Below are 72,089 nucleotides of genomic sequence, written 5' to 3' on the forward strand. Positions count from 1 at the left end.
GACCAGAGTCCAGACCAGAGACCAGACCAGAGACCGCACCAGAGACCAGAGACCAGTACACAGACCAGAGACCAAACCATAGACTAGACCAGAGACCAGACCAAAGACCGGAGGCCAGACCAGAGACCAGACCAGAGACCAGAGATCAGACCAGAGACCAGTACACAGACCAGAGACCAGACCAGAGACCAGACCAGAGACCAGAGACCATACCAGAGACCAGAGACCAGACCAGAGTCCAGACCAGAGACCAGACCAGAGAACAGAGACCAGACCAGAAACCAGAGACCAGAGACCAGAGTCCAGACCAGGGACCAGAGACCAGACCAGAGATCAGTCCAGAGACCAGCCCAGAGACCAGACTAGAGACCAGAGACCAGACTCCAGACCAGAGTCCAGACCAGAGACCAGAGACCAGACCAGACCAGAGTCCAGAGACCAGACCAGAGTCCACAGACGTGACCAGAGTCCAGACCAGAGACCAGAGTATAGACCAGAGACCAGAGACCAGAACACAGACCAGAGTCCAGACCAGAGACCAGACCAGACCAGAGACCAGAGACCAGACCAGACCAGAGACCAGAGACCAGACCAGAGTCCAAAGACTTGACCAGAGTCCAGACCGGAGACCAGAGACCAGACCAGAGACCGGAGACCAGAGACCAGACCAGAGACCAGATAAGGGTCCAGTCCAGAGACCAGAGACGAGATCAGGGACCAGACCAGAGATCAGAGTCCAGACCAGAGACCAGAGTCCAGACCAGACCAGAGACCAGTACACAGACCAGAGACCAGACCATAGACCAGACCAGAGACCAGAGATCAGAGATCAGACCAGAGACAAGACCAGAGACCAGAGCCCCGACCAGAGACCAGAGACCAGTACACAGACCAGAGACCAGACCAAAGACCAGAGACCAGAGACCAGACCAGAGACCAGACAAGAGTCCAGTCCAGAGAACAGGGACGAGATCAGGGACCAGACCAGAGACCAGAGACCAGAGTCTAGACCAGGGACCAGAGACCAGACCAGTGATCAGTCCAGAGACCAGAGACGAGACCAGAGACCAGACCAGAGACCAGCCCAGAGACCAGACCAGAGACCAGAGACCAGTCTCCAGACCAGAGTCCAGACCAGAGACCAGTACAGAGACCAGAGTCCAGACCAGAGACCAGAGACCAGACCAGAGTCCACAGACGTGACCAGAGTCCAGAACAGAGACCAGAGACCAGACCAGAGACCAGAGTATAGACCAGAGACCAGAGACCAGAACAGAGACCAGACTAGAGACCAGAGACCAGACCGGAGGCCAGAGACCAGACCAGAGTCCAGACCAGACCATGGACCAGACCTGAGACCTGAGACCAGACCAGAGACCAGAGAACAGAGACCAGAGACCAGACTAGAGACCAGAGACCAGAGACCAGACCAGAGACCAGAGTCCAGACCAGACCAGGGACCAGAGACCAGACCAGAGACCAGACCAGAGACCGGAGACCAGACCAAAGACCAGAGACCAGACTAGAGACCAGAGACCAGAGACCAGAGTCCAGACCAGGGACCAGAGACCAGACCAGAGACCAGACCAGAGACCGGAGACCAGACCAGAGACCAGAGACCAGACCGGAGGCCAGAGACCAGACCAGAGACCAGAGTCCAGACCAAACCAAACCATGGACCAGACCTGAGACCTGAGACCTGAGACCAGAGACCAGACCAGAGACCAGAGTCCAGACCAGGGACCAGAGACCAGACAAGAGTCCAGTCCAGAGAACAGAGACGAGACCACAGACCAGAGACCAGAGTCAGGACCAGAGTCCAGACCAGAGACCAGACACCAGACTCTAGACCAGAGTCCAGACCAGAGACCAGACCAGACCAGACCAGACCAGAGAACAGACCAGAGACCAGAGACCAGAGTCCAGACCAGGGATCAGAGACGAGACCAGAGACCATACCAGAGACCAGAGTCAAGACCAGAGACAAGAGCAGACCATAGGCCAGACCAGAGACAAGAGACCAGACTAGAGACCAGAGACCAGAGACCAGACCAGAGACCATACCAGAGACCAGAGTCAATACCAGAGACCAGAGACCAGAGCAGACCATAGACCAGACCAGAGACCAGAGACCAGACCAGATACCAGACTAGATACCAGAGACCAGACCATAGACCAGAGACCAGAGTCCAGACCAGAGACCAGAGACCAGACCAGAATCCAGACCAGAAACCAGAGACCAGAGTCCAGACCAGAGATCAGAGACCAGACCAGAGTCCAGACCAGAGACCAGACCAGAGTCCACAGACCAGACCAAAGTCCAGACCGGAGACCAGAGACCAGAGACCATAGTCCAGACCGGAGACCAGAGTCCAGACCAGAGACCAGACCAGAAACCAGAGACCAGAGTCCAGACCAGAGACCAGAGTCCAGATCAGAGACCAGACCAGAGACCAGAGACCAGACCAGAGTCCACAGACCAGACCAAAGACCAGAGACCAGAGTCAGGACCAGAGTCCAGACCAGAGACCAGACACCAGACTCTAGACCAGAGTCCAGACCAGAGACCAGACCAGACCAGACCAGAGAACAGACCAGAGTCCAGACCAGGGACCAGAGACCAGACCAGAGACCAGAGACCATACCAGAGACCAGAGTCCAGACCAGAGACCAGAGACCAGACCAGAATCCAGACCAGAAACCAGAGACCAGAGTCCAGACCAGAGACCAGAGACCAGACCAGAGTCCAGACCGGACACCAGAGACCAGACCAGAGACCAGAGTCCAGACCAGACCAGGGACCAGAGACCAGACCAGAGACCAGACCAGAGACCGGAGACCAGACCAAAGACCAGAGACCAGAGACCAGACTAGAGACCAGAGTCCAGACCAGGGACCAGAGACCAGACCAGAGACCAGTCCGGAGACCAGACCAGAGACCAGACCAGAGACCAGACTAGAGACCAGAGACCAGACCGGAGGCCAGAGACCAGACCAGAGTCCAGACCAAACCAGACCATGGACCAGACCTGAGACCTGAGACCAGAGACCAGACCAGAGACCAGAGACCAGAGTCCAGACCAGGGACCAGAGACCAGACAAGAGTCCAGTCCAGAGAACAGAGACGAGACCAAAGACCAGAGACCAGAGTCAGGACCAGAGTCCAGACCAGAGACCAGACACCAGACTCTAGACCAGAGTCCAGACCAGAGACCAGACCAGACCAGAGAACAGACCAGAGACCAGACCAGGGACCAGAGACCAGACCAGAGACCAGAGACCAGAGACGAGACCAGAGGCCAACGTCAAGACCAGAGACCAGACCAGAGACCAGACCAGAGACCAGAGACCAGAGTCCAGACCAGGGACCAGAGACCAAACCAGTGATCAGTCCAGAGACCAGAGACCAGTACACAGACCAGAGTCCAGACCAGAGACCAGACCATAGACCAGACCAGAGTCCACAGACGTGACCAGAGTCCAGACCAGAGACCAGAGACCAGACCAGACACCAGAGTATAGACCAGAGACCAGAGACCAGAACAGAGACCAGACTAGAGACCAGAGACCAGACCGGAGGCCAGAGACCAGACCAGAGACCAGAGTCCAGACCAGACCATGGACCAGACCTGAGACCTGAGACCAGACCAGAGACCAGAGAACAGAGACCAGAGACCAGACCAGAGACCAGACTAGAGACCAGAGACCAGAGTCCAGACCAGGGACCAGAGACCAGACAAGAGTCCAGTCCAGAGAACAGGGACGAGACCACAGACCAGACCAAAGACCAGAGACCAGAGTCAGGACCAGAGTCCAGACCAGAGACCAGACACCAGACTCTAGACCAGAGTCCAGACCAGAGACCAGACCAGACCAGACCAGAGAACAGACCAGAGACCAGAGACCAGAGTCCAGACCAGGGACCAGAGACCAGACCAGAGACCAGAGACGAGACCAGAGACCATACCAGAGACCAGAGTCCAGACCAGAGACCAGAGACCAGACCAGAATCCAGACCAGAAACCAGAGACCAGAGTCCAGACCAGAGACCAGAGACCAGACCAGAGTCCAGACCAGAGACCAGACCGGACACCAGAGACCAGACCAGAGACCAGAGTCCAGACCAGACCAGGGACCAGAGACCAGACCAGAGACCGGAGACCAGACCAAAGACCAGAGACCAGAGACCAGACCAGAGACCAGAGTCCAGACCAGGGACCAGAGACCAGACCAGAGACCAGTCCGGAGACCAGACCAGAGACCAGACCAGAGACCAGACTAGAGACCAGAGACCAGACCAGAGACCAGACTAGAGACCAGACCGGAGGCCAGAGACCAGACCAGAGACCAGAGTCCAGACCAAACCAGACCATGGACCAGACCTGAGACCTGAGACCAGAGACCAGACCAGAGACCAGACTAGAGACCAGAGACCAGAGTCCAGACCAGGGACCAGAGACCAGACAAGAGTCCAGTCCAGAGAACAGAGACGAGACCACAGACCAGACCAAAGACCAGAGACCAGAGTCAGGACCAGAGTCCAGACCAGAGACCAGACACCAGACTCTAGACCAGAGTCCAGACCAGAGACCAGACCAGACCAGAGAACAGACCAGAGACCAGACCAGGGACCAGAGACCAGACCAGAGACCAGAGACGAGACCAGAGACCATACCAGAGACCAGAGTCTAGACCAGAGACCAGAGACCAGACCAGAATCCAGACCAGAAACCAGAGACCAGAGTCCAGACCAGAGACCAGAGACCAGACCAGAGTCCAGATCAGAGACCAGACCAGAGACCAGAGCAGACCAGAGACAAGAGACCAGACCAGAGTCCAGACCAGAAACCAGACCAGAGACCAGAGTCAAGACCAGAGACCAGAGCAGACCATAGACCAGACCAGAGACCAGAAATCAGACCAGAGACCAGACCAAAGACCAGACTAGAGACCAGAGACCAGAGTCCAGACCAGAGACCAGACCAGAATCCAGAGACCAGACTCCAGACCAGAGACCAGAGACCAGACCAGAGTCCAGACCAGAGACCAGACCAGAGACCAGAGACCAGACCAGAGTCCACAGACCAGACCAGAGTCCAGACCAGAGACCAGAGACCAGACCAGAGACCATAGTCCAGACCGGAGACCAGACCAGAGACCAGAGACCAGACCAGAGTCCACAGACCAGACCAGAAACCAGAGACCAGAGTCCAGACCAGAGTCCAGACCAGAGACCAGACCAGAGACCAGAGACCAGACCAGAGTCCACAGACCAGACCAGAGTCCAGACCGGAGACCAGAGACCAGAGTCCAGACCAGACCAGGGACCAGAGACCAGACCAGAGACCAGACCAGAGACCGGAGACCAGACCAAAGACCAGAGACCAGAAACCAGACTAGAGACCAGAGACCAGAGACCAGAGTCCAGACCAGGGACCAGAGACCAGACCAGAGACCAGACCAGACCAGAGACCGGAGACCAGACCAGAGACCAGACCGGAGGACAGAGACCAGAGTCCAGACCAAACCAAACCATGGACCAGACCTGAGACCTGAGACCAGAGACCAGACCAGAGACCAGAGACCAGACCAGAGACCAGACTAGAGACCAGAGTCCAGACCAGGGACCAGAGACCAGACAAGAGTCCAGTCCAGAGAACAGAGACGAGACCACAGACCAGACCAAAGACCAGAGACCAGAGTCAGGACCAGAGTCCAGACCAGAGACCAGACACCAGACTCTAGACCAGAGTCCAGACCAGAGACCAGACCAGACCAGACCAGAGACCAGACCAGAGACCAGAGACCAGAGTCCAGACCAGGGATCAGAGACGAGACCAGAGACCATACCAGAGACCAGAGTCAAGACCAGAGACAAGAGCAGACCATAGGCCAGACCAGAGACAAGAGACCAGACTAGAGACCAGAGACCAGACCAGAGACCAGACCAGAGACCAGAGTCAATACCAGAGACCAGAGACCAGAGCAGACCATAGACCAGACTAGAGACCAGAGACCAGAGTCCAGACCAGAGACCAGAGACCAGACCAGAAACCAGAGACCAGAGTCCAGACCAGAGATCAGAGACCAGACCAGAGTCCAGACCAGAGACCAGACCAGAGTCCACAGACCAGACCAGAGACCAGAGACCATAGTCCAGACCGGAGACCAGAGTCCAGACCAGAGACCAGACCAGAAACCAGAGACCAGAGTTCCGATCAGAGACCAGACCAGAGACCAGAGACCAGACCGGAGACCAGAGACCAGACCAGAGACCAGAGTCCAGACCAGACTAGAGACCAGACCTCAGACCTGAGACCAGAGAACAGAGACCAGACCAGAGACCGGAGACCAGACCAGAGACCAGACCAGAGACCAGACTAGAGACCAGAGACCAGAGTCCAGACCGGAGACCAGAGACCAGACCAGAGACCGGAGACCAGAGACCAGACCAGAGACCAGACAAGAGTCCAGTCCAGAGACCAGAGACGAGATCAGGGACCAGACCAGAGATCAGAGTCCAGACCAGAGACCATAGTCCAGACCAGACCAGAGACCTGAGACCAGAGAACAGAGACCAGACCAGAGACCAGACCAGAGACCGGAGACCAGACCAGAGACCAGACCAGAGACCAGACTAGAGACCAGAGACCAGAGTCCAGACCGGAGACCAGAGACCAGACCAGAGACCAGACAAGAGTCCAGTCCAGAGACCAGAGACGAGATCAGGGACCAGACCAGAGATCAGAGTCCAGACCAGAGACCAGACCAGAGACCAGAGATCAGAGATCAGACCAGAGACAAGACCAGAGACCAGAGACCAGACCAGAGACCAGAGACCAGACCAGAGTCCAGACCAGAGACCAGTACACAGACCAGAGACCAGAGGCCAAAGTCAAGACCAGAGACCAGACCAGAGACCAGACCAGAGTCCAGACCAGGGACCAGAGACCAGACCAGTGATCAGTCCAGAGACCAGAAACGAGACCAGAGACCAGACCAGAGACCAGAGACCAGTCTCCAGACCAGAGTCCAGACCAGAGACCAGAGACCAGTACACAGACCAGAGTCCAGACCAGAGTCCAGACCAGAGACCAGACCAGAGACCAGACCAGAGTCCACAGACGTGACCAGAGTCCAGACCAGAGACCAGAGACCAGACCAGAGACCAGAGTATAGACCAGAGACCAGAGACCAGAACAGAGACCAGACTAGAGACCAGAGACCAGACCGGAGGCCAGAGACCAGAGACAAGAGACCAGAGTCCAGACCAGACCATGGACCAGACCTGAGACCTGAGACCAGACCAGAGACCAGAGAACAGAGACCAGAGACCAGAGACCAGACCAGAGACCAGACTAGAGACCAGAGACCAGAGTCCAGACCAGGGACCAGAGACCAGACAAGAGTCCAGTCCAGAGAACAGGGACGAGACCACAGACCAGAGACCAGAGTCAGGACCAGAGTCCAGACCAGAGACCAGACACCAGACTCTAGACCAGAGTCCAGACCAGAGACCAGACCAGAGAACAGACCAGAGACCAGAGTCCAGACCAGGGACCAGAGACCAGACCAGAGACCAGAGACGAGACCAGAGACCATACCAGAGACCAGAGACCAGACCAGAATCCAGACCAGAAACCAGAGACCAGAGTCCAGACCAGAGACCAGAGACCAGACCAGAGTCCAGACCAGAGACCAGACCGGAGACCAGAGACCAGACCAGAGACCAGAGAACAGAGACCAGAGACCAGAGACCAGACCAGAGACCAGACTAGAGACCAGAGACCAGAGTCCAGACCAGGGACCAGAGACCAGACAAGAGTCCAGTCCAGAGAACAGGGACGAGACCACAGACCAGAGACCAGAGTCAGGACCAGAGTCCAGACCAGAGACCAGACACCAGACTCTAGACCAGAGTCCAGACCAGAGACCAGACCAGAGAACAGACCAGAGACCAGAGTCCAGACCAGGGACCAGAGACCAGACCAGAGACCAGAGACGAGACCAGAGACCATACCAGAGACCAGAGACCAGACCAGAATCCAGACCAGAAACCAGAGACCAGAGTCCAGACCAGAGACCAGAGACCAGACCAGAGTCCAGACCAGAGACCAGACCGGAGACCAGAGACCAGACCAGAGTCCAGACCAGACCAGAGACCGGAGACCAGACAAGAGACCAGACCAGAGACCGGAGACCAGACCAAAGACCAGAGACCAGACTAGAGACCAGAGACCAGACCAGGGACCAGACACCAGACTCTAGACCAGAGTCCAGACCAGAGACCAGACCAGACCAGAGTCCAGACCAGGGACCAGAGACCAGACCAGAGACCAGACCATAGACCGGAGACCAGACCAGAGACCAGACCAGAGACCAGACTAGAGACCAGAGACCAGACCGGAGGCCAGAGACCAGACCGGAGAACAGAGTCCAGACCAAACCAGACCATGGACCAGACCTGAGACCTGAGACCAGAGACCAGACCAGAGACCAGACCAGAGACCAGACACCAGACTCTAGACCAGAGTCCAGACCAGAGACCAGACCAGACCAGACCAGAGAACAGACCAGAGTCCAGACCAGAGACCAGAGACCAGACCAGAATCCAGACCAGAAACCAGAGACCAGAGTCCAGACCAGACCATGGACCAGACCTGAGACCTGAGACCAGACCAGAGACCAGAGAACAGAGACCAGAGACCAGAGACCAGACCAGAGACCAGACTAGAGACCAGAGACCAGAGTCCAGACCAGGGACCAGAGACCAGACAAGAGTCCAGTCCAGAGAACAGGGACGAGACCACAGACCAGAGACCAGAGTCAGGACCAGAGTCCAGACCAGAGACCAGACACCAGACTCTAGACCAGAGTCCAGACCAGAGACCAGACCAGAGAACAGACCAGAGACCAGAGTCCAGACCAGGGACCAGAGACCAGACCAGAGACCAGAGACGAGACCAGAGACCATACCAGAGACCAGAGACCAGACCAGAATCCAGACCAGAAACCAGAGACCAGAGTCCAGACCAGAGACCAGAGACCAGACCAGAGTCCAGACCAGAGACCAGACCGGAGACCAGAGACCAGACCAGAGTCCAGACCAGACCAGAGACCGGAGACCAGACAAGAGACCAGACCAGAGACCGGAGACCAGACCAAAGACCAGAGACCAGACTAGAGACCAGAGACCAGACCAGGGACCAGACACCAGACTCTAGACCAGAGTCCAGACCAGAGACCAGACCAGACCAGAGTCCAGACCAGGGACCAGAGACCAGACCAGAGACCAGACCATAGACCGGAGACCAGACCAGAGACCAGACCAGAGACCAGACTAGAGACCAGAGACCAGACCGGAGGCCAGAGACCAGACCGGAGAACAGAGTCCAGACCAAACCAGACCATGGACCAGACCTGAGACCTGAGACCAGAGACCAGACCAGAGACCAGACCAGAGACCAGACACCAGACTCTAGACCAGAGTCCAGACCAGAGACCAGACCAGACCAGACCAGAGAACAGACCAGAGTCCAGACCAGAGACCAGAGACCAGACCAGAATCCAGACCAGAAACCAGAGACCAGAGTCCAGACCAGAGACCAGACCAGAGTCCAGATCAGAGACCAGACCAGAGACCAGAGACCAGAGCAGACCAGAGACAAGAGACCAGACTAGAGACCAGAAACCAGACCAGAGACCATACCAGAGACCAGAGTCAAGACCAGAGACCAGAGCAGACAAGAGACCAGACTAGAGACCAGAAACCAGACCAGAGACCATACCAGAGACCAGAGTCAAGACCAGAGACCAGAGCAGACCATAGACCAGACCAGAGATCAGACCAGAGACCAGACCAGATACCAGACTAGAGACCAGAGACCAGACCAAAGACCAGACTAGAGACCAGAGACCAGACCAGAGACCAGACCAGAATCCAGACCAGAAACCAGAGACCAGACCAGAGTCCAGACCAGAGACCAGACCAGAGACCAGAGACCAGACCAGAGTCCACAGACCAGACCAGAGTCCAGACCAGAGACCAGAGACCAGACCAGAGACCATAGTCCAGACCGGAGACCAGAGTCCAGACCAGAGACCAGACCAGAATCCAGACCAGAAACCAGAGACCAGAGTCCAGACCAGAGTCCAGACCAGAGACCAGACCAGAGACCAGACCAGAGTCCACAGACCAGACCAGAGTCCAGACCAGAGACCAGAGACCAGACCAGAGACCAGACCAGAGACCAGAGTCCAGACCAGACCAGGGACCAGAGACCAGACCAGACCAAAGACCAGAGACCAGAGACCAGACTAGAGACCAGAGACCAGAGTCCAGACCAGGGACCAGAGACCAGACCAGAATCCAGACCAGAAACCAGAGACCAGAGTCCAGACCAGAGACCAGAGACCAGACCGGAGACCAGAGACCAGAGACCAGACCAGAGACCAGAGTCCAGACCAGACCAGGGACCAGAGACCAGACCAGAGACCGGAGACCAGACCAAAGACCAGAGACCAGAGACCAGACTAGAGACCAGAGACCAGAGACCAGAGTCCAGACCAGGGACCAGAGACCAGACCAGAGACCAGACCAGAGACCAGACCAGAGACCAGACTAGAGACCAGAGACCAGACCGGAGGCCAGAGACCAGACCAGAGACCAGAGTCCAGACCAAACCAGACCATGGACCAGACCTGAGACCTGAGACCAGAGACCAGACCAGAGACCAGAGACCAGACCAGAGACCAGACTAGAGACCAGAGACCAGAGTCCAGACCAGGGACCAGAGACCAGACAAGAGTCCAGTCCAGAGAACAGAGACGAGACCACAGACCAGACCAAAGACCAGAGACCAGAGTCAGGACCAGAGTCCAGACCAGAGACCAGACACCAGACTCTAGACCAGAGTCCAGACCAGAGACCAGACCAGACCAGACCAGAGACCAGACCAGAGACCAGAGACCAGAGTCCAGACCAGGGACCAGAGACCAGACCAGAGACCAGAGACGAGACCAGAGACCATACCAGAGACCAGAGTCCAGACCAGAGACCAGAGACCAGACCAGAATCCAGACCGGAAACCAGAGACCAGAGTCCAGACCAGAGACCAGACCAGAGTCCAGATCAGAGACCAGACCAGAGACCAGAGCAGACCAGAGACAAGAGACCAGACTAGAGACCAGAAACCAGACCAGAGACCATACCAGAGACCAGAGTCAAGACCAGAGACCAGAGCAGACCATAGACCAGACCAGAGACCAGAAATCAGACCAGAGACCTGACCAGATACCAGACTAGAGACCAGAGACCTGACCAGATACCAGACTAGAGACCAGAGACCAGACCAGAGACCAGAGTCCAGACCAGAGACCAGACCAGAATCCAGACCAGAGACCAGAGACCAGACTCCAGACGAGAGACCAGAGACCAGACCAGAGTCCAGACCAGAGACCAGACCAGAGACCAGAGACCAGACCAGAGTCCACAGACCAGACCAGAGTCCAGACCAGAGACCAGAGACCAGACCAGAGACCAGAGTCCAGACCAGAGACAAGACCAGAGACCAGAGACCAGACCAGAGTCCACAGACCAGAACAGAGTCCAGACCAGAGACCAGACCAGAGTCCAGACCGGAGACCAGAGACCAGACCAGAGACCAGAGTCCAGACCAGACCAGGGACCAGAGACCAGACCAGAGACCAGACCAGAGACCGGAGACCAGACCAAAGACCAGAGACCAGAGACCAGACTAGATACCAGAGACCAGAGACCAGAGTCCAGACCAGGGACCAGAGACCAGACCAGAGACCAGACCAGAGACCAGAAACCAGACCAGAGACCAGAGACCAGACCGGAGGCCAGAGACCAGAGTCCAGACCAAACCAAACCATGGACCAGACCTGAGACCAGAGACCAGACCAGAGACCAGACCAGAGACCAGACTAGAGACCAGAGACCAGAGTCCAGACCAGGGACCAGAGACCAGACAAGAGTCCAGTCCAGAGAACAGAGACGAGACCACAGACCAGACCAAAGACCAGAGTCAGGACCAGAGTCCAGACCAGAGACCAGACACCAGACTCTAGACCAGAGTCCAGACCAGAGACCAGACCAGACCAGACCAGAGAACAGACCAGAGACCAGAGTCCAGACCAGGGATCATAGACCAGACCAGAGACCAGAGACGAGACCAGAGACCATACCAGAGACCAGAGTCCAGACCAGAGACAAGAGCAGACCATAGGCCAGACCAGAGACAAGAGACCAGACTAGAGACCAGAGACCAGAGACCAGACCAGAGACCAGAGTCAAGACCAGAGACCAGAGAAGACCATAGACCAGACCAGAGACCAGAGACCAGACCAGATACCAGACTAGAGACCAGAGACCAGACCAGAGACCAGACTAGAGACCAGAGACCAGAGTCCAGACCAGAGACCAGAATACAGACCAGAAACCAGAGACCAGAGTCCAGACCAGAGATCAGAGACCAGACCAGAGTCCACAGACCAGACCAAAGTCCAGACCAGAGACCAGACCAGAGTCCACAGACCAGACCAAAGTCCAGACCAGAGACCAGAGACCAGAGACGATAGTCCAGACCGGAGACCAGAGACCAGACCAGAAACCAGAGACCAGAGTCCAGACCAGAGACCAGAGTCCAGATCAGAGACCAGACCAGAGACCAGACCAGAGTCCACAGACCAGACCAGAGTCCAGACCAGAGACCAGACCAGAGACCATAGTCCAGACCGGAGACCAGAGACCAGACCAGAGTCCAGACCAGACTAGAGACCAGACCTGAGACCAGAGAACAGACCAGAGACCGGAAACCAGACCAGAGACCAGACCAGAGACCAGACTAGAGACCAGAGACCAGAGTCCAGACCGGAGACCAGAGACCAGACCAGAGACCGGAGACCAGGGACCAGACCAGAGATCAGAGTCCAGACCAGAGACCAGAGACCAGAGTCCAGACCAGACCAGAGACCAGTACACAGACCAGAGACCAGACCAGAGATCAGACCAGAGAAAAGACCAGAGACCAGAGTCCAGACCAGAGACCAGAGACCAGACCAGAATCCAGACCAGAAACCAGAGACCAGAGTCCAGACCAGAGACCAGACCAGAGACCAGACCGGAGACCAGAGACCAGACCAGAGACCAGAGTCCAGACCAGACCAGGGACCAGAGACCAGACCAGAGACCGGAGACCAGACCAAAGACCAGAGACCAGACTAGAGACCAGAGACCAGAGACCAGAGTCCAGACCAGGGACCAGAGACCAGACCAGAGACCGGAGACCAGACCAGAGACCAGACCAGAGACCAGACTAGAGACCAGAGACCAGACCGGAGGCCAGAGACCAGACCAGAGACCAGAGTCCAGACCAAACCAGACCATGGACCAGACCTGAGACCTGAGACCAGAGACCAGAGACCAGACCAGAGACCAGACTAGAGACCAGAGACCAGAGTCCAGACCAGGGACCAGAGACCAGACAAGAGTCCAGTCCAGAGAACAGAGACGAGACCACAGACCAGACCAAAGACCAGAGACCAGAGTCAGGACCAGAGTCCAGACCAGAGACAAGACACCAGACTCTAGACCAGAGTCCAGACCAGAGACCAGACCAGACCAGACCAGAGACCAGAGACCAGAGTCCAGACCAGGGACCAGAGACCAGACCAGAGACCAGAGACGAGACCAGAGACCATACCAGAGACCAGAGTCCAGACCAGAGACCAGAGACCAGACCAGAATCCAGACCAGAAACCAGAGACCAGAGTCCAGACCAGAGACCAGAGACCAGACCAGAGTCCAGATCAGAGACCAGACCAGAGACCAGAGCAGACCAGAGACAAGAGACCAGACTAGAGACCAGAAACCAGACCAGAGACCATACCAGAGACCAGAGACGAGATCAGGGACCAGACCAGAGATCAGAGTCCAGACCAGAGTCCAGACCAGAGACCAGAGACCAGAGTCCAGACCAGACCAGAGACCAGTACACAGACCAGAGACCAGACCAGAGATCAGACCAGAGAAAAGACCAGAGACCAGAGACCAGAGACCATACCAGAGACCAGAGACCAGACCAGAATCCAGACCAGAAACCAGAGACCAGAGTCCAGACCAGAGACAAGACACCAGACTCTAGACCAGAGTCCAGACCAGAGACCAGACCAGACCAGACCAGAGACCAGAGACCAGAGTCCAGACCAGGGACCAGAGACCAGACCAGAGACCAGAGACGAGACCAGAGACCATACCAGAGACCAGAGTCCAGACCAGAGACCAGAGACCAGACCAGAATCCAGACCAGAAACCAGAGACCAGAGTCCAGACCAGAGACCAGAGACCAGACCAGAGTCCAGATCAGAGACCAGACCAGAGACCAGAGCAGACCAGAGACAAGAGACCAGACACCAGACCAGAGACCAGAGTCAAGACCAGAGACCAGAGCAGACCATAGACCAGACCAGAGACCAGAAATCAGACCAGAGACCTGACCAGATACCAGACTAGAGACCAGAGACCAGACCAAAGACCAGACTAGAGACCAGAGACCAGACCAGAGACCAGAGTCCAGACCAGAGACCAGACCAGAATCCAGACCAGAGACCAGAGACCAGACTCCAGACCAGAGACCAGAGACCAGACCAGAGTCCAGACCAGAGACCAGACCAGAGTCCACAGACCAGACCAGAGTCCAGACCAGAGACCAGAGACCAGACCAGAGACCAGAGTCCAGACCAGAGACCAGAGACCAGAGACCAGACCAGAGACCAGACCAGAGACCGGACCAAAGACCAGAGACCAGAGACCAGACTAGATATCAGAGACCAGAGACCAGAGTCCAGACCAGGGACCAGAGACCAGACCAGAGACCAGACCAGAGACCAGACCAGAGACCAGACCAGAGACCAGAGACCAGACCGGAGGCCAGAGACCAGAGTCCAGACCAAACCAAACCATGGACCAGACCTGAGACCAGAGACCAGACCAGAGACCAGACCAGAGACCAGACTAGAGACCAGAGACCAGAGTCAGGACCAGAGTCCAGACCAGAGACCAGACACCAGACTCTAGACCAGAGTCCAGACCAGAGACCAGACCAGACCAGACCAGAGACCAGAGTCCAGACCAGGCATCAGAGACCAGACCAGAGACGAGACCAGAGACAAGAGCAGACCATAGGCCAGACCAGAGACAAGAGACCAGACTAGAGACCAGAATCCAGACCAGAGACCAGAGTCAAGACCAGAGACCAGAGAAGACCATAGACCAGACCAGAGACCAGAGACCAGACCAGATACCAGACTAGAGAACAGAGACCAGACCAGAGACCAGAGTCCAGACCAGAGACCAGAGACCAGACCAGAATACAGACCAGAAACCAGAGACCAGAGTCCAGACCAGAGATCAGAGACCAGACCAGAGTCCAGACCAGAGACCAGACCAGAGACCACAGACCAGACCAAAGTCCAGACCAGAGACCAGAGACCAGAGACGATAGTCCAGACCGGAGACCAGAGTCCAGACCAGAGACCAGAGACCAGACCAGAAACCAGAGACCAGAGTCCAGACCAGAGACCAGAGTCCAGATCAGAGACCAGACCAGAGACCAGACCAGAGTCCACAGACCAGACCAGAGTCCAGACCAGAGACCAGTACACAGACCAGAGTCCAGACCAGAGACCAGACCGGAGACCAGAGTCCAGACCAGAGTCCAGACCAGAGACCAGAGACCAGACCAGAGACCAGACCAGAGACCAGACTAGAGACCAGAGACCAGAGTCCGGAGACCAGAGACCAGAGACCAGACCAGAGACCAGAGACGAGATCAGGGACCAGACCAGAGATCAGAGTCCAGACCAGAGTCCAGACCAGAGACCAGAGACCAGAGTCCAGACCAGACCAGAGACCAGTACACAGACCAGAGACCAGACCAGAGATCAGACCAGAGAAAAGACCAGAGACCAGAGACCAGTACACAGACCAGAGACCAGACCAAAGACCAGACCAGAGACCAGACCAGAGACCAAATCCAGACCAGGGACCAGAGACCAGAGACGAGACCAGAGGCCAAAGTCAAGACCAGAGACCAGACCAGAGACCAGAGACCAGAGTCCAGACCAGGGACCGGAGACCAGACCAGTGATCAGTCCAGAGACCAGAAACGAGACCAGAGACCAGCCCAGAGACCAGAGACCAGTCTCCAGACCAGAGTCCAGACCAGAGACCAGAGACCAGTACACAGACCAGAGTCCAGACCAGAGACCAGACCAGAGGCCAGAGACCAGACCAGAGTCCACAGACGTGACCAGAGTCCAGACCAGAGACCAGAGACCAGACCAGAGACCAGAGTATAGACCAGAGACCAGAGTATAGACCAGAGACCAGAACAGAGACCAGACTAGAGACCGGAGACCAGACCAGAGACCAGACCAGAGACCAGACTAGAGACCAGAGTCCAGACCGGAGACCAGAGACCAGACCAGAGACCGGAGACCAGAGACCAGACAAGAGTCCAGTCCAGAGACCAGTACACACGATCAGGGACCAGACCAGAGATCAGAGTCCAGACCAGAGTCCAGACCAGAGACCAGAGACCAGAGTCCAGACCAGACCAGAGACCAGTACACAGACCAGAGATCAGACCAGAGACAAGACCAGAGACCAGAGACCAGACCAGAGACCAGACCAGAGTCCAGACCAGAGACCAGTACACAGACCAGAGACCAGACCAAAGACCAGACCAGAGACCAGACCAGAGACCAAAGTCCAGACCAGGGACCAGAGACCAGAGACGAGACCAGAGGCCAAAGTCAAGACCAGAGACCAGACCAGAGACCAGAGACCAGAGTCCAGAGACCAGACCAGTGATCAGTCCAGAGACCAGAAACGAGACCAGAGACCAGCCCAGAGACCAGAGACCAGTCTCCAGACCAGAGTCCAGACCAGAGACCAGAGACCAGAGGCCAGAGACCAGACCAGAGTCCACAGACGTGACCAGAGTCCAGACCAGAGACCAGAGACCAGACCAGAGACCAGAGTATAGACCAGAGACCAGAGACCAGAACAGAGACCAGACTAGAGACCAGAGACCAGACCGGAGGTCAGAGACCAGACCGGAGGCCAGAGACCAGAGTCCAGACCAGACCATGGACCAGACCTGAGACCTGAGACCAGACCAGAGACCAGAGAACAGAGACTAGAGACCAGAGACCAGACCAGAGACCAGACTAGAGACCAGAGACCAGAGTCCAGACCAGGGACCATAGACCAGACAAGAGTCCAGTCCAGAGAACAGGGACGAGACCACAGACCAGACCAAAGACCAGAGACCAGAGTCAGGACCAGAGTCCAGACCAGAGACCAGACACCAGACTCTAGACCAGAGACCAGACCAGACCAGACCAGAGAACAGACCAGAGACCAGAGACCAGAGATCAGACCAGAGACAAGACCAGAGACCAGAGACCAGTACACAGACCAGAGACCAGACCAAAGACCAGACCAGAGACCAGACCAGAGACCAAAGTCCAGACCAGGGACCAGAGACCAGAGACGAGACCAGAGGCCAAAGTCAAGACCAGAGTCCAGACCAGGGACCAGAGACCAGACCAGTGATCAGTCCAGAGACCAGAAACGAGACCAGAGACCAGACCAGAGACCAGAGACCAGTCTCCAGACCAGAGACCAGTACACAGACCAGAGTCCAGACCAGAGACCAGACCAGAGGCCAGAGACCAGACCAGAGTCCACAGACGTGACCAGAGTCCAGACCAGAGACCAGACCGGAGGCCAGAGACCAGACCAGAGACCAGTACACAGACCAGAGACCAGACCAGAGACCAGAGATCAGACCAGAGACAAGACCAGAGACCAGAGACCAGACCAGAGACCAGACCAGAGTCCAGACCAGAGACCAGAGACCAGTACACAGACCAGAGACCAGACCAAAGACCAGACCAGAGACCAGACCAGAGACCAAAGTCCAGACCAGGGACCCGAGACCAGAGACGAGACCAGAGGCCAAAGTCAAGACCAGAGACCAGACCAGAGACCAGAGACCAGAGTCCAGACCAGGGACCAGAGACCAGACCAGTGATCAGTCCAGAGACCAGAAACGAGACCAGAGACCAGCCCAGAGACCAGTCTCCAGACCAGAGTCCAGACCAGAGACCAGAGACCAGTACACAGACCAGAGTCCAGACCAGAGACCAGACCAGAGGCCAAAGACCAGACCAGAGTCCACAGACGTGACCAGAGTCCAGACCAGAGACCAGAGACCAGACCAGAGACCAGAGTATAGACCAGAGACCAGAGACCAGACAAGAGTCCAGTCCAGAGACCAGAGACGAGATCAGGGACCAGACCAGAGATCAGAGTCCAGACCAGAGACCAGAGTCCAGACCGGAGACCAGAGACCAGTACACAGACCAGAGACCAGAGACCAGACCAGAGACAAGACCAGAGACCAGACCAGAGTCCAGACCAGAGACCAGAGACAAGAGTCCAGAGATCAGACCAGAGACCAGACCAGAGTCCAGACCAGAGACCAGAGACCAGTACACAGACCAGACACGAGACCAGAGACCAGACCAGAGTCCAGACCAGAGACCAGAGACCAGTACACAGACCAGACACAAGACCAGAGACCAGAGATCAGACCAGAGTCCAGACCAGAGACCAGAGACCAGAGACAAGACCAGAGACCAGAGACCAGAGTCCAGACCAGAGACCAGAGACCAGTACACAGACCAGAGACCAGACCATAGACCAGACCAGAGACCAGAGACCAGACCAGACACGAGACCAGAGACCAGACCAGAGTCCAGACCAGAGACCAGAGACCAGTACACAGACCAGACACAAGACCAGAGACCAGACCAGAGACCAGACCAGAAACCAGAGACCAGAGTCCAGACCAGGGACCAGAGACCAGAGACGAGACCAGAGGCCAGAGTCAAGACCAGAGACCAGAGCAGAGTCCACAGACCAGACCAGAGTCCAGACCAGAGACCAGAGACCAGTACACAGACCAGAGTCCAGACCAGAGACCAGACCGGAGACCAGAGTCCAGACCAGAGTCCAGACCAGAGACCAGAGACCAGACCAGAGACCAGACCAGAGACCAGACTAGAGACCAGAGACCAGAGTCCGGAGACCAGAGACCAGAGACCAGACCAGAGACCAGAGACGAGATCAGGGACCAGACCAGAGATCAGAGTCCAGACCAGAGTCCAGACCAGAGACCAGAGACCAGAGTCCAGACCAGACCAGAGACCAGTACACAGACCAGAGACCAGACCAGAGATCAGACCAGAGAAAAGACCAGAGACCAGTACACAGACCAGAGACCAGACCAAAGACCAGACCAGAGACCAGACCAGAGACCAAATCCAGACCAGGGACCAGAGACCAGAGACGAGACCAGAGGCCAAAGTCAAGACCAGAGACCAGACCAGAGACCAGAGACCAGAGTCCAGACCAGGGACCAGAGACCAGACCAGTGATCAGTCCAGAGACCAGAAACGAGACCAGAGACCAGCCCAGAGACCAGAGACCAGTCTCCAGACCAGAGTCCAGACCAGAGACCAGAGACCAGTACACAGACCAGAGTCCAGACCAGAGACCAGACCAGAGGCCAGAGACCAGACCAGAGTCCACAGACGTGACCAGAGTCCAGACCAGAGACCAGAGACCAGACCAGAGACCAGAGTATAGACCAGAGACCAGAGTATAGACCAGAGACCAGAGTATAGACCAGAGACCAGAACAGAGACCAGACTAGAGACCGGAGACCAGACCAGAGACCAGACCAGAGACCAGACTAGAGACCAGAGTCCAGACCGGAGACCAGAGACCAGACCAGAGACCGGAGACCAGAGACCAGACAAGAGTCCAGTCCAGAGACCAGTACACAGATCAGGGACCAGACCAGAGATCAGAGTCCAGACCAGAGTCCAGACCAGAGACCAGAGACCAGAGTCCAGACCAGACCAGAGACCAGTACACAGACCAGAGATCAGACCAGAGACAAGACCAGAGACCAGAGACCAGACCAGAGACCAGACCAGAGTCCAGACCAGAGACCAGTACACAGACCAGAGACCAGACCAAAGACCAGACCAGAGACCAGACCAGAGACCAAAGTCCAGACCAGGGACCAGAGACCAGAGACGAGACCAGAGGCCAAAGTCAAGACCAGAGACCAGACCAGAGACCAGAGACCAGAGTCCAGAGACCAGACCAGTGATCAGTCCAGAGACCAGAAACGAGACCAGAGACCAGCCCAGAGACCAGAGACCAGTCTCCAGACCAGAGTCCAGACCAGAGACCAGAGACCAGAGGCCAGAGACCAGACCAGAGTCCACAGACGTGACCAGAGTCCAGACCAGAGACCGGAGACCAGACCAGAGACCAGAGACCAGACCAGAGACCAGACTAGAGACCAGACAAGAGTCCAGTCCAGAGACCAGAGACGAAATCAGGGACCAGACCAGAGATCAGAGTCCAGACCAGAGTCCAGACCAGAGACCAGAGACAAGACCAGAGACCAGAGACCAGAGTCCAGACCGGAGACCAGAGACCAGTACACAGACCAGAGACCAGACCAGAGACCAGAGACCAGACCAGAGACCAGAGACCAGAGACCAGAGTCCAGACCAGAGACCAGTACACAGACCAGAGACCAGACCATAGACCAGACCAGAGACCAGAGACCAGACCAGAGACCAGAGACCAGAGTCCAGACCAGGGACCAGACCAGAGACCAGAGACGAGACCAGAGGCCAGAGTCAAGGCCAGAGACCAGACCAGAGACCAGAGACCAGACCAGAGACCAGAGACCAGAGTCCAGACCAGGGACCAGAGACCAGACCAGTGATCAGTCCAGAGACCAGAGACCAGACCAGAGACCAGCCCAGAGACCAGACTCCAGACCAGAGTCCAGACCAGAGACCAGAGACCAGTACACAGACCAGAGTCCAGACCAGAGACCAGACCAGAGACCAGAGACCAGACCAGACCAGAGACCAGAGACCAGACCAGAGTCCACAGACGTGACCAGAGTCCAGATCAGAGACCAGACCAGAGACCAGAGTATAGACCAGAGACCAGAGACCAGAACACAGACCAGACTAGAGACCGGAGGCCAGAGACCAGACCAGACCAGAAACCAGAGTCCAGACCAGACCATGGACCAGACCTGAGACCTGAGACCAGAGACCAGACCAGAGACCAGACCAGAGACCAGAGACCAGACCAGAGACCAGACTAGAGACCAGAGACCAGAGTCCAGACCAGGGACCAGAGACCAGACCACAGACCAGACCAAAGACCAGAGACCAGAGTCAGGACCAGAGTCCAGACCAGAGACCAGACACCAGACTCTAGACCAGAGACCAGACCAGACCAGACCAGAGAACAGACCAGAGACCAGAGACCAGAGTCCAGACCAGGGACCAGAGACCAGACCAGAGACCAGAGACGAGACCGGAGACCATACCAGAGACCAGAGTCCAGACCAGAGACCAGAGACCAGAGTCCAGACCAGAGACCAGACCAGAGACCAGAGACCAGAGCAGACCAGAGACAAGAGACCAGACTAGAGACCAGAGACCAGACCAGAGACCAGACCAGAGACCATACCAGAGACCAGAGCAGACCATAGACCAGACTAGAGACCAGAGACCAGACCAGAGACCATACCAGAGACCAGAGTCAAGACCAGAGACCAGAGCAGACCATAGACCAGACGAGAGACCAGAGACCAGACCAGAGACCAGACTAGAGACCAGAGCCCAGACCAGAGACCAGACCAGAATCCAGACCAGAAACCAGAGACCAGACTCCAGACCAGAGACCAGACCAGAGTCCAGACCAGAGACCAGAGACCAGACCAGAGTCCACAGACCAGACCAGAGTCCAGAGACCAGACCAGAGACCATAGTCCAGACCGGAGACCAGAGTCCAGACCAGAGACCAGACCAGAATCCAGACCAAAAACCAGAGACCAGAGTCCAGACCAGAGACCAGACCAGAGTCCAGACCAGAGACCAGACCAGAGACCAGACCAGAGTCCACAGACCAGACCAGAGTCCAGACCAGAGTCCAGACCAGAGACCAGACCAGAGACCAGAGTCCAGACCAGACCAGAGACCAGACCTGAGACCTGAGACAAGAGACCAGACCAGAGACCAGAGACCAGACCAAAGACCAGAGACCAGACTAGAGACCAGAGACCAGACTAGAGACCAGAGACCAGAGACCAGACCAGAGAACAAACTAGAGACCAGAGACCAGAGTCCAGACCGGAGACCAGAGACCAGACCAGAGACCAGAGTCCAGACCAGACCAGGGACCAGAGACCAGAGACCAGACCAGAGACCAGACCAGAGACCGGAGACCAGACCAGAGACCAGACTAGAGACCAGAGACCAGACCAGAGACCAGAGTCCAGACCATAGACCAGAGACCAGACCAGAATCCAGACCAGAAACCAGAGACCAGACCAGAAACCAGACCAGAGACCGGAGACCAGAGACCAGAGACCAGACAAGAGTCCGGTCCAGAGACCATAGACGAGATCAGGGACCAGACCAGAGACCAGACCAGAGTCAAGAACAGAAACCAGAGACCAGAGTCCAGACCAGAGACCAGACCAGAGTCCACAGACCAGACCAGAGACCAGACCAGAATCCAGACCAGAAACCAAAGACCAGAGTCCAGACCAGAGACCAGACCAGAAACCAGAGATCAGACCAGAGACCAGACCAGAGACCAGAGACCAGACCAGAGTCCAGACAAGAGACCAGACCAGAGACCAGACCAGAAACCAGAGACCAGAGTCCAGACCAGAGACCAGAGACCAGAGTCCAGACCGGAGACCAGAGACGAGACCAGAGACCAGAGTCCAGACCAGACTAGAGACCAGACCTGAGACCTGAGACCAGAGACCAGACCAGAGACCAGACCAGAGACCGGAGACCAGACCAGAGACCAGAGACCAGACCAGAGACCAGACTAGAGACCAGAGTCCAGACCGGAGACCAGAGACCAGACCAGAGACCGGAGACCAGAGACCAGACCAGAGACCAGACAAGAGTCCAGTCCAGAGACCAGAGACGAAATCAGGGACCAGACCAGAGATCAGAGTCCAGACCAGAGTCCAGACCAGAGACAAGACCAGAGACAAGACCAGAGACCAGAGTCCAGACCGGAGACCAGAGACCAGTACCCAGACCATAGACCAGACCAGAGACCAGAGACAAGACCAGAGACCAGAGACCAGACCAGAGTCCAGACCAGAGACCAGAGAATAGACCAGAGACCAGAGTCCAGACCAGAGACCAGACCATAGACCAGACCAAAGACCAGAGATCAGACCAGAGACAAGACCAGAGACCAGAGACCAGACCAGAGACCAGAGACCAGACCAGAGACCAGACCAGAGTCCAGACCAGAGACCACAGACCAGAGACCAGTACACAGACCAGTGACCAGACCAAAGACCAGACCAGAGACCAGAGTCCAGACCAGGGACCAGAGACCAGACCAGAGACCAGAGACGAGACCAGAGGCCAGAGTCAAGGCCAGAGACCAGACCAGAGACCAGAGACCAGAGTCCAGACCAGGGACCAGAGACCATACCGGAGACCAGAGTCAAGACCAGAGACCACAGACCAGAGCAGACCATAGACCAGACCAGAGACCAGAGACCAGAAACCAGACCAGAGACCAGAGACCAGTACACAGACCAGAGACCAGACCATAGACTAGACCAGAGACCAGACCAGAGACCGGAGACCAGACGAGAGACCAGACCAGAGTCCAGACCAGAGACCAGTATTCAGACCAGAGACCAGACCAGAGTCCACAAACCAGACCAGAGACCAGACCAGAGACCAGACCAGAGACCAGAGACCAGACCAGACCAGAGATCAGACCAGACACCAGACCAGAGACCAGAGTCCAGACCAGGGACCAGAGACCAGACCAGAGATCGGTCCAGAGACCAGAAACGAGACCAGAGACCAGACCAGAGACCAGACCAGAGACCAGCCCAGAGACCAGACTAGAGACCAGAGACCAGACTCCAGACCAGAGTCCGGACCAGAGACCAGAGACCAGTACACAGACCAGAGACCAGACCAGAAACGAGACCAGAGTCCACAAACCAGACCAGAGACCAGACCAGAGACCAGACCAGAGACCAGAGACCAGACCAGACCAGAGACCAGACCAGAAACCAGACCAGAAACCAGAGATCAGACCAGACACCAGACCAGAGACCAGAGTCCAGACCAGGGACCAGAGACCAGACCAGAGATCGGTCCAGAGACCAGAAACGAGACCAGAGACCAGACCAGAGACCAGCCCAGAGACCAGACTAGAGACCAGAGACCAGACTCCAGACCAGAGTCCGGACCAGAGACCAGAGACCAGTACACAAACCAGAGTCTAGACCAGAGACCAGACCAGAGACCAGACCAGACCAGAGACCAGAGACCATAGTCCAGACCGGAGACCAGAGACAAGACCAGAGACCAGAGTCCAGACCAGACTAGAGACCAGACCTGAGACCTGAGACCAGAGACCAGACCAGAGACCGGAGACCAGACCAGAGACCAGACTAGAGACCAGAGACCAGAGTCCAGACCGGAGACCAGAGACCAGACCAGAGACCGGAGACCAGACCAGAGACCAGACAAGAGTCCAGTCCAGAGACCAGAGAAGAAATCAGGGACCAGACCAGAGATCAGAGTCCAGACCAGAGTCCAGACCAGAGACCAGAGACAAGACCAGAGACCAGAGACCAGAGTCCAGACCGGAGACCAGAGACCAGTACACAGACCAGAGACCAGACCAGAGACCAGAGACCAGACCAGAGACAAGACCAGAGACCAGAGACCAGACCAGAGACCAGAGAACAGAGTCCAGACCAGAGACCAGAGACCAGTACACAGACCAGAGACCAGACCAGAAACCAGACCAGAGACCGGAGACCAGAGACCAGAGACCAGACAAGAGTCCGGTCCAGAGACCAGAGACGAGATCAGGGACCAGACCAGAGACCAGACCAGAGTCAAGAACAGAAACCAGAGACCAGAGTCCAGACCAGAGACCAGACCAGAGTCCACAGACCAGACCAGAGACCAGAGACCAGACCAGAATCCAGACCAGAAACCAAAGACCAGAGTCCAGACCAGAGACCAGACCAGAAACCAGAGATCAGACCAGAGACCAGACCAGAGACCAGAGACCAGACCAGAGTCCAGACAAGAGACCAGACCAGAGACCAGACCAGAAACCAGAGACCAGAGTCCAGACCAGAGACCAGAGTCCAGACCAGAGACCAGACCAGAGACCAGAGACCAGACCAGAGTCCACAGAACAGACCAGAGTCCAGACCAGAGACCAGAGACCATAGTCCAGACCGGAGACCAGAGACCAGACCAGAGAACAGAGTCCAGACCAGACTAGAGACCAGACCTGAGACCTGAGACCAGAGACCAGACCAGAGACCAGACCAGAGACCAGAGACGAGACCAGAGGCCAGAGTCAAGGCCAGAGACCAGACCAGAGACCAGAGACCAGACCAGAGACCAGAGACCAGAGTCCAGACCAGGGACCAGAGACCAGACCAGTGATCAGTCCAGAGACCAGAGACCAGACCAGAGACCAGCCCAGAGACCAGACCAGAGACCAGACTCCAGACCAGAGTCCAGACCAGAGACCAGAGACCAGTACACAGACCAGAGTCCAGACCAGAGACCAGACCAGAGACCAGAGACCAGACCAGACCAGAGACCAGAGTCCACAGACGTGACCAGAGTCCAGATCAGAGACCAGACCAGAGACCAGAGTATAGACCAGAGACCAGAGACCAGAACACAGACCAGACTAGAGACCGGAGGCCAGAGACCAGACCAGACCAGAAACCAGAGTCCAGACCAGACCATGGACCAGACCTGAGACCTGAGACCAGAGACCAGACCAGAGACCAGACCAGAGACCAGAGACCAGACCTGAGACCAGACTAGAGACCAGAGACCAGAGTCCAGACCAGGGACCAGAGACCAGACCACAGACCAGACCAAAGACCAGAGACCAGAGTCAGGACCAGAGTCCAGACCAGAGACCAGACACCAGACTCTAGACCAGAGACCAGACCAGACCAGACCAGACCAGAGAACAGACCAGAGACCAGAGACCAGAGTCCAGACCAGGGACCAGAGACCAGACCAGAGACCAGAGACGAGACCGGAGACCATACCAGAGACCAGAGTCCAGACCAGAGACCAGAGACCAGAGTCCAGACCAGAGACCAGACAAGAGACCAGACTAGAGACCAGAGCAGACCAGAGACAAGAGACCAGACTAGAGACCAGAGACCAGACCAGAGACCATACCAGAGACCAGAGCAGACCATAGACCAGACTAGAGACCAGAGACCAGACCAGAGACCATACCAGAGACCAGAGTCAAGACCAGAGACCAGAGCAGACCATAGACCAGACGAGAGACCAGAGACCAGACCAGAGACCAGACTAGAGACCAGAGCCCAGACCAGAATCCAGACCAGAAACCAGAGACCAGACTCCAGACCAGAGACCAGACCAGAGTCCAGACCAGAGACCAGAGACCAGACCAGAGTCCACAGACCAGACCAGAGTCCAGAGACCAGACCAGAGACCATAGTCCAGACCGGAGACCAGAGTCCAGACCAGAGACCAGAGACCAGACCAGAATCCAGACCAAAAACCAGAGACCAGAGTCCAGACCAGAGACCAGACCAGAGTCCAGACCAGAGACCAGACCAGAGACCAGACCAGAGTCCACAGACCAGACCAGAGTCCAGACCAGAGACCAGACCAGAGACCAGAGTCCAGACCAGACCAGAGACCAGACCTGAGACCTGAGACAAGAGACCAGACCAGAGACCGGAGACCAGACCAAAGACCAGAGACCAGACTAGAGACCAGAGACCAGACTAGAGACCAGAGACCAGAGACCAGACCAGAGAACAAACTAGAGACCAGAGACCAGAGTCCAGACCGGAGACCAGAGACCAGACCAGAGACCAGAGTCCAGACCAGACCAGGGACCAGAGACCAGAGACCAGACCAGAGACCAGACTAGAGACCAGAGACCAGACCAGAGACCAGAGTCCAGACCATAGACCAGAGACCAGACCAGAATCCAGACCAGAAACCAGAGACCAGACCAGAAACCAGACCAGAGACCAGAGACGAGATCAGGGACCAGACCAGAGACCAGACCAGAGTCAAGAACAGAAACCAGAGACCAGAGTCCAGACCAGAGACCAGACCAGAGTCCACAGACCAGACCAGAGACCAGACCAGAATCCAGACCAGAAACCAAAGACCAGAGTCCAGACCAGAGACCAGACCAGAAACCAGAGATCAGACCAGAGACCAGACCAGAGACCAGAGACCAGACCAGAGTCCAGACAAGAGACCAGACCAGAGACCAGACCAGAAACCAGAGACCAGAGTCCAGACCAGAGACCAGAGACCAGAGTCCAGACCGGAGACCAGAGACGAGACCAGAGACCAGAGTCCAGACCAGACTAGAGACCAGACCTGAGACCTGAGACCAGAGACCAGACCAGAGACCAGACCAGAGACCGGAGACCAGACCAGAGACCAGAGACCAGACCAGAGACCAGACTAGAGACCAGAGTCCAGACCGGAGACCAGAGACCAGACCAGAGACCGGAGACCAGAGACCAGACCAGAGACCAGACAAGAGTCCAGTCCAGAGACCAGAGACGAAATCAGGGACCAGACCAGAGATCAGAGTCCAGACCAGAGTCCAGACCAGAGACCAGAGACAAGACCAGAGACCAGAGTCCAGACCGGAGACCAGAGACCAGTACCCAGACCATAGACCAGACCAGAGACCAGAGACCAGACCAGAGACAAGACCAGAGACCAGAGACCAGACCAGAGTCCAGACCAGAGACCAGAGAATAGACCAGAGACCAGAGTCCAGACCAGAGACCAGAGACCAGACCATAGACCAGACCAAAGACCAGAGATCAGACCAGAGACAAGACCAGAGACCAGAGACCAGACCAGAGACCAGAGACCAGACCAGAGACCAGACCAGAGTCCAGACCAGAGACCACAGACCAGAGACCAGACCAAAGACCAGACCAGAGACCAGAGTCCAGACCAGGGACCAGAGACCAGACCAGAGACCAGAGACGAGACCAGAGGCCAGAGTCAAGGCCAGAGACCAGACCAGAGACCAGAGACCAGAGTCCAGACCAGGGACCAGAGACCATACCGGAGACCAGAGTCAAGACCAGAGACCACAGACCAGAGCAGACCATAGACCAGACCAGAGACCAGAGACCAGAAACCAGACCAGAGACCAGAGACCAGTACACAGACCAGAGACCAGACCATAGACTAGACCAGAGACCAGACCAGAGACCGGAGACCAAACGAGAGACCAGACCAGAGTCCAGACCAGAGACCAGTATTCAGACCAGAGACCAGACCAGAGACCAGACCAGAGTCCACAAACCAGACCAGAGACCAGACCAGAGACCAGACCAGAGACCAGAGACCAGACCAGACCAGAGACCAGACCAGAAACCAGACCAGAAACCAGAGATCAGACCAGACAAGAGTCCAGTCCAGAGACCAGAGACGAAATCAGGGACCAGACCAGAGATCAGAGTCCAGACCAGAGTCCAGACCAGAGACCAGAGACAAGACCAGAGACCAGAGTCCAGACCGGAGACCAGAGACCAGTACCCAGACCATAGACCAGACCAGAGACCAGAGACCAGACCAGAGACAAGACCAGAGACCAGAGACCAGACCAGAGACCAGACAAGAGTCCAGTCCAGAGACCAGAGACGAAATCAGGGACCAGACCAGAGATCAGAGTCCAGACCAGAGTCCAGACCAGAGACCAGAGACAAGACCAGAGACCAGAGTCCAGACCGGAGACCAGAGACCAGTACCCAGACCATAGACCAGACCAGAGACCAGAGACCAGACCAGAGACAAGACCAGAGACCAGAGACCAGACCAGAGACCAGAGACCAGACCAGAGACCAGACCAGAGTCCAGACCAGAGACCACAGACCAGAGACCAGTACACAGACCAGTGACCAGACCAAAGACCAGACCAGAGACCAGAGTCCAGACCAGGGACCAGAGACCAGACCAGAGACGAGACCAGAGGCCAGAGTCAAGGCCAGAGACCAGACCAGAGACCAGAGACCAGAGTCCAGACCAGGGACCAGAGACCATACCGGAGACCAGAGTCAAGACCAGAGACCACAGACCAGAGCAGACCATAGACCAGACCAGAGACCAGAGACCAGAAACCAGACCAGAGACCAGAGACCAGTACACAGACCAGAGACCAGACCATAGACTAGACCAGAGACCAGACCAGAGACCGGAGACCAGACGAGAGACCAGACCAGAGTCCAGACCAGAGACCAGTATTCAGACCAGAGACCAGACCAGAGACCAGACCAGAGTCCACAAACCAGACCAGAGACCAGACCAGAGACCAGACCAGAGACCAGAGACCAGACCAGACCAGAGACCAGACCAGAAACCAGACCAGAAACCAGAGATCAGACCAGACACCAGACCAGAGACCAGAGTCCAGACCAGGGACCAGAGACCAGACCAGAGATCGGTCCAGAGACCAGAAACGAGACCAGAGACCAGACCAGAGACCAGCCCAGAGACCAGACTAGAGACCAGAGACCAGACTCCAGACCAGAGTCCGGACCAGAGACCAGAGACCAGTACACAGACCAGAGTCTAGACCAGAGACCAGACCAGAGACCAGACCAGACCAGAGACCAGAGACCATAGTCCAGACCGGAGACCAGAGACAAGACCAGAGACCAGAGTCCAGACCAGACTAGAGACCAGACCTGAGACCTGAGACCAGAGACCAGACCGGAGACCAGACCAGAGACCAGACTAGAGACCAGAGACCAGACCAGAGACCAGACCAGAGTCCAGACCAGAGACCACAGACCAGAGACCAGTACACAGACCAGTGACCAGACCAAAGACCAGACCAGAGACCAGAGTCCAGACCAGGGACCAGAGACCAGACCAGAGACGAGACCAGAGGCCAGAGTCAAGGCCAGAGACCAGACCAGAGACCAGAGACCAGAGTCCAGACCAGGGACCAGAGACCATACCGGAGACCAGAGTCAAGACCAGAGACCACAGACCAGAGCAGACCATAGACCAGACCAGAGACCAGAGACCAGAAACCAGACCAGAGACCAGAGACCAGTACACAGACCAGAGACCAGACCATAGACTAGACCAGAGACCAGACCAGAGACCGGAGACCAGACGAGAGACCAGACCAGAGTCCAGACCAGAGACCAGTATTCAGACCAGAGACCAGACCAGAGACCAGACCAGAGTCCACAAACCAGACCAGAGACCAGACCAGAGACCAGACCAGAGACCAGAGACCAGACCAGACCAGAGACCAGACCAGAAACCAGACCAGAAACCAGAGATCAGACCAGACACCAGACCAGAGACCAGAGTCCAGACCAGGGACCAGAGACCAGACCAGAGATCGGTCCAGAGACCAGAAACGAGACCAGAGACCAGACCAGAGACCAGCCCAGAGACCAGACTAGAGACCAGAGACCAGACTCCAGACCAGAGTCCGGACCAGAGACCAGAGACCAGTACACAGACCAGAGTCTAGACCAGAGACCAGACCAGAGACCAGACCAGACCAGAGACCAGAGACCATAGTCCAGACCGGAGACCAGAGACAAGACCAGAGACCAGAGTCCAGACCAGACTAGAGACCAGACCTGAGACCTGAGACCAGAGACCAGACCGGAGACCAGACCAGAGACCAGACTAGAGACCAGAGACCAGAGTCCAGACCGGAGACCAGAGACCAGACCAGAGACCGGAGACCAGACCAGAGACCAGACAAGAGTCCAGTCCAGAGACCAGAGAAGAAATCAGGGACCAGACCAGAGATCAGAGTCCAGACCAGAGTCCAGACCAGAGACCAGAGACAAGACCAGAGACCAGAGACCAGAGTCCAGACCGGAGACCAGAGACCAGTACACAGACCAGAGACCAGACCAGAGACCAGAGACCAGACCAGAGACAAGACCAGAGACCAGAGACCAGACCAGAGACCAGAGAACAGAGTCCAGACCAGAGACCAGAGACCAGTACACAGACCAGAGACCAGACCAGAAACCAGACCAGAGACCGGAGACCAGAGACCAGAGACCAGACAAGAGTCCGGTCCAGAGACCAGAGACGAGATCAGGGACCAGACCAGAGACCAGACCAGAGTCAAGAACAGAAACCAGAGACCAGAGTCCAGACCAGAGACCAGACCAGAGTCCACAGACCAGACCAGAGACCAGAGACCAGACCAGAATCCAGACCAGAAACCAAAGACCAGAGTCCAGACCAGAGACCAGACCAGAAACCAGAGATCAGACCAGAGACCAGACCAGAGACCAGAGACCAGACCAGAGTCCAGACAAGAGACCAGACCAGAGACCAGACCAGAAACCAGAGACCAGAGTCCAGACCAGAGACCAGAGTCCAGACCAGAGACCAGACCAGAGACCAGAGACCAGACCAGAGTCCACAGAACAGACCAGAGTCCAGACCAGAGACCAGAGACCATAGTCCAGACCGGAGACCAGAGACCAGACCAGAGAACAGAGTCCAGACCAGACTAGAGACCAGACCTGAGACCTGAGACCAGAGACCAGACCAGAGACCAGACCAGAGACCAGAGACCAGACCAGAGACCGGAGACCAGAGACCAGACCAGAGACCGGAGACCAGAGACCAGAGGCCAGACCAGAGACCAGACAAGAGTCCAGTCCAGAGACCAGAGACGAGATCAGGGACCAGACCAGAGATCAGAGTCCAGACCAGAGTCCAGACCAGAGTCCAGACCAGAGACCAGAGACAAGACCAGAAACCAGAGACCAGAGTCCAGACCGGAGACCAGAGACCAGTACACAGACCAGAGACCAGACCATAGACCAGACCAGAGACCAGACCATAGACCAGCCCAGAGACCAGAGACAAGACCAGAGACCAGAGACCAGACCAGAGTCCAGACCAGAGACCAGAGACCAGAGACAAGACCAGAGACCAGTACACAGACCAGAGACCAGACCAGAGACCAGAGATCAGACCAGAGAAAAGACCAGAGACCAGACCAGAGACCAGACCAGAGTCCAGACCAGAGACCAGAGACCAGTACACAGACCAGAGACCAGACCAGAGACCAGACCAAATACCAGACCAGAGACCAGACCAGAGACCAAAGACCAGACCAGAGACCAGAGACCAGACCAGAGACCAGAGACCAGAGTCCAGACCAGGGACCAGAGACCAAACCAGAGACCAGAGGCCAGAGTCAAGACCAGAGACCAGACCAGAGACCAGAGTCCAGACCAGGGACCAGAGACCAGACCAGTGATCAGTCCAGAGACCAGAAACGAGACCAGAGACCAGACTCCAGACCAGAGTCCAGACCAGAGACCAGAGACCAGACCAAAGACCAGAGACCAGAGTCAGGACCAGAGTCCAGACCAGAGACCAGACACCAGACTCTAGACCAGAGACCAGACCAGACCAGACCAGACCAGACCAGAGAACAGACCAGAGACCAGAGACCAGAGTCCAGACCAGGGACCAGGGACCAGACCAGAGACGAGACCGGAGACCATACCAGAGACCAGAGTCCAGACCAGAGACCAGAGACCAGACCAGAAACAAAGACCAGAGCAGACCAGAGACAAGAGACCAGACCAGAGACCAGACCAGAGACCATACCAGACCATAGACCAGACTAGAGACCAGAGACCAGACCAGAGACCATACCAGAGACCAGAGTCAAGACCAGAGACCAGAGCAGACCATAGACCAGACGAGAGACCAGAGACCAGACCAGAGACCAGACTAGAGACCAGAGCCCAGACCAGAGACCAGAGTCCAGACCAGAGACCAGAGACCAGACCAGAATCCAGACCAGAAACCAGAGACCAGACTCCAGACCAGAGACCAGACCAGAGTCCAGACCAGAGACCAGAGACCAGACCAGAGTCCACAGACCAGACCAGAGTCCAGAGACCAGACCAGAGACCATAGTCCAGACCGGAGACCAGAGTCCAGACCAGAGACCAGAGACCAGACCAGAATCCAGACCAAAAACCAGAGACCAGAGTCCAGACCAGAGACCAGACCAGAGTCCAGACCAGAGACCAGACCAGAGACCAGACCAGAGTCCACAGACCAGACCAGAGTCCAGACCAGAGACCAGACCAGAGACCATAGTCCAGACCGGAGACCAGAGACCAGACCAGAGACCAGAGTCCAGACCAGACCAGACCAGAGACCAGACCTGAGACCTGAGACCAGAGACCAGACCAGAGACCGGAGACCAGACCAAAGACCAGAGACCAGACTAGAGACCAGAGACCAGAGTCCAGACCAGAGACCAGACCAGAGACCGGAGACCAGACCAGAGACCCGACCAGAGAACAAACTAGAGACCAGAGACCAGAGTCCAGACCGGAGACCAGAGACCAGACCAGAGACCAGAGTCCAGACCAGACCAGAGACCAGACCTGAGACCTGAGACAAGAGACCAGACCAGAGACCGGAGACCAGACCAAAGACCAGAGACCAGACTAGAGACCAGAGACCAGACTAGAGACCAGAGACCAGAGACCAGACCAGAGAACAAACTAGAGACCAGAGACCAGAGTCCAGACCGGAGACCAGAGACCAGACCAGAGACCAGAGTCCAGACCAGACCAGGGACCAGAGACCAGAGACCAGACCAGAGACCAGACCAGAGACCGGAGACCAGACCAGAGACCAGACTAGAGACCAGACCAGAGACCGGAGACCAGACCAGAGACCAGACTAGAGACCAGAGACCAGACCAGAGACCAGAGTCCAGACCATAGACCAGAGACCAGACCAGAATCCAGACCAGAAACCAGAGACCAGACCAGAAACCAGACCAGAGACCGGAGACCAGAGACCAGAGACCAGACAAGAGTCCGGTCCAGAGACCAGAGACGAGATCAGGGACCAGACCAGAGACCAGACCAGAGTCAAGAACAGAAACCAGAGACCAGAGTCCAGACCAGAGACCAGACCAGAGTCCACAGACCAGACCAGAGACCAGAGACCAGACCAGAATCCAGACCAGAAACCAAAGACCAGAGTCCAGACCAGAGACCAGAGTCCAGACCAGAGACCAGACCAGAGACCAGAGACCAGACCAGAGTCCACAGAACAGACCAGAGTCCAGACCAGAGACCAGACCAGAGACCAGAGACCATAGTCCAGACCGGAGACCAGAGACCAGACCAGAGACCAGAGTCCAGACCAGACTAGAGACCAGACCTGAGACCTGAGACCAGAGACCAGACCAGAGACCAGACCAGAGACCAGAGACCAGACCAGAGACCAGAGACCAGACCAGAGACCGGAGACCAGAGACCAGAGACCAGACCAGAGACCGGAGACCTGAGACCAGAGTCCAGACCAGAGACCAGACCAGAGACCAGAGACCAGAGACCAGACCAGAGACCAGAGACCAGAGACCAGACCAGAGACCGGAGACCAGAGACCAGAGGCCAGACCAGAGACCAGACAAGAGTCCAGTCCAGAGACCAGAGACGAGATCAGGGACCAGACCAGAGATCAGAGTCCAGACCAGAGTCCAGACCAGAGACCAGAGACAAGACCAGAAACCAGAGACCAGAGTCCAGACCGGAGACCAGAGACCAGTACACAGACCAGAGACCAGACCATAGACCAGACCAGAGACCAGACCAGAGACCAGCCCAGAGACCAGAGACCAGACCAGAGACAAGACCAGAGACCAGAGACCAGACCAGAGTCCAGACCAGAGACCAGAGACCAGAGACAAGACCAGAGACCAGTACACAGACCAGAGACCAGACCAGAGACCAGAGATCAGACCAGAGAAAAGACCAGAGACCAGACCAGAGACCAGACCAGAGTCCAGACCAGAGACCAGAGACCAGTACACAGACCAGAGACCAGACCAGAGACCAGACCAAATACCAGACCAGAGACCAGACCAGAGACCAAAGACCAGACCAGAGACCAGAGACCAGAGACCAGACCAGAGACCAGAGTCCAGACCAGGGACCAGAGACCAGACCAGAGACCAGAGACGAGACCAGAGGCCAGAGTCAAGACCAGAGACCAGACCAGAGACCATACCAGAGACCAGAGTCCAGACCAGGGACCAGAGACCAGACCAGTGATCAGTCCAGAGACCAGAAACGAGACCAGAGACCAGACTCCAGACCAGAGTCCAGACCAGAGACCAGAGACCAGACCACAGACCAGACCAAAGACCAGAGACCAGAGTCAGGACCAGAGTCCAGACCAGAGACCAGACACCAGACTCTAGACCAGAGACCAGACCAGACCAGACCAGACCAGAGAACAGACCAGAGACCAGAGACCAGAGTCCAGACCAGGGACCAGAGACCAGACCAGAGACGAGACCGGAGACCATACCAGAGACCAGAGTCCAGACCAGAGACCAGAGACCAGACCAGAAACAAAGACCAGAGTCCAGACCAGAGACCAGACCAGAGACCAGAGACCAGAGCAGACCAGAGACAAGAGACCAGACTAGAGACCAGAGACCAGACCATACCAGACCATAGACCAGACTAGAGACCAGAGACCAGAGTCAAGACCAGAGACCAGAGCAGACCATAGACCAGACCAGAGACCAGAGACCAGACCAGAGACCAGACTAGAGACCAGAGCCCAGACCAGAGACCAGACTAGAGACCAGAGACCAGACCAGAATCCAGACCAGAAACCAGAGACCAGACTCCAGACCAGAGACCAGACCAGAGTCCAGACCAGAGACCAGAGACCAGACCAGAGTCCACAGACCAGACCAGAGTCCAGAGACCAGACCAGAGACCATAGTCCAGACCGGAGACCAGAGTCCAGACCAGAGACCAGAGACCAGACCAGAATCCAGACCAAAAACCAGAGACCAGAGTCCAGACCAGAGACCAGACCAGAGACCAGACCAGAGACCAGACCAGAGTCCACAGACCAGACCAGAGACCAGACCAGAGACCATAGTCCAGACCGGAGACCAGAGACCAGACCAGAGACCAGAGTCCAGACCAGACCAGAGACCAGACCTGAGACCTGAGACCAGAGACCAGACCAGAGACCGGAGACCAGACCAAAGACCAGAGACCAGACTAGAGACCAGAGACCAGAGTCCAGACCAGAGACCAGAGACCAGACCAGAAACAAAGACCAGAGTCCAGACCAGAGACCAGACCAGAGACCAGAGACCAGAGCAGACCAGAGACAAGAGACCAGACTAGAGACCAGAGACCAGACCATACCAGACCATAGACCAGACTAGAGACCAGAGTCAAGACCAGAGACCAGAGCAGACCATAGACCAGACCAGAGACCAGAGACCAGACCAGAGACCAGACTAGAGACCAGAGCCCAGACCAGAGACCAGACTAGAGACCAGAGACCAGACCAGAATCCAGACCAGAAACCAGAGACCAGACTCCAGACCAGAGACCAGACCAGAGTCCAGACCAGAGACCAGAGACCAGACCAGAGTCCACAGACCAGACCAGAGTCCAGAGACCAGACCAGAGACCATAGTCCAGACCGGAGACCAGAGTCCAGACCAGAGACCAGAGACCAGACCAGAATCCAGACCAAAAACCAGAGACCAGAGTCCAGACCAGAGACCAGACCAGAGACCAGACCAGAGACCAGACCAGAGTCCACAGACCAGACCAGAGACCAGACCAGAGACCATAGTCCAGACCGGAGACCAGAGACCAGACCAGAGACCAGAGTCCAGACCAGACCAGAGACCAGACCTGAGACCTGAGACCAGAGACCAGACCAGAGACCGGAGACCAGACCAAAGACCAGAGACCAGACTAGAGACCAGAGACCAGAGTCCAGACCAGAGACCAGAGACCAGACCAGAGACCCGACCAGAGAACAAACTAGAGACCAGAGACCAGAGTCCAGACCGGAGACCAGAGACCAGACCAGAGACCAGAGTCCAGACCAGACCAGAGACCAGACCTGAGACCTGAGACAAGAGACCAGACCAGAGCCCGGAGACCAGACCAAAGACCAGAGACCAGACTAGAGACCAGAGACCAGACTAGAGACCAGAGACCAGAGACCAGACCAGAGAACAAACTAGAGACCAGAGACCAGAGTCCAGACCGGAGACCAGAGACCAGAGTCCAGACCAGACCAGGGACCAGAGACCAGAGACCAGACCAGAGACCAGACTAGAGACCAGAGACCAGACCAGAGACCAGAGTCCAGACCATAGACCAGGGACCAGACCAGAATCCAGACCAGAAACCAGAGACCAGACCAGAAACCATACCAGAGACCGGAGACCATAGACCAGAGACCAGACAAGAGTCCGGTCCAGAGACCAGAGACGAGATCAGGGACCAGACCAGAGACCAGACCAGAGTCAAGAACAGAAACCAGAGACCAGAGTCCAGACCAGAGTCCACAGACCAGACCAGAGACCAGACCAGAATCCAGACCAGAAACCAAAGACCAGAGTCCAGACCAGAGACCAGAGTCCAGACCAGAGACCAGACCAGAGACCAGAGACTTGACCAGAGTCCACAGAACAGACCAGAGTCCAGACCAGAGACCAGAGACCATAGTCCAGACCGGAGACCAGACCAGAGACCAGAGTCCAGACCAGACTAGAGACCAGACCTGAGACCTGAGACCAGAGACCAGACCAGAGACCATACCAGAGACCAGAGACCGGAGACCTGAGACCAGAGACCAGACCAGAGACCGGAGACCAGAGACCAGAGGCCAGACCAGAGACCAGACAAGAGTCCAGTCCAGAGACCAGAGACGAGATCAGGGACCAGACCAGAGATCAGAGTCCAGACCAGAGTCCAGACCAGAGTCCAGACCAGAGACCAGAGACAAGACCAGAAACCAGAGACCAGAGTCCAGACCGGAGACCAGAGACCAGTACACAGACCAGAGACCAGACCATAGACCAGACCAGAGACCAGAGACCAGACCATAGACCAGCCCAGAGACCAGAGACCAGACCAGAGACAAGACCAGAGACCAGACCAGAGTCCAGACCAGAGACCAGAGACCAGTACACAGACCAGAGACCAGTACACAGACCAGAGACCAGACCAGAGACCAGAGATCAGACCAGAGAAAAGACCAGAGACCAGACCAGAGACCAGACCAGAGTCCAGACCAGAGACCAGAGACCACTACACAGACCAGAGACCAGACCAAATACCAGACCAGAGACCAGACCAGAGACCAAAGACCAGACCAGAGACCAGAGACCAGACCAGAGACCAGAGACCAGAGTCCAGACCAGGGACCAGAGACCAGACCAGAGACCAGAGACGAGACCAGAGTCAAGACCAGAGACCAGACCAGAGACCAGACCAGAGACCAGAGTCCAGACCAGGGACCAGAGACCAGACCAGTGATCAGTCCAGAGACCAGAAACGAGACCAGAGACCAGACTCCAGACCAGAGTCCAGACCAGAGACCAGAGACCAGACCACAGACCAGACCAAAGACCAGAGACCAGAGTCAGGACCAGAGTCCAGACCAGAGACCAGACACCAGACTCTAGACCAGAGACCAGACCAGACCAGACCAGAGAACAGACCAGAGACCAGAGACCAGAGTCCAGACCAGGGACCAGAGACCAGACCAGAGACGAGACCGGAGACCATACCAGAGACCAGAGTCCAGACCAGAGACCAGAGACCAGACCAGAAACAAAGACCAGAGTCCAGACCAGAGACCAGACCAGAGACCAGAGACCAGAGCAGACCAGAGACAAGAGACCAGACTAGAGACCAGAGACCAGACCAGAGACCAGACCAGAGACCATACCAGACCATAGACCAGACTAGAGACCAGAGACCAGACCAGAGACCATACCAGAGACCAGAGTCAAGACCAGAGACCAGAGCAGACCATAGACCAGACGAGAGACCAGAGACCAGACCAGAGACCAGACTAGAGACCACAGCCCAGACCAGAGACCAGAGTCCAGACCAGAGACCAGAGACCAGACCAGAATCCAGACCAGAAACCAGAGACCAGACTCCAGACCAGAGACCAGACCAGAGTCCAGACCAGAGACCAGACCAGAGTCCACAGACCAGACCAGAGTCCAGAGACCAGACCAGAGACCATAGTCCAGACCGGAGACCAGAGTCCAGACCAGAGACCAGAGACCAGACCAGAATCCAGACCAAAAACCAGAGACCAGAGTCCAGACCAGAGACCAGACCAGAGTCCAGACCAGAGACCAGACCAGAGACCAGACCAGAGTCCACAGACCAGACCAGAGTCCAGAGACCAGACCAGAGACCATAGTCCAGACCGGAGACCAGAGTCCAGACCAGAGACCAGAGACCAGACCAGAATCCAGACCAAAAACCAGAGACCAGAGTCCAGACCAGAGACCAGACCAGAGTCCAGACCAGAGACCAGACCAGAGACCAGACCAGAGTCCACAGACCAGACCAGAGTCCAGACCAGAGACCAGACCAGAGACCATAGTCCAGACCGGAGACCAGAGACCAGACCAGAGACCAGAGTCCAGACCAGACCAGAGACCAGACCTGAGACCTGAGACCAGAGACCAGACCAGAGACCGGAGACCAGACCAAAGACCAGAGACCAGACTAGAGACCAGAGACCAGAGTCAAGACCAGAGACCAGAGACCAGACCAGAGACCGGAGACCAGACCAGAGACCCGACCAGAGAACAAACTAGAGACCAGAGACCAGAGTCCAGACCGGAGACCAGAGACCAGACCAGAGACCAGAGTCCAGACCAGACCAGGGACCAGAGACCAGAGACCAGACCAGAGACCAGACCAGAGACCGGAGACCAGACCAGAGACCAGACTAGAGACCAGAGACCAGACCAGAGACCAGAGTCCAGACCATAGACCAGAGACCAGACCAGAATCCAGACCAGAAACCAGAGACCAGACCAGAAACCAGACCAGAGACCGGAGACCAGAGACCAGAGACCAGACAAGAGTCCGGTCCAGAGACCAGAGACGAGATCAGAGACCAGACCAGAGTCAAGAACAGAAACCAGAGACCAGAGTCCAGACCAGAGACCAGACCAGAGACCAGAGACCAGACCAGAGTCCACAGACCAGACCAGAGTCCAGACCAGAGACCAGAGACCAGACCAGAATCCAGACCAGAAACCAGAGACCAGAGTCCAGACCAGAGACCAGAGTCCAGACCAGAGAACAGACCAGAGACCAGAGACCAGACCAGAGTCCACAGAACAGACCAGAGTCCAGACCAGAGACCAGACCAGAGACCATAGTCCAGACCGGAGACCAGAGACCAGACCAGAGACCAGAGTCCAGACCAGACTAGAGACCAGACCTGAGACCTGAGACCAGAGACCAGACCAGAGACCAGACCAGAGACCAGAGACCAGAGACCAGAGACCAGACCAGAGACCGGAGACCAGAGACCAGAGGCCAGACCAGAGACCAGACAAGAGTCCAGTCCAGAGACCAGAGACGAGATCAGGGACCAGACCAGAGATCAGAGTCCAGACCAGAGTCCAGACCAGAATCCAGACCAGAGACCAGAGACAAGAGCAGAAACCAGAGACCAGAGTCCAGACCGGAGACCAGAGACCAGTACACAGACCAGAGACCAGACCATAGACCAGACCAGAGACCAGAGACCAGACCATAGACCAGCCCAGAGACCAGAGACCAGACCAGAGACCAGAGACCAGACTAGAGACCAGAGACCAGAGTCCAGACCAGGGACCAGAGACCAGACAAGAGTCCAGACCAGGGACCAGAGACCAGACAAGAGTCCAGTCCAGAGAACAGAGACGAGACCACAGACCAGACCAAAGACCAGAGACCAGAGTCAGGACCAGAGTCCAGACTAGAGACCAGACACCAGACTCTAGACCAGAGTCCAGACCAGAGACCAGACCAGACCAGACCAGAGAACAGACCAGAGACCAGAGTCCAGACCAGGGACCAGAGACCAGAGACGAGACCAGAGACCATACCAGAGACCAGAGTCAAGACCAGAGACCAGAGCAGACCATAGACCAGACCAGAGACAAGAGACCAGACCAGAGACCAGACCAGAATCCAGACCAGAAACCAGAGACCAGAGTCCAGACCAGAGACCAGACCAGAGACCAGACCAGAGACCAGACCAGAGTCCACAGACCAGACCAGAGTCCAGACCAGAGACCAGAGACCAGACCAGAGTCCAGACCAGAGACCAGACCAGAATCCAGACCAGAAACCAGAGACCAGAGTCCAGACCAGAGACCAGACCAGAGTCCAGACCAGAGACCAGAGTCAAGACCAGAGACCAGAGCAGACCATAGACCAGACCAGAGACCAGACCAGAGACCAGACCAGAATCCAGACCAGAAACCAGAGTCCAGACCAGAGACCAGAGACCAGACCAGAGTCCAGACCAGAGACCAGACCATAGACCATAGTCCAGACCAGAGACCAGACCAGAGACCATAGTCCAGACCAGAGTCCAGACCAGAGACCAGAGACCAGACCAGAATCCAGACCAGAAACCAGAGACCAGACCAGAACCCAGAGACCAGACCAGAGTCCACAGACCAGACCAGAGTCCAGACAAGGGACCAGAGACCAGACCAGAGACCATAGTCCAGACCGGAGACCAGAGACCAGACCAGAGACCAGAGTCCAGACCAGACCAGAGTCCAGACCGGAGACCAGAGACCAGACCAGAGACCAGAGACTAGAGACCAGAGTCCAGACCAGGGACCAGAGACCAGACCAGTGATCAGTCCACAGACCAGAAACGAGACCAGAGACCAGACAAGAGTCCAGACCAGGGACCAGAGACCAGACAAGAGTCCAGACCAGAGACCAGAGACCAGACCAGAATCCAGACCAGAAACCAGAGACCAGAGTCCAGACCAGAGACCAGAGTCCAGACCAGAGTCCAGACCAGAGACCAGACCAGAGACAAGAGACCAGACTAGAGACCAGAGACCAGACCAGAGACCATACCAGAGACCAGAGTCAAGACCAGAGACCAGAGCAGACCATAGACCAGACCAGAGACCAGAGACCAGACCAGAATCCAGACCGGAAACCAGAGACCAGAGTCCAGACCAGAGACCAGAGACCAGACCAGAGTCCAGACCAGAGACCAGACCAGAGTCCACAGACCAGACCAGAGTCCAGACCAGAGACCAGAGACCATACCAGAGACCATAGTCCAGACCGGAGACCAGAGTCCAGACCGGAGACCAGAGACCAGACCAGAGACCAGAGTCCAGACCAGACCAGAGTCCAGACCGGAGACCAGAGACCAGACCAGAGACCAGAGTCCAGACCAGGGACCAGAGACCAGACCAGTGATCAGTCCAGAGACCAGAAACGAGACCAGAGACCAGCCCAGAGACCAGACTAGAGACCAGAGACCAGACTCCAGACCAGAGTCCAGACCAGAGACCAGAGACCAGTACACAGACCAGAGTCCAGATCAGAGACCAGACCAGAGACCAGACCAGAGTCCATAGTCCAGACCGGAGACCAGAGTCCAGACCAGAGACCAGACCAGAATCCAGACCAGAAACCAGAGACCAGAGTCCAGACCAGAGACCAGAGACCAGACCAGAGACCAAAGACCAGAACAGAGACCAGACCAGACCAGAGACCATACCAGAGACCAGAGTCAAGACCAGAGACAAGAGACCAGAGCAGACCATAGACCAGACCAGAGACCATACCAGAGACCAGAGTCAAGACCAGAGACCAGAGACCAGAGCAGACCATAGACCAGACCAGAGACCAGACCAGAGACCAGACCATATACCAGACTAGAGACCAAAGTCCAGACCAGAGACCAGACTAGAGACCAGAGACCAGACCAGAGACCAGAGTCCAGACCATAGACCAGAGACCAGAGACCAGACCAGAATCCAGACCAGAAACCAGAGACCAGAGTCCAGACCAGAGTCCAGACCAGAGTCCAGACCAGAGACCAGACCAGAGACCAGAGACGAGATCAGGGACCAGACCAGAGACCAGACCAGAGTCAAGACCAGAAACCAGAGACCAGAGTCCAGACCACAGACCAGAGACCAGACCAGAGACCAGAGACCAGACCAGAGTCCACAGACCAGACCAGAGTCCAGACCAGAGACCAGACCAGAATCCAGACCAGAAACCAGAGACCAGAGACCAGACCAGAGACCGGAGACCAGAGTCCAGACCAGAGACCAGACCAGAGACCGGAGACCAGAGGCCAGACCAGAGACCAGACAAGAGTCCAGTCCAGAGACCAGAGACGAGATCAGGGACCAGACCAGAGATCAGAGTCCAGACCAGAGTCCAGACCAGAGACCAGAGACAAGACCAGAAACCAGAGACCAGACCGGAGACCAGAGTCCAGACTAGAGACCAGAGACCAGAGTCCAGACCAGGGACCAGAGACCAGACAAGAGTCCAGACCAGGGACCAGAGACCAGACAAGAGTCCAGTCCAGAGAACAGAGACGAGACCACAGACCAGACCAAAGACCAGAGACCAGAGTCAGGACCAGAGTCCAGACTAGAGACCAGACACCAGACTCTAGACCAGAGTCCAGACCAGAGACCAGACCAGACCAGACCAGAGAACAGACCAGAGACCAGAGTCCAGACCAGGGACCAGAGACCAGAGACGAGACCAGAGACCATACCAGAGACCAGAGTCAAGACCAGAGACCAGAGCAGACCATAGACCAGACCAGAGACAAGAGACCAGACCAGAGACCAGACCAGAATCCAGACCAGAAACCAGAGACCAGAGTCCAGACCAGAGACCAGAGTCCAGACCAGAGTCCAGACCAGAGACCAGACCAGAGACCAGACCAGAGTCCACAGACCAGACCAGAGTCCAGACCAGAGACCAGACCAGAGTCCAGACCAGAGACCAGACCAGAATCCAGACCAGAAACCAGAGACCAGAGTCCAGACCGGAGACCAGACCAGAGACCAGAGTCCAGACCAGACTAGAGACCAGACCTGAGACCTGAGACCAGAGACCAGACCAGAGACCAGACCAGAGACCAGAGACCAGAGACCAGAGACCAGACCAGAGACCGGAGACCAGAGACCAGAGGCCAGACCAGAGACCAGACAAGAGTCCAGTCCAGAGACCAGAGACGAGATCAGGGACCAGACCAGAGATCAGAGTCCAGACCAGAGTCCAGACCAGAGTCCAGACCAGAGACCAGAGACAAGACCAGAAACCAGAGACCAGAGTCCAGACCGGAGACCAGAGACCAGTACACAGACCAGAGACCAGACCATAGACCAGACCAGAGACCAGAGACCAGACCATAGACCAGCCCAGAGACCAGAGACCAGACCAGAGACAAGACCAGAGACCAGACCAGAGTCCAGACCAGAGACCAGAGACCAGAGACAAGACCAGAGACCAGTACACAGACCAGAGACCAGACCAGAGACCAGAGATCAGACCAGAGAAAAGACCAGAGACCAGACCAGAGTCCAGACCAGAGACCAGAGACCACTACACAGACCAGAGACCAGACCAAATACCAGACCAGAGACCAGACCAGAGACCAAAGACCAGACCAGAGACCAGAGACCAGACCAGAGACCAGAGACCAGAGTCCAGACCAGGGACCAGAGACCAGACCAGAGACCAGACCAGAGACCAGAGACGAGACCAGAGTCAAGACCAGAGACCAGACCAGAGACCAGACCAGAGACCAGAGTCCAGACCAGGGACCAGAGACCAGACCAGTGATCAGTCCAGAGACCAGAAACGAGACCAGAGACCAGACTCCAGACCAGAGTCCAGACCAGAGACCAGAGACCAGACCACAGACCAGACCAAAGACCAGAGACCAGAGTCAGGACCAGAGTCCAGACCAGAGACCAGACACCAGACCAGAGAACAGACCAGAGACCAGAGACCAGAGTCCAGACCAGGGACCAGAGACCAGACCAGAGACGAGACCGGAGACCATACCAGAGACCAGAGTCCAGACCAGAGACCAGAGACCAGACCAGAAACAAAGACCAGAGTCCAGACCAGAGACCAGACCAGAGACCAGAGCAGACCAGAGACAAGAGACCAGACTAGAGACCAGAGACCAGACCAGAGACCAGACCAGAGACCATACCAGACCATAGACCAGACTAGAGACCAGAGACCAGACCAGAGACCATACCAGAGACCAGAGTCAAGACCAGAGACCAGAGCAGACCATAGACCAGACCAGAGACCAGACTAGAGACCACAGCCCAGACCAGAGTCCAGACCAGAGACCAGAGACCAGAGACCAGACCAGAATCCAGACCAGAAACCAGAGACCAGACTCCAGACCAGAGACCAGACCAGAGTCCAGACCAGAGACCAGAGACCAGACCAGAGTCCACAGACCAGACCAGAGTCCAGAGACCAGACCAGAGACCATAGTCCAGACCGGAGACCAGAGTCCAGACCAGAGACCAGAGACCAGACCAGAATCCAGACCAAAAACCAGAGACCAGAGTCCAGACCAGAGACCAGACCAGAGTCCAGACCAGAGACCAGACCAGAGACCAGACCAGAGTCCACAGACCAGACCAGAGTCCAGAGACCAGACCAGAGACCATAGTCCAGACCGGAGACCAGAGTCCAGACCAGAGACCAGAGACCAGACCAGAATCCAGACCAAAAACCAGAGACCAGAGTCCAGACCAGAGACCAGACCAGAGTCCAGACCAGAGACCAGACCAGAGACCAGACCAGAGTCCACAGACCAGACCAGAGTCCAGACCAGAGACCAGACCAGAGACCATAGTCCAGACCGGAGACCAGAGACCAGACCAGAGACCAGAGTCCAGACCAGACCAGAGACCAGACCTGAGACCTGAGACCAGAGACCAGACCAGAGACCGGAGACCAGACCAAAGACCAGAGACCAGACTAGAGACCAGAGACCAGAGTCAAGACCAGAGACCAGAGACCAGACCAGAGACCGGAGACCAGACCAGAGACCCGACCAGAGAACAAACTAGAGACCAGAGACCAGAGTCCAGACCGGAGACCAGAGACCAGACCAGAGACCAGAGTCCAGACCAGACCAGGGACCAGAGACCAGAGACCAGACCAGAGACCAGACCAGAGACCGGAGACCAGACCAGAGACCAGACTAGAGACCAGAGACCAGAGTCCAGACCATAGACCAGAGACCAGACCAGAATCCAGACCAGAAACCAGAGACCAGACCAGAAACCAGACCAGAGACCGGAGACCAGAGACCAGAGACCAGACAAGAGTCCGGTCCAGAGACCAGAGACGAGATCAGAGACCAGACCAGAGTCAAGAACAGAAACCAGAGACCAGAGTCCAGACCAGAGACCAGACCAGAGACCAGAGACCAGACCAGAGTCCACAGACCAGACCAGAGTCCAGACCAGAGACCAGAGACCAGACCAGAATCCAGACCAGAAACCAGAGACCAGAGTCCAGACCAGAGACCAGAGTCCAGACCAGAGAACAGACCAGAGACCAGAGACCAGACCAGAGTCCACAGAACAGACCAGAGTCCAGACCAGAGACCAGACCAGAGACCAGAGACCATAGTCCAGACCGGAGACCAGAGACCAGACCAGAGACCAGAGTCCAGACCAGACTAGAGACCAGACCTGAGACCTGAGACCAGAGACCAGACCAGAGACCAGACCAGAGACCAGAGACCAGAGACCAGACCAGAGACCAGAGACCAGAGACCAGACCAGAGACCGGAGACCAGAGACCAGAGGCCAGACCAGAGACCAGACAAGAGTCCAGTCCAGAGACCAGAGACGAGATCAGGGACCAGACCAGAGATCAGAGTCCAGACCAGAGTCCAGACCAGAATCCAGACCAGAGACCAGAGACAAGAGCAGAAACCAGAGACCAGAGTCCAGACCGGAGACCAGAGACCAGTACACAGACCAGAGACCAGACCATAGACCAGACCAGAGACCAGAGACCAGACCATAGACCAGCCCAGAGACCAGAGACCAGACCAGAGACCAGAGACCAGACTAGAGACCAGAGACCAGAGTCCAGACCAGGGACCAGAGACCAGACAAGAGTCCAGACCAGGGACCAGAGACCAGACAAGAGTCCAGTCCAGAGAACAGAGACGAGACCACAGACCAGACCAAAGACCAGAGACCAGAGTCAGGACCAGAGTCCAGACTAGAGACCAGACACCAGACTCTAGACCAGAGTCCAGACCAGAGACCAGACCAGACCAGACCAGAGAACAGACCAGAGACCAGAGTCCAGACCAGGGACCAGAGACCAGAGACGAGACCAGAGACCATACCAGAGACCAGAGTCAAGACCAGAGACCAGAGCAGACCATAGACCAGACCAGAGACAAGAGACCAGACCAGAGACCAGACCAGAATCCAGACCAGAAACCAGAGACCAGAGTCCAGACCAGAGACCAGAGTCCAGACCAGAGTCCAGACCAGAGACCAGACCAGAGACCAGACCAGAGTCCACAGACCAGACCAGAGTCCAGACCAGAGACCAGAGACCAGACCAGAGTCCAGACCAGAGACCAGACCAGAATCCAGACCAGAAACCAGAGACCAGAGTCCAGACCAGAGACCAGACCAGAGTCCAGACCAGAGACCAGAGTCAAGACCAGAGACCAGAGCAGACCATAGACCAGACCAGAGACCAGACCAGAGACCAGACCAGAATCCAGACCAGAAACCAGAGTCCAGACCAGAGACCAGAGACCAGACCAGAGTCCAGACCAGAGACCAGACCATAGACCATAGTCCAGACCAGAGACCAGACCAGAGACCATAGTCCAGACCAGAGTCCAGACCAGAGACCAGAGACCAGACCAGAATCCAGACCAGAAACCAGAGACCAGACCAGAACCCAGAGACCAGACCAGAGTCCACAGACCAGACCAGAGTCCAGACAAGAGACCAGAGACCAGACCAGAGACCATAGTCCAGACCGGAGACCAGAGACCAGACCAGAGACCAGAGTCCAGACCAGACCAGAGTCCAGACCGGAGACCAGAGACCAGACCAGAGACCAGAGACTAGAGACCAGAGTCCAGACCAGGGACCAGAGACCAGACCAGTGATCAGTCCACAGACCAGAAACGAGACCAGAGACCAGACCAGAGTCCAGACCAGAGACCAGACCAGAGACCAGAGACCAGAGACCAGACCAGAGTCCACAGACCAGACCAGAGTCCAGACCAGAGTCCAGAGACCAGACCAGAGACCATAGTCCAGACCGGAGACAAGAGTCCAGACCAGAGACCAGAGACCAGACCAGAATCCAGACCAGAAACCAGAGACCAGAGTCCAGACCAGAGACCAGAGTCCAGACCAGAGTCCAGACCAGAGACCAGACCAGAGACAAGAGACCAGACTAGAGACCAGAGACCAGACCAGAGACCATACCAGAGACCAGAGTCAAGACCAGAGACCAGAGCAGACCATAGACCAGACCAGAGACCAGAGACCAGACCAGAGACCAGACCAGAATCCAGACCGGAAACCAGAGACCAGAGTCCAGACCAGAGACCAGAGACCAGACCAGAGTCCAGACCAGAGACCAGACCAGAGACCAGAGACCAGACCAGAGTCCAGACCAGAGACCAGAGACCATACCAGAGACCATAGTCCAGACCGGAGACCAGAGTCCAGACCGGAGACCAGAGACCAGACCAGAGACCAGAGTCCAGACCAGACCAGAGTCCAGACCGGAGACCAGAGACCAGACCAGAGACCAGAGTCCAGACCAGGGACCAGAGACCAGACCAGTGATCAGTCCAGAGACCAGAAACGAGACCAGAGACCAGCCCAGAGACCAGACTAGAGACCAGAGACCAGACTCCAGACCAGAGTCCAGACCAGAGACCAGAGACCAGTACACAGACCAGAGTCCAGATCAGAGACCAGACCAGAGACCAGACCAGAGTCCATAGTCCAGACCGGAGACCAGAGTCCAGACCAGAGACCAGACCAGAATCCAGACCAGAAACCAGAGACCAGAGTCCAGACCAGAGACCAGAGACCAGACCAGAGACCAAAGACCAGAACAGAGACCAGACCAGACCAGAGACCATACCAGAGACCAGAGTCAAGACCAGAGACAAGAGACCAGAGCAGACCATAGACCAGACCAGAGACCATACCAGAGACCAGAGTCAAGACCAGAGACCAGAGACCAGAGCAGACCATAGACCAGACCAGAGACCAGACCAGAGACCAGACCATATACCAGACTAGAGACCAAAGTCCAGACCAGAGACCAGACTAGAGACCAGAGACCAGACCAGAGACCAGAGTCCAGACCATAGACCAGAGACCAGAGACCAGACCAGAATCCAGACCAGAAACCAGAGACCAGAGTCCAGACCAGAGTCCAGACCAGAGTCCAGACCAGAGACCAGACCAGAGACCAGAGACGAGATCAGGGACCAGACCAGAGACCAGACCAGAGTCAAGACCAGAAACCAGAGACCAGAGTCCAGACCACAGACCAGAGACCAGACCAGAGACCAGAGACCAGACCAGAGTCCACAGACCAGACCAGAGTCCAGACCAGAGACCAGACCAGAATCCAGACCAGAAACCAGAGACCAGAGACCAGACCAGAGACCGGAGACCAGAGTCCAGACCAGAGACCAGACCAGAGACCGGAGACCAGAGGCCAGACCAGAGGCCAGACCAGAGACCAGACAAGAGTCCAGTCCAGAGACCAGAGACGAGATCAGGGACCAGACCAGAGATCAGAGTCCAGACCAGAGTCCAGACCAGAGACCAGAGACAAGACCAGAAACCAGAGACCAGACCGGAGACCAGAGTCCAGACCAGAGACCAGAGACCAGACCAGAATCCAGACCAGAAACCAGAAACCAGAAACCAGAGACCAGAGTCCAGACCAGAGACCAGAGACCAGACCAGAGTCCAGACCAGAGACCAGACCAGAGACAAGAGACCAGACTAGAGACCAGAGACCAGACCAGAGCCCAGAGTCAAGACCAGAGACCAGAGCAGACCATAGACCAGACCAGAGACCAGACCAGAAACCAGAAACCAGAGTCCAGACCAGAGACCAGACACCAGACCAGAGTCCAGACCAGTGACCAGACCAGAGACCAGAGACCAGACCAGAGTCCACAGACCAGACCAGAGTCCAGACCAGAGACCAGACCAGAGACCATAGTCCAGACCGGAGACCAGAGTCCAGACCAGAAACCAGAGACCAGAGTCCAGACCAGAGACCAGACCAGAACCCAGAGACCAGACCAGAGTTCACAGAACAGACCAGAGTCCAGACCAGAGACCAGACCAGAGACCAGAGACCATAGTCCAGACCGGAGACCAGAGTCCAGACCAGACTAGAGACCAGACCTGAGACCTGAGACCAGAGACCAGACCAGAGACCAGAGTCCAGACCAGACTAGAGACCAGACCTTAGACCTGAGACCAGAGACCAGACCAGAGACCAGAGACCAGACCAGAGACCAGAGACCAGAGACCAGACCAGAGACCGGAGACCAGAGACCAGAGGCCAGACCAGAGACCAGACAAGAGTCCAGTCCAGAGACCAGAGACGAGATCAGGGACCAGACCAGAGATCAGAGTCCAGACCAGAGTCCAGACCAGAGACCAGAGACAAGACCAGAAACCAGAGACCAGAGTCCAGACCGGAGACCAGAGACCAGTACACAGACCAGAGACCAGACCATAGACCAGACCAGAGACCAGAGACCAGACCATAGACCAGCCCAGAGACCAGAGACCAGACCAGAGACAAGACCAGAGACCAGACCAGAGTCCAGACCAGAGACCAGAGACAAGACCAGAGACCAGAGTCCAGACCAGAGACCAGTACACAGACCAGAGACCAGACCAGAGACCAGAGATCAGACCAGAGAAAAGACCAGAGACCAGACCAGAGACCAGACCAGAGTCCAGACCAGAGACCAGAGACCAGTACACAGACCAGAGACCAGACCAGAGACCAGACCAAATACCAGACCAGAGACCAGACCAGAGACCAAAGACCAGACCAGAGACCAGAGACCAGAGACCAGACCAGAGACCAGAGTCCAGACCAGGGACCAGAGACCAGACCAGAGACCAGAGACGAGACCAGAAGCCAGAGTCAAGACCAGAGACCAGACCAGAGACCAGAGACCAGACCAGAGACCAGAGTCCAGACCAGGGACCAGAGACCAGACCAGTGATCAGTCCAGAGACCAGAAACGAGACCAGAGACCAGACTCCAGACCAGAGTCCAGACCAGAGACCAGAGACCAGTACACAGACCAGAGTCCAGACCAGAGACCAGAGACCAGAGACCAGACCAGGCCAGAGACCAGAGACCAGACCACAGTCCACAGACGTGACCAGAGTCCAGACCAGAGACCAGAGTATAGACCAGAGACCAGAACAGAGACCAGACTAGAGACCAGAGACCAGACCGGAGGCCAGAGACCAGACCAGACCATGGACCAGACCTGAGACCTGAGACCAGAGACCAGACCAGAGACCAGAGACCAGACAAGAGTCCAGTCCAGAGAACAGAGACGAGACCACAGACCAGACCAAAGACCAGAGACCAGAGTCAGGACCAGAGTCCAGACTAGAGACCAGACACCAGACTCTAGACCAGAGTCCAGACCAGAGACCAGACCAGAGACCAGACCAGAGTCCACAGACCAGACCAGAGTCCAGACCAGAGACCAGACCAGAGACCATAGTCCAGACCGGAGACCAGAGACCAGACCAGAGACCAGAGTCCCGACCAGACCAGAGACCAGACCTGAGACCTGAGACCAGAGACCAGACCAGAGACCGGAGACCAGACCAAAGACCAGAGACCAGACTAGAGACCAGAGACCAGAGTCCAGACCAGAGACCAGAGACCAGACCAGAGACCAGAGACCAGACCAGAGACCCGACCAGAGAACAAACTAGAGACCAGAGACCAGAGTCCAGACCAGACCAGGGACCAGAGACCAGAGACCAGACCAGAGACCAGACCAGAGACCGGAGACCAGACCAGAGACCAGACTAGAGACCAGAGACCAGACCAGAGACCAGAGTCCAGACCATAGACCAGAGACCAGACCAGAATCCAGACCAGAAACCAGAGACCAGACCAGAAACCAGACCAGAGACCAGACAAGAGTCCGGTCCAGAGACCAGAGACGAGATCAGAGACCAGACCAGAGTCAAGAACAGAAACCAGAGACCAGAGTCCAGACCAGAGACCAGACCAGAGACCAGAGACCAGACCAGAGTCCACAGACCAGACCAGAGTCCAGACCAGAGACCAGAGACCAGACCAGAATCCAGACCAGAAACCAAAGACCAGAGTCCAGACCAGAGACCAGAGTCCAGACCAGAGAACAGACCAGAGACCAGAGACCAGACCAGAGTCCACAGAACAGACCAGAGTCCAGACCAGAGACCAGACCAGAGACCAGAGACCATAGTCCAGACCGGAGACCAGAGACCAGACCAGAGACCAGAGTCCAGACCAGACTAGAGACCAGACCTGAGACCTGAGACCAGAGACCAGACCAGAGACCAGACCAGAGACCAGAGACCAGAGACCAGACCAGAGACCAGAGACCAGAGACCAGACCAGAGACCGGAGACCAGAGACCAGAGGCCAGACCAGAGACCAGACAAGAGTCCAGTCCAGAGACCAGAGACGAGATCAGGGACCAGACCAGAGATCAGAGTCCAGACCAGAGTCCAGACCAGAATCCAGACCAGAGACCAGAGACAAGAGCAGAAACCAGAGACCAGAGTCCAGACCGGAGACCAGAGACCAGTACACAGACCAGAGACCAGACCATAGACCAGACCAGAGACCAGACCATAGACCAGCCCAGAGACCAGACCAGAGACCAGAGACCAGACTAGAGACCAGAGACCAGAGTCCAGACCAGGGACCAGAGACCAGACAAGAGTCCAGACCAGGGACCAGAGACCAGACAAGAGTCCAGTCCAGAGAACAGAGACGAGACCACAGACCAGACCAAAGACCAGAGACCAGAGTCAGGACCAGAGTCCAGACTAGAGACCAGACACCAGACTCTAGACCAGAGTCCAGACCAGAGACCAGACCAGACCAGACCAGAGAACAGACCAGAGACCAGAGTCCAGACCAGGGACCAGAGACCAGAGACGAGACCAGAGACCATACCAGAGACCAGAGTCAAGACCAGAGACCAGAGCAGACCATAGACCAGACCAGAGACAAGAGACCAGACCAGAGACCAGACCAGAATCCAGACCAGAAACCAGAGACCAGAGTCCAGACCAGAGACCAGAGACCAGACCAGAGTCCAGACCAGAGACCAGACCAGAGACCAGACCAGAGTCCACAGACCAGACCAGAGTCCAGACCAGAGACCAGAGACCAGACCAGAGTCCAGACCAGAGACCAGACCAGAGACCAGACCAGAGTCCACAGACCAGACCAGAGTCCAGACCAGAGACCAGAGACCAGTACACAGACCAGAGTCCAGACCAGAGACCAGACCAGAGACCAGAGACCAGAGACCAGACCAGGCCAGAGACCAGAGACCAGACCACAGTCCACAGACGTGACCAGAGTCCAGACCAGAGACCAGAGTATAGACCAGAGACCAGAACAGAGACCAGACTAGAGACCAGAGACCAGACCGGAGGCCAGAGACCAGACCAGACCATGGACCAGACCTGAGACCTGAGACCAGAGACCAGACCAGAGACCAGACCAGAGACCAGAGACCAGACAAGAGTCCAGTCCAGAGAACAGAGACGAGACCACAGACCAGACCAAAGACCAGAGACCAGAGTCAGGACCAGAGTCCAGACTAGAGACCAGACACCAGACTCTAGACCAGAGTCCAGACCAGAGACCAGACCAGAGACCAGACCAGAGTCCACAGACCAGACCAGAGTCCAGACCAGAGACCAGACCAGAGACCATAGTCCAGACCAGAGACCAGACCAGAGACCAGAGTCCAGACCAGACCAGAGACCAGACCTGAGACCTGAGACCAGAGACCAGACCAGAGACCGGAGACCAGACCAAAGACCAGAGACCAGACTAGAGACCAGAGACCAGAGTCCAGACCAGAGACCAGAGACCAGACCAGAGACCGGAGACCAGACCAGAGACCCGACCAGAGAACAAACTAGAGACCAGAGACCAGAGTCCAGACCGGAGACCAGAGACCAGACCAGAGACCAGAGTCCAGACCAGACCAGGGACCAGAGACCAGAGACCAGACCAGAGACCGGAGACCAGACCAGAGACCAGACTAGAGACCAGAGACCAGACCAGAGACCAGAGTCCAGACCATAGACCAGAGACCAGACCAGAATCCAGACCAGAAACCAGAGACCAGACCAGAAACCAGACCAGAGACCGGAGACCAGAGACCAGAGACCAGACAAGAGTCCGGTCCAGAGACCAGAGACGAGATCAGAGACCAGACCAGAGTCAAGAACAGAAACCAGAGACCAGAGTCCAGACCAGAGACCAGACCAGAGACCAGAGACCAGACCAGAGTCCACAGACCAGACCAGAGTCCAGACCAGAGACCAGAGACCAGACCAGAATCCAGACCAGAAACCAGAGACCAGAGTCCAGACCAGAGACCAGAGTCCAGACCAGAGAACAGACCAGAGACCAGAGACCAGACCAGAGTCCAGACCAGAGACCAGACCAGAGACCAGAGACCATAGTCCAGATTGGAGACCAGAGACCAGACCAGAGACCAGAGTCCAGACCAGACTAGAGACCAGACCTGAGACCTGAGACCAGAGACCAGACCAGAGACCAGACCAGAGACCAGAGACCAGAGACCAGACCAGAGACCAGAGACCAGAGACCAGACCAGAGACCGGAGACCAGAGACCAGAGGCCAGACCAGAGACCAGACAAGAGTCCAGTCCAGAGACCAGAGACGAGATCAGGGACCAGACCAGAGATCAGAGTCCAGACCAGAGTCCAGACCAGAATCCAGACCGGAGACCAGAGACCAGTACACAGACCAGAGACCAGACCAGAGACCAGACCATAGACCAGCCCAGAGACCAGAGACCAGACCAGAGACCAGAGACCAGACTAGAGACCAGAGACCAGAGTCCAGACCAGGGACCAGAGACCAGACAAGAGTCCAGACCAGGGACCAGAGACCAGACAAGAGTCCAGTCCAGAGAACAGAGACGAGACCACAGACCAGACCAAAGACCAGAGACCAGAGTCAGGACCAGAGTCCAGACTAGAGACCAGACACCAGACTCTAGACCAGAGTCCAGACCAGAGACCAGACCAGACCAGACCAGAGAACAGACCAGAGACCAGAGTCCAGACCAGGGACCAGAGACCAGAGACGAGACCAGAGACCATACCAGAGACCAGAGTCAAGACCAGAGACCAGAGCAGACCATAGACCAGACCAGAGACAAGAGACCAGACCAGAGACCAGACCAGAATCCAGACCAGAAACCAGAAACCAGAGACCAGAGTCCAGACCAGAGACCAGAGACCAGACCAGAGTCCAGACCAGAGACCAGACCAGAGACCAGACCAGAGTCCACAGACCAGACCAGAGTCCAGACCAGAGACCAGAGACCAGACCAGAGTCCAGACCAGAGACCAGACCAGAATCCAGACCAGAAACCAGAGACCAGAGTCCAGACCAGAGACCAGACCAGAGTCCAGACCAGAGACCAGAGTCAAGACCAGAGACCAGAGCAGACCATAGACCAGACCAGAGACCAGACCAGAGACCAGACCAGAATCCAGACCAGAAACCAGACCAGAAACCAGAGTCCAGACCAGAGACCAGAGACCAGACCAGAGTCCAGACCAGAGACCAGACCAGAGACCAGAAACCAGACCAGAGTCCAGACCAGAGACCAGACCAGGGACCAGACCAGAGTCCAGACCAGAGACCAGACCAGAGACCATAGTCCAGACCAGAGACCCGACCATAGACCATAGTCCAGACCAGAGACCAGACCAGAGACCATAGTCCAGACCAGAGTCCAGACCAGAGACCAGACCAGAACCCAGAGACCAGACCAGAGTCCACAGACCAGACCAGAGTCCAGACAAGAGACCAGAGACCAGACCAGAGACCATAGTCCAGACCGGAGACCAGAGACCAGACCAGAGACCAGAGTCCAGACCAGACCAGAGTCCAGACCGGAGACCAGAGACCAGACCAGAGACCAGAGACTAGAGACCAGAGTCCAGACCAGGGACCAGAGACCAGACCAGTGATCAGTCCACAGACCAGAAACGAGACCAGAGACCAGACCAGAGTCCAGACCAGAGACCAGAGACCAGAGACCAGACCAGAGTCCACAGACCAGACCAGAGTCCAGACCAGAGTCCAGAGACCAGACCAGAGACCATAGTCCAGACCGGAGACAAGAGTCCAGACCAGAGACCAGAGACCAGACCAGAATCCAGACCAGAAACCAGAGACCAGAGTCCAGACCAGAGACCAGAGTCCAGACCAGAGTCCAGACCAGAGACCAGACCAGAGACAAGAGACCAGACTAGAGACCAGAGACCAGACCAGAGACCATACCAGAGACCAGAGTCAAGACCAGAGACCAGAGCAGACCATAGACCAGACCAGAGACCAGAGACCAGACCAGAGACCAGACCAGAATCCAGACCGGAAACCAGAGACCAGAGTCCAGACCAGAGACCAGAGACCAGACCAGAGTCCAGACCAGAGACCAGACCAGAGACCAGAGACCAGACCAGAGTCCACAGACCAGACCAGAGTCCAGACCAGAGACCAGAGACCATACCAGAGACCATAGTCCAGACCGGAGACCAGAGTCCAGACCGGAGACCAGAGACCAGACCAGAGACCAGAGTCCAGACCAGACCAGAGTCCAGACCGGAGACCAGAGACCAGACCAGAGACCAGAGTCCAGACCAGGGACCAGAGACCAGACCAGTGATCAGTCCAGAGACCAGAAACGAGACCAGAGACCAGCCCAGAGACCAGACTAGAGACCAGAGACCAGACTCCAGACCAGAGTCCAGACCAGAGACCAGAGACCAGTACACAGACCAGAGTCCAGATCAGAGACCAGACCAGAGACCAGACCAGAGTCCATAGTCCAGACCGGAGACCAGAGTCCAGACCAGAGACCAGACCAGAATCCAGACCAGAAACCAGAGACCAGAGTCCAGACCAGAGACCAGAGACCAGACCAGAGACCAAAGACCAGAACAGAGACCAGACCAGACCAGAGACCAGAGACGAGACCAGAGACCATACCAGAGACCAGAGTCAAGACCAGAGACAAGAGACCAGAGCAGACCATAGACCAGACCAGAGACCAGAGACCAGACCAGAGACCATACCAGAGACCAGAGTCAAGACCAGAGACCAGAGACCAGAGCAGACCATAGACCAGACCAGAGACCAGACCAGAGACCAGACCATATACCAGACTAGAGAACAAAGTCCAGACCAGAGACCAGACTAGAGACCAGAGACCAGACCAGAGACCAGAGTCCAGACCATAGACCAGAGACCAGAGACCAGACCAGAATCCAGACCAGAAACCAGAGACCAGAGTCCAGACCAGAGACCAGAGTCCAGACCAGAGTCCAGACCAGAGACCAGACCAGAGACCAGAGACGAGATCAGGGACCAGACCAGAGACCAGACCAGAGTCAAGACCAGAAACCAGAGACCAGAGTCCAGACCACAGACCAGAGACCAGACCAGAGACCAGAGACCAGACCAGAGTCCACAGACCAGACCAGAGTCCAGACCAGAGACCAGACCAGAATCCAGACCAGAAACCAGAGACCAGAGACCAGACCAGAGACCGGAGACCAGAGTCCAGACCAGAGACCAGACCAGAGACCGGAGACCAGAGGCCAGACCAGAGACCAGACAAGAGTCCAGTCCAGAGACCAGAGACGAGATCAGGGACCAGACCAGAGATCAGAGTCCAGACCAGAGACCGGAGACCAGAGACCAGAGACCAGACAAGAGTCCGGTCCAGAGACCAGAGACGAGATCAGAGACCAGACCAGAGTCAAGAACAGAAACCAGAGACCAGAGTCCAGACCAGAGACCAGACCAGAGACCAGAGACCAGACCAGAGTCCACAGACCAGACCAGAGTCCAGACCAGAGACCAGAGACCAGACCAGAATCCAGACCAGAAACCAGAGACCAGAGTCCAGACCAGAGACCAGAGTCCAGACCAGAGAACAGACCAGAGACCAGAGACCAGACCAGAGTCCAGACCAGAGACCAGACCAGAGACCAGAGACCATAGTCCAGATTGGAGACCAGAGACCAGACCAGAGACCAGAGTCCAGACCAGACTAGAGACCAGACCTGAGACCTGAGACCAGAGACCAGACCAGAGACCAGACCAGAGACCAGAGACCAGAGACCAGACCAGAGACCAGAGACCAGAGACCAGACCAGAGACCGGAGACCAGAGACCAGAGGCCAGACCAGAGACCAGACAAGAGTCCAGTCCAGAGACCAGAGACGAGATCAGGGACCAGACCAGAGATCAGAGTCCAGACCAGAGTCCAGACCAGAATCCAGACCGGAGACCAGAGACCAGTACACAGACCAGAGACCAGACCAGAGACCAGACCATAGACCAGCCCAGAGACCAGAGACCAGACCAGAGACCAGAGACCAGACTAGAGACCAGAGACCAGAGTCCAGACCAGGGACCAGAGACCAGACAAGAGTCCAGACCAGGGACCAGAGACCAGACAAGAGTCCAGTCCAGAGAACAGAGACGAGACCACAGACCAGACCAAAGACCAGAGACCAGAGTCAGGACCAGAGTCCAGACTAGAGACCAGACACCAGACTCTAGACCAGAGTCCAGACCAGAGACCAGACCAGACCAGACCAGAGAACAGACCAGAGACCAGAGTCCAGACCAGGGACCAGAGACCAGAGACGAGACCAGAGACCATACCAGAGACCAGAGTCAAGACCAGAGACCAGAGCAGACCATAGACCAGACCAGAGACAAGAGACCAGACCAGAGACCAGACCAGAATCCAGACCAGAAACCAGAAACCAGAGACCAGAGTCCAGACCAGAGACCAGAGACCAGACCAGAGTCCAGACCAGAGACCAGACCAGAGACCAGACCAGAGTCCACAGACCAGACCAGAGTCCAGACCAGAGACCAGAGACCAGACCAGAGTCCAGACCAGAGACCAGACCAGAATCCAGACCAGAAACCAGAGACCAGAGTCCAGACCAGAGACCAGACCAGAGTCCAGACCAGAGACCAGAGTCAAGACCAGAGACCAGAGCAGACCATAGACCAGACCAGAGACCAGACCAGAGACCAGACCAGAATCCAGACCAGAAACCAGACCAGAAACCAGAGTCCAGACCAGAGACCAGAGACCAGACCAGAGTCCAGACCAGAGACCAGACCAGAGACCAGAAACCAGACCAGAGTCCAGACCAGAGACCAGACCAGGGACCAGACCAGAGTCCAGACCAGAGACCAGACCAGAGACCATAGTCCAGACCAGAGACCCGACCATAGACCATAGTCCAGACCAGAGACCAGACCAGAGACCATAGTCCAGACCAGAGTCCAGACCAGAGACCAGACCAGAACCCAGAGACCAGACCAGAGTCCACAGACCAGACCAGAGTCCAGACAAGAGACCAGAGACCAGACCAGAGACCATAGTCCAGACCGGAGACCAGAGACCAGACCAGAGACCAGAGTCCAGACCAGACCAGAGTCCAGACCGGAGACCAGAGACCAGACCAGAGACCAGAGACTAGAGACCAGAGTCCAGACCAGGGACCAGAGACCAGACCAGTGATCAGTCCACAGACCAGAAACGAGACCAGAGACCAGACCAGAGTCCAGACCAGAGACCAGAGACCAGAGACCAGACCAGAGTCCACAGACCAGACCAGAGTCCAGACCAGAGTCCAGAGACCAGACCAGAGACCATAGTCCAGACCGGAGACAAGAGTCCAGACCAGAGACCAGAGACCAGACCAGAATCCAGACCAGAAACCAGAGACCAGAGTCCAGACCAGAGACCAGAGTCCAGACCAGAGTCCAGACCAGAGACCAGACCAGAGACAAGAGACCAGACTAGAGACCAGAGACCAGACCAGAGACCATACCAGAGACCAGAGTCAAGACCAGAGACCAGAGCAGACCATAGACCAGACCAGAGACCAGAGACCAGACCAGAGACCAGACCAGAATCCAGACCGGAAACCAGAGACCAGAGTCCAGACCAGAGACCAGAGACCAGACCAGAGTCCAGACCAGAGACCAGACCAGAGACCAGAGACCAGACCAGAGTCCACAGACCAGACCAGAGTCCAGACCAGAGACCAGAGACCATACCAGAGACCATAGTCCAGACCGGAGACCAGAGTCCAGACCGGAGACCAGAGACCAGACCAGAGACCAGAGTCCAGACCAGACCAGAGTCCAGACCGGAGACCAGAGACCAGACCAGAGACCAGAGTCCAGACCAGGGACCAGAGACCAGACCAGTGATCAGTCCAGAGACCAGAAACGAGACCAGAGACCAGCCCAGAGACCAGACTAGAGACCAGAGACCAGACTCCAGACCAGAGTCCAGACCAGAGACCAGAGACCAGTACACAGACCAGAGTCCAGATCAGAGACCAGACCAGAGACCAGACCAGAGTCCATAGTCCAGACCGGAGACCAGAGTCCAGACCAGAGACCAGACCAGAATCCAGACCAGAAACCAGAGACCAGAGTCCAGACCAGAGACCAGAGACCAGACCAGAGACCAAAGACCAGAACAGAGACCAGACCAGACCAGAGACCAGAGACGAGACCAGAGACCATACCAGAGACCAGAGTCAAGACCAGAGACAAGAGACCAGAGCAGACCATAGACCAGACCAGAGACCAGAGACCAGACCAGAGACCATACCAGAGACCAGAGTCAAGACCAGAGACCAGAGACCAGAGCAGACCATAGACCAGACCAGAGACCAGACCAGAGACCAGACCATATACCAGACTAGAGAACAAAGTCCAGACCAGAGACCAGACTAGAGACCAGAGACCAGACCAGAGACCAGAGTCCAGACCATAGACCAGAGACCAGAGACCAGACCAGAATCCAGACCAGAAACCAGAGACCAGAGTCCAGACCAGAGACCAGAGTCCAGACCAGAGTCCAGACCAGAGACCAGACCAGAGACCAGAGACGAGATCAGGGACCAGACCAGAGACCAGACCAGAGTCAAGACCAGAAACCAGAGACCAGAGTCCAGACCACAGACCAGAGACCAGACCAGAGACCAGAGACCAGACCAGAGTCCACAGACCAGACCAGAGTCCAGACCAGAGACCAGACCAGAATCCAGACCAGAAACCAGAGACCAGAGACCAGACCAGAGACCGGAGACCAGAGTCCAGACCAGAGACCAGACCAGAGACCGGAGACCAGAGGCCAGACCAGAGACCAGACAAGAGTCCAGTCCAGAGACCAGAGACGAGATCAGGGACCAGACCAGAGATCAGAGTCCAGACCAGAGACCAGAGACAAGACCAGAAACCAGAGACCAGACCGGAGACCAGAGTCCAGACCAGAGACCAGAGACCAGACCAGAATCCAGACCAGAAACCAGAAACCAGAGACCAGAGTCCAGACCAGAGACCAGAGACCAGACCAGAGTCCAGACCAGAGACCAGACCAGAGACAAGAGACCAGACTAGAGACCAGAGACCAGACCAGAGACCAGAGTCAAGACCAGAGACCAGAGCAGACCATAGACCAGACCAGAGACCAGACCAGAAACCAGAAACCAGAGTCCAGACCAGAGACCAGACACCAGACCAGAGTCCAGACCAGTGACCAGACCAGAGACCAGAGACCAGACCAGAGTCCACAGACCAGACCAGAGTCCAGACCAGAGACCAGACCAGAGACCATAGTCCAGACCGGAGACCAGAGTCCAGACCAGAAACCAGAGACCAGAGTCCAGACCAGAGACCAGACCAGAACCCAGAGACCAGACCAGAGACCAGACCAGAGACCAGAGACCATAGTCCAGACCGGAGACCAGAGACCAGACCAGAGACCAGAGTCCAGACCAGACTAGAGACCAGACCTGAGACCTGAGACCAGAGACCAGACCAGAGACCAGAACAGAGACCAGACTAGAGACCAGAGACCAGACCGGAGGCCAGAGACCAGACCAGACCATGGACCAGACCTGAGACCTGAGACCAGAGACCAGACCAGAGACCAGACCAGAGACCAGGGACCAGACAAGAGTCCAGTCCAGAGAACAGAGACGAGACCACAGACCAGACCAAAGACCAGAGACCAGAGTCAGGACCAGAGTCCAGACTAGAGACCAGACACCAGACTCTAGACCAGAGTCCAGACCAGAGACCAGACCAGACCAGACCAGAGAACAGACCAGAGACCAGAGTCCAGACCAGGGACCAGAGACCAGAGACCAGAGACCATACCAGAGACCAGAGTCAAGACCAGAGACCAGAGCAGACCATAGACCAGACCAGAGACCAGACCAGAATCCAGACCAGAAACCAGAAACCAGAGACCAGAGTCCAGACCAGAGACCAGAGACCAGACCAGAGTCCAGACCAGAGACCAGACCAGAGACCAGACCAGAGTCCACAGACCAGACCAGAGTCCAGACCAGAGACCAGAGACCAGACCAGAGACCATAGTCCAGACCGGAGACCAGAGTCCAGACCAGAGACCAGACCAGAATCCAGACCAGAAACCAGAGACCAGAGTCCAGACCAGAGACCAGACCAGAGTCCAGACCAGAGACCAGAGTCAAGACCAGAGACCAGAGCAGACCATAGACCAGACCAGAGACCAGACCAGAGACCAGACCAGAATCCAGACCAGAAACCAGAGTCCAGACCAGAGACCAGAGACCAGACCAGAGTCCAGACCAGAGACCAGACCAGAGACCAGAAACCAGACCAGAGTCCAGACCAGAGACCAGACCAGAGACCATAGTCCAGACCAGAGACCCGACCATAGACCATAGTCCAGACCAGAGACCAGACCAGAGACCATAGTCCAGACCAGAGTCCAGACCAGAGACCAGAGACCAGACCAGAATCCAGACCAGAAACCAGAGACCAGAGTCCAGACCAGAGACCAGACCAGAACCCAGAGACCAGACCAGAGTCCACAGACCAGACCAGAGTCCAGACAAGAGACCAGAGACCAGACCAGAGACCATAGTCCAGACCGGAGACCAGAGACCAGAGTCCAGACCAGACCAGAGTCCAGACCGGAGACCAGAGACCAGACCAGAGACTAGAGACCAGAGTCCAGACCAGGGACCAGAGACCAGACCAGTGATCAGTCCACAGACCAGAAACGAGACCAGAGACCAGACCAGAGTCCAGACCAGAGACCAGACCAGAGACCAGAGACCAGACCAGAGACCAGAGACCAGACCAGAGTCCACAGACCAGACCAGAGTCCAGACCAGAGTCCAGAGACCAGACCAGAGACCATAGTCCAGACCGGAGACAAGAGTCCAGACCAGAGACCAGAGACCAGACCAGAATCCAGACCAGAAACCAGAGACCAGAGTCCAGACCAGAGACCAGACTCCAGACCAGAGTCCAGACCAGAGACCAGACCAGAGACAAGAGACCAGACTAGAGACCAGAGACCAGACCAGAGACCATACCAGAGACCAGAGTCAAGACCAGAGACAAGAGACCAGAGCAGACCATAGACCAGACCAGAGACCAGAGACAAGAGACCAGAGACCAGAGACCAGACCAGAGACCATACCAGAGACCAGAGTCAAGACCAGAGACCAGAGCAGACCATAGACCAGACCAGAGACCAGACCAGAGACCAGACCAGAATCCAGACCGGAAACCAGAGACCAGAGTCCAGACCAGAGACCAGAGACCAGACCAGAGTCCAGACCAGAGACCAGACCAGAGACCAGAGACCAGACCAGAGTCCACAGACCAGACCAGAGTCCAGACCAGAGACCAGAGACCATACCAGAGACCATAGTCCAGACCGGAGACCAGAGTCCAGACCGGAGACCAGAGACCAGACCAGAGACCAGAGTCCAGACCAGACCAGAGTCCAGACCGGAGACCAGAGACCAGACCAGAGACCAGAGTCCAGACCAGGGACCAGAGACCAGACCAGTGATCAGTCCAGAGACCAGAAACGAGACCAGAGACCAGACTCCAGACCAGAGTCCAGACCAGAGACCAGAGACCAGTACACAGACCAGAGTCCAGATCAGAGACCAGACCAGAGACCAGACCAGAGTCCATAGTCCAGACCGGAGACCAGAGTCCAGACCAGAGACCAGAGACCAGACCAGAATCCAGACCAGAAACCAGAGACCAGAGTCCAGACCAGAGACCAGAGACCAGAGACCAGACCAGAGACCAAAGACCAGAACAGAGACCAGACCAGACCAGAGACCAGAGACGAGACCAGAGACCATACCAGAGACCAGAGTCAAGACCAGAGACAAGAGACCAGAGCAGACCATAGACCAGACCAGAGACCAGAGACAAGAGACCAGAGACCAGAGACCAGAGACCAGACCAGAGACCATACCAGAGACCAGAGTCAAGACCAGAGACCAGAGACCAGAGCAGACCATAGACCAGACCAGAGACCAGAGACCAGACCAGAGACCAGACCATATACCAGACTAGAGACCGAAGACCAGACCAGAGACCAGACTAGAGACCAGAGACCAGACCAGAGACCAGAGTCCAGACCAGAATCCAGACCAGAAACCAGACCAGAAACCAGACCAGAGACTAGAGACCAGAGTCCAGACCAGGGACCAGAGACCAGACCAGTGATCAGTCCACAGACCAGAAACGAGACCAGAGACCAGACCAGAGTCCAGACCAGAGACCAGACCAGAGACCAGAGACCAGACCAGAGACCAGAGACCAGACCAGAGTCCACAGACCAGACCAGAGTCCAGACCAGAGTCCAGAGACCAGACCAGAGACCATAGTCCAGACCGGAGACAAGAGTCCAGACCAGAGACCAGAGACCAGACCAGAATCCAGACCAGAAACCAGAGACCAGAGTCCAGACCAGAGACCAGACTCCAGACCAGAGTCCAGACCAGAGACCAGACCAGAGACAAGAGACCAGACTAGAGACCAGAGACCAGACCAGAGACCATACCAGAGACCAGAGTCAAGACCAGAGACAAGAGACCAGAGCAGACCATAGACCAGACCAGAGACCAGAGACAAGAGACCAGAGACCAGAGACCAGACCAGAGACCATACCAGAGACCAGAGTCAAGACCAGAGACCAGAGCAGACCATAGACCAGACCAGAGACCAGACCAGAGACCAGACCAGAATCCAGACCGGAAACCAGAGACCAGAGTCCAGACCAGAGACCAGAGACCAGACCAGAGTCCAGACCAGAGACCAGACCAGAGACCAGAGACCAGACCAGAGTCCACAGACCAGACCAGAGTCCAGACCAGAGACCAGAGACCATACCAGAGACCATAGTCCAGACCGGAGACCAGAGTCCAGACCGGAGACCAGAGACCAGACCAGAGACCAGAGTCCAGACCAGACCAGAGTCCAGACCGGAGACCAGAGACCAGACCAGAGACCAGAGTCCAGACCAGGGACCAGAGACCAGACCAGTGATCAGTCCAGAGACCAGAAACGAGACCAGAGACCAGACTCCAGACCAGAGTCCAGACCAGAGACCAGAGACCAGTACACAGACCAGAGTCCAGATCAGAGACCAGACCAGAGACCAGACCAGAGTCCATAGTCCAGACCGGAGACCAGAGTCCAGACCAGAGACCAGAGACCAGACCAGAATCCAGACCAGAAACCAGAGACCAGAGTCCAGACCAGAGACCAGAGACCAGAGACCAGACCAGAGACCAAAGACCAGAACAGAGACCAGACCAGACCAGAGACCAGAGACGAGACCAGAGACCATACCAGAGACCAGAGTCAAGACCAGAGACAAGAGACCAGAGCAGACCATAGACCAGACCAGAGACCAGAGACAAGAGACCAGAGACCAGAGACCAGAGACCAGACCAGAGACCATACCAGAGACCAGAGTCAAGACCAGAGACCAGAGACCAGAGCAGACCATAGACCAGACCAGAGACCAGAGACCAGACCAGAGACCAGACCATATACCAGACTAGAGACCGAAGACCAGACCAGAGACCAGACTAGAGACCAGAGACCAGACCAGAGACCAGAGTCCAGACCAGAATCCAGACCAGAAACCAGACCAGAAACCAGACCAGAAACCAGAGACCAGAGTCCAGACCAGGGACCAGAGACCAGACCAGAGACCAGACAAGAGTCCAGTCCAGAGACCAGAGACGAGATCAGGGACCAGACCAGAGACCAGACCAGAGTCAAGACCAGAAACCAGAGACCAGAGTCCACAGACCAGACCAGAGTCCAGACCAGAGACCAGACCAGAATCCAGACCAGAAACCAGAGACCAGAGACCAGACCAGAGACCAGAGACCAGACCAGAGACCGGAGACCAGAGTCCAGACCAGAGACCAGACCAGAGACCGGAGACCAGAGGCCAGACCAGAGACCAGACAAGAGTCCAGTCCAGAGACCAGAGACGAGATCAGGGACCAGACCAGAGATCAGAGTCCAGACCAGAGTCCAGACCAGAGACCAGAGACAAGACCAGAAACCAGAGACCAGACCGGAGACCAGAGTCCAGACCAGAGACCAGACCAGAATCCAGACCAGAAACCAGAAACCAGAGACCAGAGTCCAGACCAGAGACCAGAGACCAGACCAGAGTCCAGACCAGAGACCAGACCAGAGACAAGGGACCAGACTAGAGACCAGAGACCAGAGTCAAGACCAGAGACCAGAGCAGACCATAGACCAGACCAGAGACCAGACCAGAAACCAGAAACCAGAGTCCAGACCAGAGACCAGACACCAGACCAGAGTCCAGACCAGTGACCAGACCAGAGACCAGAGACCAGACCAGAGTCCACAGACCAGACCAGAGTCCAGACCAGAGACCAGACCAGAGACCATAGTCCAGACCGGAGACCAGAGTCCAGACCAGAAACCAGAGACCAGAGTCCAGACCAGAGACCAGACCAGAACCCAGAGACCAGACCAGAGTCCACAGACCAGAGTCCAGACAAGAGACCAGAGACCAGACCAGAGACCATAGTCCAGACCGGAGACCAGAGACCAGACCAGAGACCAGAGTCCAGACCAGACCAGAGTCCAGACCGGAGACCAGAGACCAGACCAGAGACCAGAGACCAGAGTCCAGACCAGGGACCAGAGACCAGACCAGTGATCAGTCCACAGACCAGAAACGAGACCAGAGACCAGACCAGAGACCAGAGACCAGACCAGAGTCCACAGACCAGACCAGAGTCCACAGACCAGACCAGAGTCCAGACCAGAGTCCAGACACCAGACCAGAGACCATAGTCCAGACCGGAGACGAGAGTCCAGACCAGAGACCAGACCAGAATCCAGACCAGAAACCAGAGACCAGAGTCCAGACCAGAGACCAGAGACCAGACCATAGACCAGACCAGAGACCAGAGACCAGACCAGAAACCAGAGACCAGAGTCCAGACCAGAGTCCAGACCAGAGTCCAGACCAGAGACCAGACCAGAGACCAGAGACCAGACCAGAGTCCACAGACCAGACCAGAGTCCAGACCAGAGACCAGAGACCAGACCAGAGACCATAGTCCAGACCGGAGACCAGAGTCCAGACCGGAGACCAGAGACCAGACCAGAGACCAGAGACCAGACTAGAGACCAGAGACCAGAGACCATACCAGAGACCAGAGTCAAGACCAGAGACCAGAGCAGACCATAGACCAGACCAGAGACCAGAGACCAGACCAGAAACCAGAGACCAGAGTCCAGACCAGAGACCAGACCAGAGTCCAGACCAGAGACCAGACCAGAGACCAGACCAGAGTCCACAGACCAGACCGGAGACCAGAGTCCAGACCGGAGACCAGAGACCAGAGACTAGACCAGAGAACCAGAGACTAGAGACCAGAGTCCAGACCAGGGACCAGAGACCAGACCAGTGATCAGTCCAGAGACCAGAAACGAGACCAGAGACCAGCCCAGAGACCAGCCCAGAGACCAGACTAGAGACCAGACTCCAGACCAGAGTCCAGACCAGAGACCAGAGACCAGTACACAGACCAGAGTCCAGACCAGAGACCAGACCAGAGACCGGAGACCGGAGACCAGAGACCAGACCAGAGACCGGAGACCAGAGACCAGAGGCCAGACCAGAGACCAGACAAGAGTCCAGTCCAAAGACCAGAGACGAGATCAGGGACCAGACCAGAGATCAGAGTCCAGACCAGAGTCCAGACCAGAGACCAGAGACAAGACCAGAAACCAGAGACCAGAGTCCAGACCGGAGACCAGAGACCAGTACACAGACCAGAGACCAGACCATAGACCAGACCAGAGACCAGAGACCAGACCATAGACAAGACCAGAGACCAGAGACCAGACCAGAGTCCAGACCAGAGACCAGAGACAAGGCCAGAGACCAGAGTCCAGACCAGAGACCAGAGACCAGTACACAGACCAGAGACCAGACCATAGACCAGACCAGAGACCAGAGATCAGACCAGAGAAAAGACCAGAGACCAGACCAGAGTCCAGACCAGAGACCAGCGACCAGTACACAGACCAGAGACCAGACCAGAGACCAGACCAAATACCAGACCAGAGACCAGACCAGAGACCAAAGACCAGACCAGAGACCAGAGACCAGACCAGAGACCAGAGTCCAGACCAGGGACCAGAGACCAGACCAGAGACCAGAGGCCAGAGTCAAGACCAGAGACCAGACCAGAGACCAGAGACCAGAGTCCAGACCAGGGACCAGAGACCAGACCAGTGATCAGTCCAGAGACCAGAAACGAGACCAGAGACCAGACCAGAGACCAGAGACCAGACTCCAGACCAGAGACCAGAGACCAGTACACAGTTCAGAGTCCAGACCAGAGACCAGACCAGAGACCAGAGACCAGACGAGACCAGAGACCAGACCAGAGTCCACAGACGTGACCAGCGTCCAGACCAGAGACCAGACCAGAGACCAGAGTATAGACCAGAGACCAGAGACCAGAACAGAGACCAGACTAGAGACCAGAGACCAGAGTCCAGACCAGACCATGGACCAGACCAGACCATGGACCAGACCTGAGACCTGAGACCAGAGACCTGACCAGAGACCAGACTAGAGACCAGAGACCAGAGTCCAGACCAGGGACCAGAGACCAGACAAGAGTCCAATCCAGAGAACAGAGACGAGACCACAGACCAGACCAAAGACCAGAGACCAGAGACCAGACTCTAGACCAGAGACCAGACCAGACCAGAGAAAAGACCAGAGAACAGAGACCAGAGACGAGACCAGAGACCATACCAGAGACCAGAGTCAAGACCAGACCAAAGACCAGACCAGAGACCAGAGACCAGACCAGAGACAGAGACGAGACCACAGACCAGACCAAAGACCAGAGACCAGAGTCAGGGCCAGAGTCCAGATCAGAGACCAGACACCAGACTCTAGACCAGAGTCCAGACCAGGGACCAGAGACCAGACCAGAGACCAGAGACGAGACCAGAGACCATACCAGAGACCAGAGTCAAGACCAGACCAAAGACCAGACCAGAGACCAGAGACCAGACCAGAGACAGAGACGAGACCACAGACCAGACCAAAGACCAGAGACCAGAGTCAGGGCCAGAGTCCAGATCAGAGACCAGACACCAGACTCTAGACCAGAGTCCAGACCAGAGACCAGAGACCAGACCAGAGTCCAGACCAGAGACCAGACCAGAGACCAAAGACCAGAACAGAGACCAGACCAGACCAGAGACCAGAGACCAGACCAGAGACAAGAGACCAGACTAGAGACCAGAGACCAGACCAGAGACCATACCAGAGACCAGAGCAGACCATAGACAACACCAGAGACCAGACCAGAGACCAGACCAGATACCAGACTAGAGACCAAAGACCAGACCAGAGACCAGACTAGAGACCAGAAACCAGACCAGAGACCAGAGTCCAGACCATAGACCAGAGACCAGACCAGAATCCAGACCAGAAACCAGAGACCAGAGTCCAGACCAGGGACCAGAGACCAGACCAGAGACCAGAGACCAGACCAGATACCAGACCAGAGACCAGACAAGAGTCCAGTCCAGAGACCAGAGACGAGATCAGGGACCAGACCAGAGACCAGACCAGAGTCAAGACCAGAAACCAGAGACCAGAGTCCAGACCAGAGACCAGAGACCAGACCAGAGACCAGAGACCAGACCAGAGTCCACAGACCAGACCAGAGTCCAGACCAGAGACCAGAGACCAGACCAGAATCCAGACCAGAAACCAGAGACCAGAGACCAGACCAGAGACCAGAGACCAGAGACCAGACCAGAGACCGGAGACCGGAGACCAGAGACCAGAGACCAGACCAGAGACCGGAGACCGGAGACCAGAGACCAGAGGCCAGACCAGAGACCAGACAAGAGTCCAGTCCAAAGACCAGAGACGAGATCAGGGACCAGACCAGAGATCAGAGTCCAGACCAGAGTCCAGACCAGAGACCAGAGACAAGACCAGAGACCAGAGTCCAGACCGGAGACCAGAGACCAGTACACAGACCAGAGACCAGACTATAGACCAGACCAGAGACCAGAGACCAGACCATAGACAAGACCAGAGACCAGAGACCAGACCAGAGTCCAGACCAGAGACCAGAGACAAGGCCAGAGACCAGAGTCCAGACCAGAGACCAGAGACCAGTACACAGACCAGAGACCAGACCATAGACCAGACCAGAGACCAGAGATCAGACCAGAGAAAAGACCAGAGACCAGACCAGAGTCCAGACCAGAGACCAGCGACCAGTACACAGACCAGAGACCAGACCAGAGACCAGACCAAATACCAGACCAGAGACCAGACCAGAGACCAAAGACCAGACCAGAGACCAGAGACCAGACCAGAGACCAGAGACCAGAGTCCAGACCAGGGACCAGAGACCAGACCAGAGACCAGAGGCCAGAGTCAAGACCAGAGACCAGACCAGAGACCAGAGTCCAGACCAGGGACCAGAGACCAGACCAGTGATCAGTCCAGAGACCAGAAACGAGACCAGAGACCAGACCAGAGACCAGAGACCAGACTCCAGACCAGAGACCAGAGACCAGTACACAGTTCAGAGTCCAGACCAGAGACCAGAGACCAGACCAGACCAGAGACCAGACCAGAGTCCACAGACGTGACCAGCGTCCAGACCAGAGACCAGACCAGAGACCAGAGTATAGACCAGAGACCAGAGACCAGAACAGAGACCAGACTAGAGACCAGAGACCAGAGTCCAGACCAGACCATGGACCAGACCAGACCATGGACCAGACCTGAGACCTGAGACCAGAGACCTGACCAGAGACCAGACTAGAGACCAGAGACCAGAGTCCAGACCAGGGACCAGAGACCAGACAAGAGTCCAATCCAGAGAACAGAGACGAGACCACAGACCAGACCAAAGACCAGAGACCAGACTCTAGACCAGAGACCAGACCAGACCAGAGAAAAGACCAGAGAACAGAGACCAGAGACGAGACCAGAGACCATACCAGAGACCAGAGTAAAGACCAGACCAAAGACCAGACCAGAGACCAGACCAGAGACCAGAGACCAGACCAGAGACCAGAGACGAGACCACAGACCAGACCAAAGACCAGAGACCAGAGTCAGGGCCAGAGTCCAGATCAGAGACCAG

This window comes from Telmatherina bonti (genome assembly GCF_933228915.1).
Source record: "Telmatherina bonti genome assembly, chromosome: 16".
Lineage (NCBI taxonomy): Eukaryota > Metazoa > Chordata > Actinopteri > Atheriniformes > Telmatherinidae > Telmatherina > Telmatherina bonti.